Source organism: Salmo salar, chromosome 01 (genome assembly GCF_965601325.2).
Source record: "Salmo salar chromosome 01, fSalSal1, whole genome shotgun sequence".
Taxonomy (NCBI): Eukaryota; Metazoa; Chordata; class Actinopteri; order Salmoniformes; family Salmonidae; genus Salmo; species Salmo salar.
The window spans coordinates 52,712,953-52,785,041 of NC_138291.1; the positions used below are offsets into that span (position 1 = coordinate 52,712,953).

A 72,089-nucleotide genomic window follows, 5' to 3' on the forward strand; every position below is an offset into this window, starting at 1 on the left:
CATCATGTCTCGCTCCATCCACCAACGCCACGTTGCACCACAGACTGTCCAGGAGTTGGCGGATGCTTTAGTCCAGGTCTGGGAGGAGATCCCTCAGGAGACCATCCGCCACCTCATCAGGAGCATGCCCAGGCGTTGTAGGGAGGTCATACAGGCACGTGGAGGCCACACACACTACTGAGCCTCATTTTGACTTGTTTTAAGGACATTACATCAAAGTTGGATCAGCCTGTAGTGTGGTTTTCCACTTTCATTTTGAGTGTGACTCCAAATCCAGACCTCCATGGGTTGATAAATTGGATTTCCATTGATTATTTGTGTGATTTTGTTGTCAGCACATTCAACTATGTAAAGAAAAAAGTATTTAATAAGATTATTTCTTTCATTCAGATCTAGGATGTGTTGTTTAAGTGTTCCCTTTATTTTTTTGAGCAGTATATTTAGATTTGTTTAACACTTTTTTTGGTTACTACATGATTCCATATGTGTTATTTCATAGTTTTGATGTCTTTACTATTTATTCTACAATGTAGAAAATAGTAAGAGTAAAGAAAAACCCTTGAATGAGTTGGTGTTTTAAAACGTTTGTCCGGTAGTGTATATATATTGTCAATTATAACGTTACTTTATCAACATTGACCGACGATACATTTGTAACCGTAGCCACGATCTGAGCTGAAACAGCTACCACGTGTGAAGGATACATACAAACAGAACTTTGAGGTTCCTGACTGAAATGCCAGTCGCCTCACTGTCAGGCTGGAACCCTTTGAATCTCGAGACACACTGGCAACTTTTACGCGACATTTACCGTGCTATTTATTTCGAGAAACTTCCAGCCCCATCTCCCACACGTCACCGTGCGGAATCTTTAAAGGGTCCGTTGACTGAATAAAATGTCACGGTATATAGGATCAAGGAGTTTGAGCAGCATGAACACACAGTCACCAATGGTGGATATGGTCAATAATAACGATCCTCTACCGCCAGGATGGGAAATAAAAATTGACCCACAGACAGGATGGCATTTTTTTGTGGATCACATTAATCGCACAACAAGCTGGAATGACCCAAGACACGATTTCAAAAAGGTAGGCTCATGGATGTGTAGTAACATGATGTGTACCGTGGGAGGGCTCGTGTGATATATATTCAAAGTTGGAGTGAAATGTCATGTCTGCTTGACAGCATGGCAGACACAACACATCATCTCTCTAATATATGGCACGGTCCTCGATCAAGCGCTTCAGTGGTTAATAATGATGGTCACTGCTTCTGATACGCACTGACTTATATTATAGGGGAGACAGAGTGGGCATATTCTATTTATAGTAGGCTATGCTTCTATATATTTTTATTTACTTTAAAAACATGGGCTACAAATTGCCTCTGCTAAGACTTAATATACGCCAACGCAATGGAATGTTGTCTATTGTAGGCTCCAGCGCTCTCCCACATGCATTATAACGGGTTAACTAACAATAGCAATAGCTGTTATAAACGGCTATGTTCTTGTGTTATGGTCGAAGCTGAGCAACGGCTGTTATAAAAGGCTATGATCTTGTGTTATGATCTAAGCTGGCAGGTTTGTTGATGACGCACTGCAGTCATATGTAAAGCCATGCCTTTGAGCGTTTGACCATTTCCATAATGTTTATTTAAAGCCTATTAGGCCAAGCAGACTCCAGACTGCATTTGTTCATATTTCGTACACTCTTAGAAAATAGGGGTTCCAAAAGGTTTATTTGGCTGTCCCCACATAGGATAACCCTTTTTTGGTTTCAGGTAGAATTCTTTTGGGTTCCATGTAGAAAAGGGTTGTGTGTAGGGTTCAACATTGAACTCAAATGGGATCTACCTGGAATCAAAAGGGATTCTTCAAAGGGTTCTTCTACCAGGACAGCCAAAGAACCCATTTAGGTTTTTAGATAGCACCTTTTTCTTACTAAAACTTTTCCTTACAAGGGATTTGAAGGTGTTCATCACCCACCCATATATAACAGCTCCAAGGAACCTACAATAGCCTACATTAAATTAACAAATCACTGAATTTGTTGATATGGTTTTACACCATTGAACTGTGCAGAAGTACGATGTGTCAACTTTAAATGTTGAAGGGTTGGAGGAGCAGACCCTAGGCTGCCAGTTGGCGTCTTGCATTAGGAAGATCAACACTTTCTGCTGTCCGAAGTTAGTGTCACTAAGAATCTGCTGGAAAGACACAGCTGTCAGGGGATAAAATTGGTGTAATGCTGGCAGTGCACAGGGACCCTGCCAAAATGGCAGAGGGCAAAGGGTCGTTCAGAGCTATTGGCTGTGTCATAACTACTTTTGTTGTATAAAACAAAGTCAAGGAATGATGTAAAGAAAAGGTAGAATATACCCCACACAGCACTCTTAAGTCATATTTAATTGTAATTGTTATTACCATGCAATATACAGCAATTTTGTTATTACATAGTCATGGCAGCTTGAGACTGTTCCAATACAGTGAGTCCAATGGGCCGACAGTCTTGTGGACAAACTTTTGTCTTTGTCGTATCAAACTGTGTGAACTTATACTGAACAAATATATACACGGAAGATGTAGTGTTGTTCCCATGTTTCATGAGCTGAAATAAAAGATCCCAGAAGTGTTCCATACGCACAAAAAGCGCATTTCTGTCAAATTTTGTGCACAAATTTGTTTACATGCCTGTTAGTGAGCATTTCTCCTTTGCCAAGATAATCCATCCACCTGACAGTGGTGGCATATCAAGAAGCGGATTAAACAGCATGATCATTACAAAGGTGCACCTTGTGCTGGGGACAAGAAAAGACCATTCTAAAATGTGCAGTTTTGTCACACAACACAATGCCAGAGATGTCTCCAAGTTTTGAGGGAGCGTGCAATTGGCATGCCTCCAACGTTGTTTTTGAGAATTTGGCAGTACGTTCAAATGGCCTCACAACCGCAGACCACGTGTAACCACGCCAGCCCAGGACCTCCACCTCCGGCTTCTTCACCTGCGGGATCGTCTGAGACCAGCCACCAGGACAGCTGATGAAACTATGGGTTTGCACAACTGAAGAATTTTTGCACAAACTGTCAGAAACCGTCTTAGGTAAGCTCATCTGCGTGCTCGTCGTCCTCACCAGGGTGTTGACCTGACTGCAGTTCGCCATCGTAACCGACGTCAGTGGGCAAATGCTCACCTTCGATGGCCACTGGCACGCTTCTAGGATTAATCCCAAAACTGGTCATGTAGTGATATCACAGAGAAACTGTTCCCTGCTGTCACAGTCAGATGTCTCACTCTGACAGATGACTGCTTAATTGGTTGTCTTGGTGATCACCAAGACAGCATCATGGAGTTTTCTTTTTGTCTCCACTGTGAATTATGATCAACATACATGTGAGGACATGAGACAACTATGATTTGTTATGTTTTATGATAGTAAACACTGCCTAGAAAACCAACAAATGCAGAGCCTACATACCCACATGTAGTGATGGCTTGCTTCTTCTGACAGGCACATACTTGCAATTGGATAAGAACTACACGAAAAAACGGTTCCAAAAGGGTTCTTTGGCTGTCCCCATAGCAGAACCCTTTTTGGTTCCAGGTAGAACCCTTTTGGGTTTCATTTAGAAGAGAACCCTCTGTGGAAAGGGTTCTACATGGAATCCAAAATGGTTCTTCCTGGAACCAAAAAGGGTTATTCAAAGGGTTCTCTTATGGGCACAGCTGAAGAACCTTTTTTGGTTCTAAATAGGACCTTTTTTCCCCCTAAGAGTGTAGTTTCCTCTTCCAAGTGGTCAGAGAAGTGATACTTTTGACATCACCCAGGGATATTTCACAATGTACCGAATGCTTTTTGCTTATATATACCAGAGCAGATTCCAGAGCAGACATATTTCTTTCAGCCTCTAGCAAATGGCTCTGTTCAATCAATCTCAATTTAATCTTAATAGCCTAATGGTCTTAGTTTGGAAAAAATAGCAAATCTTTCCGGGATGTTGGACATCATTCCCTCATAGAAAACACATTTTATGATAGATTGGCAGTAATTGCTTGCCTCTGGGGCTAGGGTTTCACTCACATACTTATTTGCATGCCTTGGATATGTATTAATTCAGACTTTTTTTCTTCTTCAGGTCAGCCAGCTGTCTCAAAATGGCCCCAGTGTGCCCCCAGAGCCGAGTCCTCAGGAGATACAGAAGGCCTTCGTGAGAGACATGAAGCACCCCACCCTCCGTCAGGGTTACATCCCAATCCCAGTCTGCCATGAAGGCGGAGACATCCGTCAGCAACAGCAACACCAATGTTTCCCGTACATTCAGCCGACTGCTCTGCAAAATGTACGAGCAGACGGGCGGACACCCTCCCCCACCCCGACGCTCCACTGCAGGCCTAGATCTCCTTTGCAGGGTCCCTCCGAGAGCACTACCCCTGAGCCCTACATGTCCTGTTCGCCTAGTTCACAAGGACCTGAGGTGAGATTGATTTAGCTAATGAGATTACTATCCTCCAATGACTGATGTCATTGGAGGATTTGCAGAGAAAGTTGTAGTTACATGCAGGTGTTTGATGTTGGAATCAAACTAAACCTCTAGCTACTTCTAGAGCTACTTGTAATATTGAATATACAATTGTACTTCCTCTGATTCATGCTAGACTTTCATTCCTTAGGGCCACCCCCTCCACCAGCCCCCACGACCCAGTAGCACAGGCCTCCAGGCAGGTTACATCACCATACCAGTGATCCACGAGAGGGCCGGAGGTCACCCACAACAAGCCCCTGTCAACTCCACTCTCTACACCCAGCGCTTTCCGGCTTACTCAGAGCTCCAGCCCTCCTTCCACCACCTACAACCAGAGGACTGGAGCGGTCATCATGGGCCCACGCCTTCTTCCCGGGACCGTGCCTCCCCCTCCCCGAGCGTGCTTCCCCAGCACCGTGAGACTGCCGCCATCCATATCCCTCCGCATATGAGGAGCCAGTCTCCCCTCAGTGCACAGGTCATTACAGAGAGACCACAGGTACCTTTTTTCCATCATCGCTTCACCTATTGCCAGTCCAATAACAGTAGGAATCATCTATATAAAAAGTATAATATACGTACAAGCCATAAATGCCAGAATAGCACATTTTACATTATTCCTGATGAATAATTAGCAGGTTGACATTTATTGTCATGAATCTTGCCCAAGAGGTAGAACTGAGTGATTTCCGCTAGATAGGCCAGCTGCAACATCAAAATTGCCTATATCGTAAACATTTAAGGTTAAGGTTAGCAGTGTGGTTAAGGTTAGGCATAAAATCAGATTATATAACTTTGTAGCTGTGCTAGTTAGTGACCACTCTGCAGAGCTGCCTCCAGGTCAAGATTCATGACAATAAATAGCAACATGCAAATAATTCCTTCTTCCTTCCCCAGGTCCCCCACTACCTTCATGTCCCACAGAGAGAATCACCCCACAGAATGGAGCAGGAGCAGGAGATCTCTCAGTATCCCCAAACAGTGCAGAGAGAGGCTGACACACAGCAGCTTCAACAGCCACAGATGTCACAACGACCACAACAGCCACAGCAGCCACAACAATACCAACAACACCAACAACCACAACAGTACCAACAGCCACAACAATACCAACAATCTGAACAGTACCAACAACCACAACAGCCACAACAGTATCAAAAGCCAGAAAAATACCAACAACCTGAACAGTACCAACAACAACCACAACCTCCACAACAGCCACAGCCGCAACCGCAGCCGAAACAGACAGCAAACATCACGGTCCAGATGCCCCCGAAACCAGAAGCCCAGGAGCCAGTGGATGCTCCTGCTCCACAGGATGTCCCGCCCACAAAAGCAGAAAACGAGTCCGCCGCTCAGTGTCACCCAGGCTTGGCTAAAGTACAAAAGATAGTGGCGAGAGTGGCGAAACTGGAGCAAGAGGTGAAATGCTTTGATGGGAAGAAGAACGATAAGAGGTACTTGCTGCTGGAGGAGCTGTTGACCAAAGAGCTTTTGGCATTGGACTCAGTGGACCCAGAGGGGAGTGTGGATGTGCGACAGGCGCGACGTGACGGAGTCCGGAAGGTTCAGACCATACTGGATGCACTGGAGATGCTGGATGAGCGGCCATCGGAGCCAGTCAGTGAATCCTCGATGGAGGGCGAGAGCCCGCCACAGAAAGGAGAGCAGCCCAGCGCGATCAGCCAAGCGAATGTGGAGATGGCCAGGGAGATCTCATAATGACTGCTTTATTAGAGTGAAGAGATGAGAAACGGCATCGAATATGACGTGGAAATAGGCTGCTCCCAATGCTCCCTATTCCCACCTTTCTACGGCAGATATCACATATGAACTATAAGATGCATGTTTGCTTAATTTACAGTGTTGGTATTGTCTGGTATTCACCACATATGTGATGGTGGTATCTGAGTGCATCATGTATTCAATGTTTAGCCACTGTTGTTGCCTTTTGCCGTGCCAATGTCTTTTTTGCAAGACCATTGTCATGTTCAGTGTGTTAAGGACACATGCAGAATGGAGACGATCTAAGAGGCCTTTATCCATCCATATAGGAAAATACTATGAAAATAGCTTATTTAAAAAAAAAAAAGAGTACATCTATGTTGTTGCCTTTGGACCATGTGACGTGGTTGTTGTAAAGTTGTTCAATACATATTCAATAAGAGAACACTGGTTGTTGGTATGTATAGAGTAGGTTACATCTCTCTGTCTAAGAAAGGGCTTCAGTGGCTATTGTTAGTGATGTCTAATATTCCCTCTTAGTTCTAATCCACTACTTCGAGAAACAATATTTACCTCAGATTCCATATGAAGAAATGGGATAAATGTTAGTGAATGTTAATGATTCAGTCAGAGAAAACTATTTATTTTTGGACCTCAGGTGACAAAGAGCCACTTGAGGGCAGAATCTTCCTTTTCTTCCTCTCAATTATTTTTCCCAAAAATATGAGTTATTTAACACACACCCAACAAATTACATGGTTGATAGAGTTTCTTCGGGTTTCATTAGTTTCAGCCTGTAGGTGCATTGCCTATTTTGGGGTCTTGGCACTTATTTCACCATTATAATATGTTTATATTTCATTTATAATTATTAGGGAACTTGATATGTTACATTCAACAATTACATCCCATCACCTTTGATTCAAGTAAGATTTAAAATTGGTAGAATGTTTTACAACATTTTTACATTTGTAATTTCACTTGTAATGTTATTTAAAGAAAGGAATTATTTATTAAGTTAAGAATGCATTTAGAAATGTTGGATGTGAGATGCATAACCTCATGAGATGTGAGACTATCAGCATCAGCTGCTAATCAAGAATAACAATTCAAAGGGTCAATGTAAAAGTATGCATTGTTTATCACAGCTTGTGCATTGCAGGATGTTGCAGTGTTGACAGCTTGGAGTCACATTGGCATGGTTGTAAATAAAATGATTTATTTTGACATAGTCTATAATTGAGTGATTTCACAGTAGGTTACAGTATTGTGATATGTTGCCATCCTTGCTATCAAGTGGTTCTATATGGTTTACGCAAATCTAAACCTCACCTTGTATCCTCACCATCACTTCACACCTTGACTCCATCATGTCTTATTTGAGACAAGCAACACATGGTAGATCCAGGAAAAAAATGACACATTTTAGGAGAATGCACAGTCTTGAGTAAGCACTCTTATTAACTTGGCATGGGGTGTTTATTTTTAGGTTTAATATATTCCATTCAATAATACATTCCATTCACCACCAAACTTGTGTTTTTCACTAAGGGAGCATATAACCCTGCTGTAAGTGCCACCTTAAATAATATCATAACTAGTACAATTTCAACATACAAACATAAGGGGGAAGTGAAAGTTTGATATGATCGACCTTCAACATTCATAACCAGCCTAACAACGTTGATAATAACTGGTAGCCTAAATGTGTAATTACTCAAATACCAGTATATCAATAAAACAGTATTTGAATTGAATGTCGAATTTTGATGAGAGACGTGTCACAAATTCAGACTCAATCAGCTCAAACAGCTGAGCATTTGAATACCTTAAATTTACTGTACGTTGGATTTTTCTCTAGCCTAGGCGGAGCTCATATTGAACAGTCCCAGAAAAGAGACGTCCGCCAATCGGTGCACTGGGCAAGGTAAATCGAGCGCACCTGGTGGAGCTCGATATAGAATGAAGAGTAAGGTCACGTGTGATTGTTTTGGAGCGTGAAATCCTGTGGAGGCGGTTGAGCAACACTGACTTGGCTGTGACTGGGGAAGAGATGGATGGAAAGGCGGGGGGGTGAGGTGTTGAGGAGGACGGGATGGAGTGTAGTGGTGGAGTGGAAAAATGTGTAGGTAAAGTAGTGAGATTAAAGGGTAAGAAAAAGAGGAATCCTGAGGCACCTTTGCAGGTCTTGTCGGAAGAGAGTAGTGATGAGGGAGGTTCAGGTTTGCTGTGTTGTACTGAGAGAAGTGGAGTTCAAGGTGTTGATTTTTTTTTGGCTGATTTTGCACCCCCCTCGGGCTCGTGTGGTGGTGGAGGAGATCTTCGTGGGCTATACTCAGCCTTGTCTCAGGGTAGTGTGGTCTGTTGATATCCCTCTAGTGCTGTTGATACTTTGAACGTCTTGAAGAACGTTCTGGCCTTAATGGCCATGTACTCTTATAATCTCCACCTGGGACAGCCAGAAGAGTACAGGCCACCCCTCAGAGCCTGGTTACTCTCTAGGTTTCCCTGCCTTTCTCTGGGGAGTTTTTCCTAACCACTGGGCTTCTACATCTGCATTGCTTGCTGTTTGGGGTTTTAGGCTGGGTTTCTGTGTAAGCACTGTGTGACATATACTAAAAAGGGCTTTATAAATGCATTTGATTTGATTAGTAGCATGCTGGCTCAAACTGGACGTAGTGGGTGAATGGAGTTATTACAGGGGTTCCAGGAATTGTTAACATGAAAGAAATAAAGGTCAACATGAAGGGAGGCTCTCTTATTGAGGCACAGTGCCTCCAGATGGGAAGGTGAATAGCCTGTCAGTGCTACTAAACTTTGAGGATCTGGTACTGCCAGAAAAAGTTAGGATTGGGTATATGAGTTACTATGTGTGAGCTTATGTTCCAAAACCATTGCGTTGCTTTAACTGTCAAAGGTTTGGGCATGTGGCGGCGGTGCGTAAAGGCAAAAGGAGATGTGCGAAGTGTGGGGGAAAACATGCATATGGGGAATGTGGAGACGGGGTCCAGTTAAACTGCTGTAACTCTGGGGGCGCCTATAGTGTGCCATATGGGGGTTGTGCATTGATGAAAAGACAGGTGGAAGTGCAGCAGGTGTGGAGTGAGCGTAAAATCTGGTATGCAGAAGCAGTGAAGGTAGTTCACGCAGAAACAAAACGGGGCACCCAGTAGAGAAAGTATTCAAGGGCAGGTCGGGATGCAGGTTGGGCGTGATGTAGGAAGCAGAATGGGGGCGAATACAAGACTGGTAGTAGATATGAGGAAGGTTGTTACATTTGTGACCGCAGCAATCAATTGCACAGAAAAATTACAATCTAAGTCTAAGAAGATACAGATCATAGTGGAGCAGGCAGTGAAGTGTCTTGGGATCACAGGACTGACATGGGAAAATGTACAGGATGACCTCAATAAGATTGAGAATCAGTCCAGCCAGGAATCATGTATTGGTTAATTTTCATAATGGTGTTAGTCATTCAATGGAATGACAGAAGTTTGATGGCTTAATGGGCAAGAGTTCAAACAGTTTCTTGAGGAGTTACCGGTCAAACCTGACGTGATATGTCTCCAGGAGACATGGCTTAAACCTACTCTAGATTTTGTAATACAAGGTTATGTTGCAGTCCTTAGAGATAGGGTGGCAGGGGGAGGAGGTGGGTGTGCTACCTTTATAATGCGGGGGATCCCGTATAGGTGTGTGGGAGAGGGAGTTGAACAGGAGTATGTAGTGGTAGAGGTGTGGTTGGGAAGGGGAATATGGTAATAGTGAACTTTTACAACCTGTGTAAGAGACTAGAGTTGATGGCCCTTGGGAATGTAGAAGGTCAAGATAGGAGACAGCTAATGTGGTATGGGGTTTTTAATGCTCATAATACGCTATGTGGAGGGTTACGGACTGATGTAAATGGACAAGTGTTGGAGGAACTACTTGATGAGAAAAGGCTTGTGAGACTTAATGATAGCCGTGGAACCAGGATTGACACAGTAACTGGAAATGAATCTGCTCTGGGTCTTACTCTGATATCATGTTCAATGGCAGGCAGATGTAGTTGGGAGGATTTGGAGGAATCCACTGTGGTTAGTAATCACTATCCTATCACGTGTACTGTAGGAATGAGGGTGGAAGATTCAGTAGGAAATGGATTGAGGAGATATTTGAGAAAGCAGAGAGGGGTCAGTTTCAGGATTTGAGTGAACAAGAGCTGTCTCGGGTTGATCTCAATTCAGATATAGAAACATTCAATGATGAAGTAAGAGGAGCAATAGTAGGGGCCGCAGGGAAGGATATTACTATGGGTACAGGGGGGACAAAGAGCAAGGCAGGTGATTCCTATGGGTACAGGGGGGACAAAGAGTAACGCAGTCCCCTGGTGGAGTGTTGAGTGTGGAGAAGCTGTGAAGAGTAGGAACAGGGCATTCAGAATGTTGAAAAGGTCCTATAATTACCAGCACCTGATTCAGTATAAACAAGCACAATCAGTTGTAAGGAGGATCATTAGGACAGCTAAGAGGGAGTGTTGGTGCTGGGTTCTGTGGAAACATAAAAAGGACCACTCCTGTGGGAGAGGTATGGTAGATGATTAAGAGGATGCGTGGGGTCAGACGAGATTGGGATCTCCCTGTGCTGGAAAGTGGGAGATTGTCGCAGTGAGAGATATGGAGAAGGCAGAGATGTTAGCCCAGGCATTTGTGAAGGTGCACAGCTCAAATAATCTGACAGAAGATGGACAGCGTGGGAGAGAGAGGGTCAGAGAACATCCAGGGGTCCTGGATCAGAGAGAGATGGTGGGGGATACATGCAATGCTTGAATGAGACGAATTACATGGGCAGAGCATTTTAACAGAGTAGTTGTCAAAGGAAAGAAAATATTGAATGTGATGCGTCTCCTGTCAGGAATGGAGTGGGGGGCAGATAGAATGCTGTTAAATGTTAAGGTCATCACTGGATAATGGAAGTGTAGCATATGGATCAGCAGCTCAGACATATTTAAAAAAGCTAGATGTAATCTATGCCCAAGCCCTAAGAATATGTTGTGGGGCACTCAGGAGTTCCCATATTGGGTAAATCTAAAAGGACATAAGGTTGCACATCCTACAAAAAAAGGTACTCCTAGAGTGCTGGAAACACAAACAAAATCTGAATACAAGTTTTGGGTAGATAGGCAATGACATGGTGAGATAGATGGTGTTGTTTGGGAGGGAGTTTAGCCCTTCTGTTGTTCTTCCTGCTATCCCACCTTGGTTTCTCCCTCAGCCAGTGATATATCTAGTGTTGCCTGAGCGGGTAAGAGCTGTTGAGGAAGGAGTAGATTCAGTTGTAAGTGAACATTTAAGAACACAATTCTATGCTGTTTTGAATGTATTCACAAATAGATCAGGGGAGGACAGGTGGGGAGGACAGGTACAGCTTTTAGTGTTCCTGAGTTTAAGGTGGCTTTGACAAAAAGAGCAACAGATAATTGTACATGTTTACACAATGGAGTTGGCGGCCATGTCTTTGTTGTACACTCCAATCCAGTTGGTGGCGGTAATGCACATTAAAGTTGGTTGCCAACCGCGATTAAACATCCATAGAAGAAGTCACGTGTGATTGTTTCTGCAGGAAATCGACAGTCGGTCTTTCAACTGGAAATGAATAACCAGCTACATTTTCACACATTGAATAAGTGTCTCATTATGTCTACTTTTTGAACTAAGAAAGAAGATTTAAAATAAGCAAAGCAAACGTTAGCCAACTTGTCAGGGCAACGCCCTGTCAGTAACGTTAGATAGGCGTGCTAGCTGTAGCTAGCTAACCGTGTTGGACCACAAATATTTACATGGTTTGAAATACTGTACACCGGTAAAAATGGAGCTGTTTCAAGCCAAAGACCATTATATTCTCCAGAGTGGCGACCATGCTCTTTGGTGTAGCCGAATAGATGGGACCATGAACGCCAGACCTGGTATGCAAAATACATTTGTCATTCTTAAATTCAGTTTCTCATAGCCATCAATTAGCTAGCTAACGTTACATCAGTAAGCTCGGACAACAAACCCATAACTAAATAGTTAGCTACAATGACGTCAAGCCCATGGCATGAGCATTTCCTCATGTCTTAGCTATGTCTTCGTTATTCAAGCAAGTATTGTTTTACACGTTGACAATGACAACTATATAGGACGCGCACCTTACTAAAAATCGAGTGCCATACCATTTTTGGTTGCAATAATGTAATTTCTTCCCAACTATTTAGCTATCTAAACAAACATCCTAATGTTAACTGCCAAGCCATTAAATGTGTTATTACCATACTTTCATGTCCAGTGTGGCACTGCCCAGTTGACCTGATAGTGATATTTGGAGTAAACAGACTGCGATGCTCGAGGGGAACAGTAAAAATGATGTATTATGTAGCAGGGTTTCATTCTAGCAATGAGCCACAAAACAGACGATGACAGTGCTCCATATGTTTAATTGTCTTTAAATTGTTTTGTATTTAACAAAAGTTATTAGGGTTTATAATTCCTGCATCCTCCATCCACTTTTCGTCTTACATGAGCTTGCTTTATTGGATTCCTTTGGCTACATGGTTAACGGTTCATTTCCTGAAATACCGCTCGAGCATCTGTTGTGGTTCCTTTTTTCTTTACACTGAATTCCACATATTTACAGACTAGTTACTGGCTCTCTGCTACAACACACTACCTTGGGTGACATGTTCTGCTTCTTGGGAGACAAGCATACTTAGGCCAGATTAATTGAGACAGATGGGTCCACCCCAAAGTACCAAATGTCATAATGACACCTATCTCGATCAACGAGAGAAGATTTTAAATAGACAAGATGGAGGCGTACACATTGTTGGATTACTTAATGGAGAACAAATCATTATTTTAATAACAGAGCATTTTCTAAATTCAAATGCACTGCACCTTGTAAGTCCCAGTAATGGATACCAAAAATCTTTGGTTAAATCAAATTATCTGGTGTAACAATCTGTAGCTACCTTAGGCTAGATCGTTAGCGCTTGTGCTCCTGTCTGACCTGCACCCCAGTGTCTTGCCAAAACACCTCCTCCTTCTCTGTGACAGAGTGGCGAGCTAAGCCGGGACAATTCACAGCAAAGCCAGCAGCTGAGCCGATGAACCTTGCCTTTCTGTTGTAACCAAAAAGCTGTTGAGAGGGAGCAGCCACTATGGATGTAAATGACTGCCCTGTGGGCTAGCTGAGGTCACATGGGTGTGTAGCCAGCCTGAACAGGTTTGGGTTGCACTGCTCTTCCATTATTTAATTGGAAAAGGGTTTCCATTCCTCATTGGGCTTGTTGACACTAGCACCAACAGGAATTTCCACAATATTTCACATTTCTGAACAAATCTATGGTTGAGTTTGTATCATGGACAAACGGATGTGTTTGTATATAGGAGCAGCCTCTATTTTCCACCTCCCTGCCCGGGCTCCAGCGCTGAGATCAGTACAGTTCTCTGACTCCATGGAACAGGAAGAGTTATTGTCTCAGCTACCTAGATGTTCTCCAATCTCCACCCTCTTTGTCGCCCATTCATGACTCAACTCTTCAACTGCTTGACATACCCTTGACGTCTAGTTCTGTTATACCAAAGTTGTTTTAGTTATCAACATCAGTTAGCTAGTTGTGATATAGTAATTTGGCAGTGATGTAGTAATGCCTCAGTGCTTCATGTTACTACACTATTTTTTAAGAATGAAAACTGACATTGGCTAGGTTTCCATCCACTTGTTGAATAAAAAAAAAAGTGTAATTCTAAACTCTATCGATTATAGTTTTGCTATAAAAAGTGTTGCCAGAAACATGGCTACTGTCTGTGACCCTCTGACCTGGTTTTTGTACCTCTGCTTCAGTCAAAGAAATTGTCATGTATTCTTTACATCCCTCAAACTCAACTCTGGACCTCAAAGCCAGTTACACTGTTTTTTTCATTGTTCCCCTCTAATCGGGGACTGATTTAGACATGGGACTCCAGGTGGGTGCAATTAATTATCAGGTAGAAAATAAAACCAGCAGGCTCCGGACCTCGTAGGGTAAGAGTTGAATACTCCAGCTCTACATGTATTCTACCCAAGTGATAACACTTGTCTATTTGAACTGTGAGAAGAATCTCTTGATGTTTTAAGCACTGGATGCATTAAATACTTCTGAACTTGGCTGCAGACAGTAGTATCTAGATACTACTGTAATGTAATGCTCCATGATGATCCCTAACAGTATAATCAGAAACCCTCAGTCCAAACCTTGCATGGACAGTGCAGCAAATGGTCCACAATGTAAATATTATTGGGACGGCATAAGACTGGCACAGCCAGGGATAGCCTACAATCCATCAACTTGGTGCTCTGTTTGGAAAATAGGCTAATATGCATGTGCTGTTTAATAACTTAATTGCTCTTTGTTTGTGGGGCTATTTTCTTAAATGATTTTACTTTGTGTCCACTCCACAGGTCTTTATTTTCTCTGATTTGTCTCTTCTCTCTTTTTATTTCAGCAACAGACCTTCTGTTAGCTTGGAACCCAGTGTGTTTGGGCCTGGTTGAGGGTCTCATCGGGAAAATACAACTTCATACAGGTAAGTGAAATGGTGTAGGCCTTGTGCTACAAGTACTGGCTTATTGGCTGACTGGAGAGGTACCATCGATCTTCAAAACAGCTGCAGTCTTCCTTACTAAGAAACACAACCTTGACCAGGACATCCTATCCAACTACAGGCCCATCTCCAACCTCCCCTTCCTATCAAAAGTACAGGAAAAAGTGTTTGCAACCAGCTTCAATCCCATCTATCATCTAATCAGTTGTAAAAGGTTTTCCAGTCTGGGTTCTGGCCTTTGCACAGCACCAAATAGGGATGGGCATGAGTACTCAAACAGACGTCAAAGCTCGATCTTTAACCAGAGATAAAAATAAAAAAATCTGTATTCGGTGGAATGTGCTTTGTGGCTGCCCAAATGGCTAAGTAAAACTTTCTCTTAACAACATTAATTTGCTTTGACTCTAGTGTTCATTTGTACATATGATTTGCGGGGCACCACAAAAAAGAAGCCAAGCATCACACCGTTTTTCTCCCTAAATTCCCTTTCCCCTCCTTGTTTCATTCACTCGATTGCGCTCCGACCACTCCCTGCACACACACAGTGTGCAAACAAAGTCCTATTAAAAAGGTATCTAAATGATTGGATACACAAGCTAAATGACGACAGTTTATCACATTCAAAATGGACTGGTTGATTGAAGTAGGAAAATAAGTGTTCTAACAACGATCTGCAGTTTCAGAATAATTGCATCCCATCTATTTTCTGCTTAAGCTACTTTGCGAACTGCTAGTGTCATTTAGAATTGGTTAGACTAGGCCACGGGTCATTTTAACGCTGGATTTTGCATTTTTCACACAGAAAAGGAAATAACTATCTTGCTGCGTTTTGTAAACGCAGATCTAAAATGCTTCTTATTGTAAATTCTGCTCAGCTTCAGTCAGTGTTTGCTCCAAATCATGAATGTAAAAGATTTGTTTCAGTTGCACTTTTCCACTCGGATGAAATATATTTGCTCAGGTCATTGAATCACCAGACAGCGCTCGGACTGATGCGTAGGCTACTTTTCCCCCGGTACTTTCCTCCGGTAGCAAGTTAAAAGGCAAGATTAACTTAAAACAAAACATTAAGAAATGTAGCTAGCTACATTCTTTCTATGACCTACGTATGAAACAATATGATGGCAATGCTTAATTTTTGCAAAAAATACCTTGCTTTTTCATTGTAAGCTAATGTAGTTGTGTGGCTGCTAGCCAAATAGCTTTGCAAATCTGTTAAACTATTTTCTGCCGGATGTATTGCACTTATGTACACTACACGTTCAAAAGTATGTGGACACCTGCTCGTTGAACATCCCATTCCAAAATCATGGGCATTAATATGGAGTTGGTCCCACCTTTGCTGCTATAACAGCCTCCACTCTTCTGGGAAGGCTTTTCACTAGATGTTGGAACATTGCTGTGGGGACTTGCTTCCAGCCACAAGAGCATTAGTGAGGTCAGGCACTGGCTCGCAGTCATTGTTCCAATTCATCCCAAAGGTGTTCAATGGAGTTGAGGTCAGGCCTCTGAAGGCCAGTCAAGTTCTTCCACACCGATCGACAAACCATTTCTTTATGGACCTCGCTTTGTGCACGGGGGTATTGTCATGCTGAAACAGGAAAGGGCCTTCCCCAAACTGTTGCTACAAGTTGGAAGCACAGAATCGTCTAGAACATCATTGTATGCTGTAGTGTTAAGATTTTCCTTCACTGTGTTAGGTTCTTTACTCTGTTTGTTCAGAACCTAACGGACGACTAGAAAAAGCTCAAACCAAGTTTATTCACCCCCTGGGTCATAGAGCTGCAAAGACTTGGTATGATTACACAAGGATATATATTTAATACCTCCTGGCGGGCCCCCCACTGCGCCAATACATCTCTGTTAGGAAGGAACTTCATTGGTTACTCTCACTGATGTAGTCTTGGCCCTGCCTGATGCTAGACCCTTCATAGGTGTGGCAGTGTATGCATTTGAGATAAGACTAGTAGGAGGGTCGTTGGGGTGGGTCCTTCTGGCCCCTCTCCCAGAGGTTTCTTCTCACTTCATCCGGGACCTCGAGCCAAAATCCTCCCTCTTCCCTAGTTCCGCAGCTGGCCTGCCTTATCAGGAACTGAAACTAGACTGTTGCCCTTTGCCTCCCTCCTTAGGAACATTGATATTCAACAATAACATGTTTGAACAGAATATGAACTTTCTGCACTTCACCTCGTCTCACTCAGTAACTTTCCATACATCAAGTTCATGTCCACCCTTCATTGACCAACATACTTTCCTTATACATGTAAAGTAATCAATAACTTCTAGTATGGTAACATGAATAAGTATATTTCAAGCTAGAATCCAACAACTGAAACTAAGGGGCCCAACCCGAACCTATGAAAAACTGCTCCAGATCATTATTCCTCCACCACCAAACTTTACAGTTGGCACAATGCATTCGGGCAGGTAGCGTTTCCACTGCTCCAGAGTCCAATGGTGGTGAGCTTTAAACCACTCCAGCCCATGCTTAGCATTGCGCATGGTTATCTTAGGCTTGTGTGCAGCTGCTCGGCCATGGAAACCCATTCATGAAACTCCTGACGAACAGTTCTTGTGCTGACGTTGCTTCCAGAGGCAGTAAGTGTTGGTAGTAATTGTTGCAACCAACGACAGAAGATTTTTACGCACTTCAGCACATGGCGCTCCCGTTCTATGAGCTTGTGTGGCCTACCACTTCATGGCTGAGCTGTTGTTGCCAGTGTTTGGAGGATACATTGGCACGGGTGTTGTTAGGCCTGAGAGAACCGTGGCAATATATCCTCCAAACACCGGCTTCGAGGGCATTATCACTTTTATATAGCGGGTTACCAACATATTCAAATAATGATTTACCTATTTTCCACAATATTTACATCCTTCCACAAGATAGTCCCGACAAATCCAGGGTTGCTACCCAAGCCAGCTGGTCGTTCATTCTATCGGTCGGTGCCGCGTCGCAGCGTTGCAGGACGCGACCCAGTTGTTCATTCTAAATGTTCCATTGCCATACTGGCTGGCAACGTTCTTATCCTTTGCTTGCTAGCCAGCCAACTACGGCTAGCTTATTTAAAGTCACGTCAAAAAGTGCAGCCAGAATAACCGCAAAATAGCTGCCTTTGCGTTTTAAGCTATTTTCTAGTTATATTTAATTTGGATACATCCATAACAATAAGCTAATGATGCACAATTTCTCCTGGTATAGAATGTGCTCTTGTCAGGACACTGTTGTTCAGAGCAGCTAGCCAACAACACAACTAACACAATTACTTCAAGCTGAAGCTGGAAAGACGGTAGACTAGCTGCACTTCGTTTAATTTGACCTGTTTTCTATTGATAATTTTTATGGATATATACAAAACTATGCTGATTCGTGATTATTTTCTGCCTGTCTGTCTCGTCCCAACTCCTGACATGTTCATTACTATGGGACAGCTGGAGATCGAATTTCAATGTTGAAACAATGTTGCAAATGTTAGAGACAGACGGCAAGGTTTATACAAATCTCCACTGTTAAAACTAAAATGTTAGTCTAAAAGAAATGTGAGAATGTCTAGGTGTGTTTTATAGTGGAGATCAAGTTTATAAATTGCCTGACTGGTCTGATGAGACAGTGGATTGCGCAGTCAGATGGAACAGAGTAAATAGGCATTTTTAACGTCATAGATTTAGCCGGTGGTAACTTGTGGAATTAACACCGGCTGGAATGCGCTTTTAACCAATCAGCATTCAGGATTAGACCCAGCCGTTGTATAATTCACAATAACAGAACTTGCAGCTCTAGCAGAGCAGAAATTTTATGAAGTGACGTGTTGCAAAGGTGGCATCCTTTGACGGTGCCACGTTGAAAGTCACTGAGCTCTTCAGTAAGGCTATTCTACTGCCAATGTTTGTCTATGGAGATTGCATGGCTGTGTGCTTGATTTATACACCTGTCAGCAACGGATGTGCCTGAAATAGCCGAATCCACACATTTGAAGGGGTGTCCACGTACGGGGGGGGGGGGGGGGGGGGGGGGGGGGGGGGGGGTGTGTGTGTGTGTGTGTGTGTGTGTGTGTGTGTGTGTGTGTGTGTGTGTATATATTGGCCATATACCACAAACCTCCTATGTGCCTTACTGCTATTATAGACTGGTTACCAACGTAAAAATACATGTTTATTCATGCCTGTGGTATACGGTCTGATATACCACGGCTTTCAGCCAATCTGCATTAAGGGCTCGAACCACACAGTTTTATAAATATATTTATACTCCGGACTCCTACATTTCTCAACCTAATATTTCTTAATTCCATTCTTTTACTTTTTAGATGTGTCTATTGTTAGATATTCCTGCACTGTTGGAGCTAGGAACACGCACATTTCCCTACACCCGCAACAACATCACTAAATATGTGTATGCGACCAATAAAATGTTATTTCATTTTGATTTGACCTACGTGACATCAGAGGGCCAACCAACTTTTTGGTAGAGAATGCCGTGATGAGTATTAAAACTGTCGCCCGTAATAAAGCACAGTGCATTGATGATAAACTGCATCGAACGTCTTTAATGAAGTGGCAGCTGCATTCATATCGCCATAGTCTAGGACCGATAGTTATGTTTATGTGAGACCAACATACAAGGTTTTACCTGCATTCAATACCAATTTGAGGTCAATAAAGTGTTTCTGTAATACAATGAAGGCAGATTGTAGTTAAGATAGAGCCTGGTCAACCGTGGGTGCAATAGCACACACTACAGTATCATCGGCATACAAGTGCAGGACATTTTTTTTGACAGTCAGTATTGTTAATGTAAAAAGTACAGGACCCAGAATTGACCCCTGCAGAACCTGATTTGACAACATCTGTAGATACACATTGAATTATGTCAAGTAATGTTTAAACCAGTTTACATGCAGCCGTTAAGGAAAGCCTCTGAATTAGTAGTGAGTGATCAACAGTATTGAAGGTCTTTGAAAGATGGTGTTATGTATTTCCAAAACTTTGGTTTACTTTAATGTAGATGTAAGCTAGTTGTTGATAACAACTGGCCAACTCATGTAGCGCTAATGTAACGTTAACAGGGTAGTTGGCTAGCAACCTTGCAAGTTGATTTATAACAATCAATTCATAAAGTATTTACTTGTAAGTTGGCTGAAAAGGATTTGCTTTAATTTGAAGTTATACATTTGAAGTTATTTCTGTTGTAACTTACATGATAGGGAATAGGCTGGCTTGCCGGCTCCTCCATATTACATCACCCCATGGAAAAACATTTTCCAATTGACTTCAGTTTTATGTAATAACTCAAAAAATAGATAAGTGAGGTGTAACTTTGCATTGGGACTTTTGATGCCCATAGTAAAGCAATTCCATATGTTACATGTGGTTCAGTTTATGCCACCTACCCTTTTTAAATACAATACAGGTGAACACAATTAACCAATGAAATGTCTTGGGGGAGGTAATGAGCAATTAGTCACACTTGTGAGGGGTGGCCAGAGGTGTGGTTGTTTCCAGGAGCATGGGGTAATGGAGTCTGAAACGTTGGGCTGCACCACCTCCTGTGCCTTTTGTTTCTGTTGTGTTATTTGGTATGTTTTATATTCACATGGTTTATTTGTGTTCTTGGGTCAAACCATGACAGTACTGAAAATATGAACTGATGAAAACATGCCTTAATTGATTCAATGTTTTGAAACGGGTCCTTTGTGTTGGTCTCTACAGCTATGTTCACACTGCAGGCCTTAACGCTCAAATCCGTTTTGGAATACTGACTGTCCAAACAGTAAGTTACAAGTGACCAAATTGGATTTGTGTGTGTTCAGAAAGCAGTCATCTGCTCATATGGCTACGCTAGTTGTCATAGTAACGGCAGGTGTGTGCGCAGTGGTGTAGACTGATTTGTGGTGCTCATGCTTCCTATCACTCAAAGTTATGTAGCAAGCTAAGGTGACAATGCCTGTCATGGAAATTTCCCAGCTGCTTTGAATGTTCAAAATCGTAGTGTAAGAACACTTTCTTTAAACCCTCAAAGGATAACATGATCCAACTTTCAAAACAAGTCCTTTTTGGCTAGCTACAGTAGTCAACTAGTTAGAGGTTGCTGTTTAGCTTTCTAGCGCGTTCACTAATTTGTTTGTAAACAATTAACAAGCTAGTTACCTACCATGTCTTGTCCAACTGTCTTTACACATCTATATGCACATAGTCTGGGTAGCCATTTGATTAGATGTTCAGGAGTCTTATGGCTTGAGGGTAGAAGCTGTTTAGAAGCCTCTTGGACCTAGACTTGGTGCTCCGGTACTGCTTGCCGTGCGTGTAACAGAAAGAACAGTCTATGACTAGGGTGGCTGGAGTCTTTGACAATTTTTAGGGCCTTCCTCTGACACCGCCTGGTATAGAGGTCCTGGATGGCAGGAAGCTTGGCCCCAGTGATGTACTGGGCTGTACGCACTACCCTCTGTAGTGCCTTGCGGTCGGAGGCTGAGCAGTTGCCATACCAGGCAGTGATGCAACCCGTTAGGGTGCTCTTGACGGTGCAGCTGTAAAACCTTTTGAGGGTCTGAGGACCCATGCCAAATCTTTTCAGTCTCCTGAGGGAGAATAGGTTTTGTCGTGCCCTCTTCACGACTGTCTTGGTGTGCTTGGACCATGTTAGTTTGTTGGTGATGTGGATGCCAAGGAACTTGAATCTCTCAACCTGCTCCACTGCAGCCCCGTCAATGAGAATGGGGGCATGCTCGGTCCTCCTTTTCCTGTAGTCCACAATCATCTCCTCCTTTGTTTTGATCATGTTGAGAGAGAGGTTGTTGTCCTTGCACCACACGGTCAGGTCTCTGACCTCCTCCCTATAGGTTGTCTTATCGTTGTCGGTGATTAGGCCTACCACTGTTGTGTCATCGGGAAACTTAATGATGGTGTTGGAGTCGTGCCTGGCCGTGCAGTCATGAGTGAACAGGGAGTACAGGATGGGACTGAGCACGCACCTGTGTTGAGGATCAGCGTGCCGGATGTGTTGTTACCTACCCTTACCACCTGGGGGCGGACCGTCAGGAAGTCCTGGATCCAGTTGCAGAGGGAGGTGTTTAGTCCCAGGGTTCTTAGCTTAGTGATGAACTTTGAGGGCACTATGGTGTTGAAAGCAGAGCTGTAGTCAATGAATAATACATTGGTTTTACAAGAGAAGAGCATGTATATACCTCTGATTCTAACAAATCAAGTGAATTTGAATGCGTGAAATTTCAGTTCGCTTAGCCAGATGCTGTGTTTCACCACAGACAGACGGTGAGAGAGAAAAGGTGATTAAGTCAATAGGCTTGAGCGGTTTATGTACCATATACGGCTGTTTGGAAATGGCCATGGGATGGTTTTTCCAATACCATGTTAATATTTGTAGCTACATTAAGTAAATATCTTCAGTCAACTTGTGCAATATGTTAGGAGATGAAGCAGATCGTGTTCTTCATTTCCAATGTTCCATTATTTTACATTGTGAAGCTCACCGTAGTACCCAAAACAGTTGAGCCAGTCACGTTTGTTTGTTTGTAAATAGCACAACAGGAGAAAGCGAGAGCAGGTTGAGTTCAGCTGTGTATTGACCGGGGTCACGTTTTATATTGAAAGTCAAGTGTTTTTCTTCAATAGAGTGATCAGGGACGTGCACGTGCAACTATAGTTTTCCTTCACAGAAAATACATTTAGTGCAACACATTAGGCAGAAAATAGCATTAGATGACAACAGAAGTGCAAGCTATTTGATTGGCAGCCACACAAGTAAATGTGTTGTTTTTTGCAAAAAAGATCAGCCTGGTCTCAGAGCATTTTGTATTATTCTGTACCTAAATCCGAGGCACTCCATTCAGTATGGTACAGTTGAAGTCAGAAGTTTACATACACCTTAGCCAAATACATTTCAACTCATTTTTTCACAATTCCTGACATTTAATCCTAGTAAAAATTCCCTGTTTTAGGTCAGTTAGGATCACCACTTTTATTTTAAGAATGTGAAATTTCAGAATAATAGTGTAGAGTGATTTATTTCAGTGATTTATTTCTTTCATCACATTCCCAGTGGGTCAGAAGTTTACATACACTCAATTAGTATTTGGTAGCATTGCCTTTTAACTTGTTTAACTTGGGTCAAACGTTTTGGGTAGCCTTCCACAAGCTCCCCACAATAAGTTGGGTGAGTTTTGGCCCATTCCTCCTGACAGAGCTGGTGTAACTGAGTCAGGTTTAAAGGCCTCCTTGCTCGCACATGCTTTTTCAGTTCTACCAACACATTTTCTATAGGATTGAGGTCAGGGCTTTGTGATGGCCTCTCCAATACCTTGACTTTGTTGTCCTTCGGAAGTATGCTTGGGGTCATTGCCCATTTGAAAGACCCATTTGCGACCAAGCTTTAACTTCCTGACTGATGTCTTGAGATGTTGCTTCAATATATCCACATAATTTTCCTACTTCATGATGCCATCTATTTTATGAAGCGCACCAGTCCTTCCTGCAGCAAAGCACCCCCACAAGATGATGCTGCCACCCCTGTGCTTCACGGTTGGGATGGTGTTCTTTGGCTTGCAAGTCTCCCCCTTTTTCCTCCAAACATAACGATGGTGGTTATGGCCAAACAGTTCTATTTTTGTTTCATCAGACCAGAGGACATTTCTCCAAAATGTACGATCTTTGTCCCCATGTGCAGTTGCAAACCGTAGTATGGCTTTTTTATGGCGGTTTTGGAGCAGTTGCTTCTTCCTTGCTGAGCAGCCTTTCAGGTTGTGTCGATAAAGGACTTGTTTTACTGTGGATATAGATACTTTTGTACCTGTTTCCTCCAGCATCTTCACAAGGTCCTTTTCTGTGGCTCTGGGATTGATTTGCACTTTTCGCACCAAAGTACATTCATCTCTAGGAGACAACGCATCTCCTTCCTGAGCGGTATGATGGCTGTGTGGTCCCATGGTGTTTATACTTGCGTACTATTGTTTGTATAGATGAACGTGGTACTTTCAGGCGTTTGGAGGCCTACAACTTGTGGAGGTCTACAATTCTTTTTGAGGTCTTGGCTGATTTCTTTTGATTTTCCCATGACGTCAAGCAAAGAGGTACTGAGTTTGAAGGTAGGCCTTGAAATACATCCACAGGTACACCTCCAATTGACTCAAATGATGTCAATTAGCCTATCAGAAGCTTCTAAAGCCATGAGATCATTTTCTGGAATTTTCCAATCTCTTTAAAGGCACAGTCAACTTAGTGTATGTAAATTTCTGACCCACTGGAATTGTGATACAGTGAATTATAAGTGAAATAATCTGTCTAAACAATTGTTGGAAAAATTACTTGTCATGCACAAAGTAGATGTCCAAACCGACTTTTCAAAGCTATAGTTTGTTAACAAGAAATTTGTGGAGTGGTTGAAAAACGAGTTTTAATGACTCCAACCTATGTGTATGTAAACTTCCGACTTCAACTGTATCTATTAATTTGTAGATGGCCATCACCCATTTCGTATGATATGAATTAGAATTGTTATGTTATGAATTTGCAAAAATTACAATATGTTACGAATTTGTAAAATGTTTGATATGTTACGAATTTGTATAATATGTTAAATTCTGGCTAGGTGACTAACGTTAGCTAGCTTGTTAAATGTTAGCTAGGCAAGGACTTATGTTAAAGGGTTATGTTTAGGGGAATGGTTAGCTAACATACTAAGTAGTTACAAAGTAGTAAGTAGTTCAAAAGTTGCTAAAGTTGTCCGTGATGAGATTCAAACTCCCAACCTTTGGGTTGCTAGACGTTCATGTTATACGCCCATCCATCCATCCATCCATCCATCCCGACTTTCGTTTTTGCCTTAACTAACCATCTGTCTTATATAACCATACGAGTTTCTCGGATTTACATACAGAATAATATGAAATGCTCTGAGACCAGGGTGAAACGATGCATGGCCATCATATTTCTAATGTTTATCATAGAAAGAATGTAGCTCCATTTCCTAATTTTTTGTTTAAAGTTAATCTGTCATTTTACCGGAGAGAAGTAGGCTGGCTACATTGAGAAAAGCACAGGAGAAAAGTAGCTACACATTAGTCAGAGCACTGTCTGCTGATAGAATATTTGTGTTTTTATCTTTTTTTTTTTCCTTGAAAAACACTGAATTCTGCGTTAATGCGACCCCTAAGTTTAACTTGCTAGTTATCTAAGTGGCTCAGTTAATGACGGGGCATCATATTGTGTTAGCTTTCTGCCATGTTTGAAAAGTCAAAGCCCTTTGGATGAGTTATCTGTACAGTTGCCACTGCTATCTTCATTTTCTGTTTTTTTTTCTCTTCTCCATACTCTGCCTGTTTGCTACTCCCCCATGTTCTCTGAGCAGGCCTGTTTGCCCTAGCGACTTCACACAGACACAGCCTGTACGTACACATGCTGCTACAGAGCCAGTACTGTTTTTCCTTCAGATAAGCATGCCTCAAAACTTTATTATTTTGCACAATGTCTCTCGTTCACATTCGCTTGTAAATGTTCAAACTCACCAAAATTGACATTAGGTAGCTCGTACCTATATATGTATAACTTTATGTTTTGGATTGCCTGTCATTGCAATTTGTTTATTTTAGTTTGCGCTTCTTAGCATATTTAGCTAGCAGCAATGGAAATTCGCTATTACTTGTGCTAATTTTGTTAGCATTCTGGGCTTTTTTGGGGGGGGTTTAGCGCACCCTTGTGTACTAAACAGGTAATACCGTAAATTCCTGTGAGAGAAGGATGATATGACAATATGAAAGTCTGGATACCGCCCAACCCTAGAAGTCGCACCTTATGGAATGTGTGGAATTCTGTGCCTGTGATGAGACACCCTTACCCCTTCTTGTTGGCAGATCTTCCTCTGGGTCTCATACTCATCCGCCAAAAAGCGCTGGTTGGCCAGATGCCAGGTGACCACAAAGTCTACAAGATCACCAAGATAGCTGTCATTCCTCTGTCTGAGGAAGAGCCACTGGATCTGGAGCTGGAGGTGAGAGATTGTCTGTGATGAGGCACGTTTTATCTTTGAGGTTAATGTAGCTCTGAGCACTCAAGTACTGGGATTTTAAGAAGTGTACAAATGCAGCTGTAATCACATTAAAGTAGCCACTGATGTGCTATTGTCTCCTTTTTTAAAGCCGCAATATGTAACTTTTTTGGCAACCCGACCAAATTCATATCGAAATGTCTTATAGATCTGTCATTCTCATTGAAAGAAACGGTAGATATGTTCAATGTGCGCTATTTCTATGCTTCCTGTTCTTAAGTTTCGTTTTTACGTCTTACTTTTGGTTATGTACACCAGCTTCAAACAGCTGAAAATACAATATATGGTACAATGATTCTCTACACTATACTTGCTTGTTTTGTCACAAACTAAAATTAGGCAAACTATTAGAATTTTAGCAACCAGGAAATGGCGTAGAGATTTCTGCGTAGTGCATCTTTCTTTAATCTAGGATGCAGTCATGATGAGATGAAAACCATAGCTTGCCGCTATCATCTAGGCTAGCCTTAGTGTTTTTCAATTTGATGATTGCATTTCAATGTTTCTAGTAAGTATCTCAATTGCCCTGTTTTGATTGACACCTTGATGAGTCCCCACCAATGAATCACCTTGTAAAATGAACATCCAAGGTACATTACATTAGTGTTATTTTTCTGCATTGCCAATGTTAATCAGAATTGTTTAATTAGAAACCGAAATAATGTGATTTTGCCAAATGATCTAAGAGGAATCGGGATTTTGCTTAGATGCCAGTCTTACAGGTGAGCCATGATGATGATGATGATACAGATCAAGAGAAAGTAAGTGAAACATTTCCAGTAAACGGGATGTGTTGGATAATCATGTCTCTGGTATGTTTCTAGAACCTATCCCTACATACTGTCCATACCACAGAATTATTATTCCATCCCGTCTAGGTTAGGAATTCAGTAGCCCTGTGAAGTTGTTTTAGAGTTTTCTGAACCACTTGTTTTGGATGTTTTTGACTGTTGATAGCAAGTAGCTTTGACTTGATGTAATTAGCTAGCAATCACATTGAGACTGATCCAATTAACCCAAAGACACCATAGTGATTAGCTGTCAATCAACCTCATAGACATGTCCACCAGTATTATCCCAATTGTCTATCATTCCCTGTAAATATATTTGGAATACTTTAATCGTTAGCTAAATTATGAGGAAGTCTTATAGAGTTGGGGTCAATTCAGAATGCTTTGGTATACTCAATTAGCCTAAGCTGATCTGAATGAAGGGTACTTCAAAACATATATATATTTAACCTTTATTTAACTAGGCAAGTCAGTTAAGAACAATTTTTTAAATTCAAATTCTGCCTTCAGATGGGTTATAAAAGTGAGCGTATTTCTGAGTTCATTTTGAAATTCCTGTCACACATCACTACAGGGGATGATGACGCTGGTATGTTAACAATGTACAATTTTGATAGAAAGTGGAATATAAAGTCTGCCCTTTTTCTTTTAGCTTTGTAAGAAGCATCACTTTGGGATCGACAAACCAGAGAAGCTTGCACCGTCTCCAGATGAGTCGAAGTACCTGATGAAAACTCTGAGTCAGATCAAGTCCAATGTTGGGGCTCCCACTAAGAAAAAGGTTATAGAATTTGTAGTTCTGTGCTCAGATATCCCATGTATTGTCATCTTACATGTCTCTTGTACATTTTTTAATTGGTACATTTGCTTTTATGTATTTTTTTTTTTTTTCTTCTCCATTTATAGTTTATTTGTTAGTTATTTTTCTATATTATTTTGACAATTTAATACCATCCCTGTCCATGCCCACCACCCAGTATTCCCCTGCCTTTCAGGTCAAGGAAAACAAAGAGAAGGAACGTCTCGAGAGGCGGCTGCTCGACGAGCTGTACAAGATATTCATGGACTCCGATTCCTTCTACTACAGCATGACTTATGACCTCACCAACACTGTGCAGCGGCAGGGAGACACAGAAAAGTCCAACTTACCCCAATGGAAACAGGTAAGTGGTTATTACTACACTCAAAGCACAAAGGTCGCATTTACTAAATCAGATCGCTGGTCACGTTTGGCCTGGGGGTCGCCGGTTTGAGATGCCTGGTTTAAGTACAGTAGTATTTTACCACACATGTCCTGTCTTTTAAGATAAGTAGTTTAACCAAGCTTAAATAATTCAAATAAAGTAATTGTTTGACTGATAATAGTTATTTTCCTCTTCAAGGTGGATGACAGATTCTTCTGGAACAAACACATGGTCCAGGAGCTAATTGATCAGCAGGTAACTGATGTATTTCAAGACTGGTTTGACAGGAATGTATAGACTAGATATTAATTTGTGAATTGTCAGATACAGTGCATTCGGAAAGTATTCATACCCCTTCCCCTTTTCCACATTTTGTTACATTATAGCCTTATTTAAAAATAAAAAAATCCGCAACGCAAGACTGGCTTTGGGATAATAACCCATAATGACAAAGCGAAAACAGGTTTTTAGAAATGTTGGCAAATGTATAATTTAAAAAAAACAGAAATACCTTATTTACATAAGTATTCAGACCCTTTGCTATGAGACTTGAAATTGAGCTCAGGTGCATCCCGTTCCCATGAATCATCCTTGAGATGTTTCTACAACTTCATTGGAGTCCACCTGTGGTAAATTTCATTGATTGGACATGATTTGGAATGGCACACACCTGTCCATATAAGGTCCCGCAGTTGACAGTGCACATCAGAGCAAAAACCAAACCGTGAGGTCGAAGGAATTGTCCATAGAGCTCCGAGACGAGATAGTTTTGAGGCACAGATCTGGGGAAGGGTACCAAAAAATGTCTGCAGCATTGAAGGTCCCCGAGAACACAGTGGCCTCCACTATTCTTAAATGGAAGAAGTTTGACTTTTCTTAGAGCTGTCCGCCTGGCCAAACTGAGCAATCGAGGGGGAAAGGGCCTTGGTAAGGGAGGTGACCAAGAACCCAATGGTCACTCTGACAGAGCTCCAGAGATCCTCTGTAGAGATGGGAGACCCTTCCAGAAGGACAACCATCTCTGCAGAACTCCACATATCAGGCCTTTATAGTAGAGTGGCCCAACGGAAACAACTCCTCAGTAAAAGGCACATGACAATCCGCTTGGAGTTTGCCAAAAGGCAACTAAAGGACACTCAGACCATGAGAAACAAGATATTCTGGTCTGATGAAACCAAGATTGAACACTTTGGCCTGAATGCCAAGTGTCACGACTGGAGGAAACCTGGCACCGCTCATCACCTGGCCAATACCATCCCTACGATGAAGCATGGTGGCAGCATCATGCTGTGGGCATGTTTTTCAGCGGCAGGGACTTTGATACTAGTCGGGATCAAGGGAAAGATGAACGGAGCAAAGTACAGAGAGATCCTTGATGAAAACCTGCTCCAGAGTGCTCAGGACCCCAGACGAAGATTCACCTTCCAACAGGACAACGACCCTAAGCACCCAGCCAAGGCAATGCAGGAGTGGCTTCGGGACAAGTCTCGGAATGTCCTTGACTGGCCCAGCCAGAGCCCGGACTTGAACCCGATCGAACATCTCTAGCTGTGCAGCGACGCTCCCCATCCAACCTGACAGAGCTTGAGAGGATCTGCAGAGAAGAATGGGAGAAACTCCTGAAATACAGGTGTGCCAAGCTTGTAGCGTCACCCAAGAAGACTCGAGTCTGTAATCGCTGATTAAGGTGCTTCAACAAAGTACTGAGTAAAACGGTCTGAATACTTATGTAAATGTAATATTTCCGTTAAAAAATTTAAATTATCAAAACATTTTAAACCAATTTTTTTTGCCTTGTTATGAGTTATTGTGTGTAGATTGATGAGGGGATTTTTTTTTTAAATCCGTTTTAGAGTAAGGCTGTAACGTAACTAACAAAATTCGGAAAAAGTCAAGGGATCTGAATACTTTCCGTATGCACTGTATAAGAGTACAGACAGTCATGGTGCACTGGTGTGACACTGAACGCTTCTGCAGAACCCTATCTGAAAAATAGGGCAATGTTCTAGCAAGGAAACACTTAGCATGTATTAGTGGAGTGATTTGAACGGATAGCAATCATACTCCTTTTAATCAATGTTAAATATACAGTACCAGCCAAAGGTTTGGGGACACCTACTTATTCAAGGTTTTTCTTTATTTTTACTATTTTCTACATTCTAGAATAATAATGAAGACATCAAAACTATGAAATAACACATGGAATCATGTAGCAACCCAAAAAGTGTTAAACAAATCAAAATATATTTTAGATTCTTCAAAGTAGCCACCCTTTGCCTTGATTACAGCTTTGCACACTCTTGGCATTCTCTCAACCAGCTTCATGAGGAATGATTTTCCAACAGTCTTGAATGAGTTTCCACATATGCTGAGCCTTTGGCTGCTTTTCCTTCACTCTGCGGTCCAACTCAACCCAAACCATCTGTTGGGTTGACGTCGGGTGATTGTGGAGGCCAGGTGATCTGATGCAGCACTCATCACTCTCCTTGGTCAAATAGCCCTTACACAGCCTGGAGGTGTGTTTTGGGTCATTGTCCTGTTGAAAAACAAATGATAGTCCCACTAAGCGCAAACGAGATGGGATGGTGTATAGCTGCAGAATGCTGTGGTATCCATGCTGGTTAAGTGTGCCTTGAATTCTAAATAAATCCCAGACCGTGTTACTAGCAAAGCACCTCCACACCATCTCCTTCATGCGTCACGGTGTGAACCACGCATGCGGAGATCCTCTGTTCACCTACTCTGTGTCTCACAAAGACACAACGGTTGAAACCAAAAGTCTCAAATTTGGAATCATCAGACCAAAGGACAGAATTATTGGCCCAAGCAAGTCTCTTCTTCTTATTGGTGTCTTTTAGTAGTGGTTTCTTTGCAACAATTTGACCATGAAAGCCTGATTCATGCAGTGTCCTCTGAACAGTTGATGTTGTGATGTGTCTATTACTTGAACTCTGAAGCATTTATTTGGGCTGCAATCTGAGGTGCAGTTAACTCTAATGAACTTGTCATTTCTCTTTGCTTATTTGAGCTGATCTTGCCATTATATGGACTTCGTCTTTTACCAAATAGGGCTGTCTTCGGTAAACCACCCCTACCTTGTCACAACACAGCTGATTGGCTCAAACACATTAAGGAAAGAAATTCCACAAATTAACTTTTAACAAGGCACACCTGTTAATTGAAATGCATTCCATACCTCATGAAGCTGGTTGAGATGATGCCAAGAGTGTTCAAAGCTGTCATCAAGGCAAAGGGTGGCTATTTTGAAGAATATCAAATATAAAATATATTTTGATTTGTATAACACTTTTTTTTTTTTGGTTACTACATGATTTCATGTGTTATTTCATAGTTTTGATGTCTTCACTATTATTCTACAATGTAGAAAATAGTAAAAATAAAGAAAAACCCTTGAATGAGTAGGTGTGTCAACCTTTGACTGGTACTGTATAGTGAACTACTGCATTCCATATTTATACATCTCAAGTTAGTTAATAGAGTTGTAACTTTTCTTGTTGTGTTGCAGGTTCCAGAGGTGGACTTCTGGGTGACACCCATCATTCAGGGCTTTGTGCAGGTGCAGGAGCTGGTAGTGAATTACAACGAGAGCCCAGAGGAGGAGAAGAGCAGCCCCGATACGCCGCTCCAGGAGCACACCTGCGTGGACGACATCCACCCGCGCTTCACCGTGGCCCTCATCTCCCGCCGCAGTCGCCACCGTGCAGGTACAGTGCAGAGGTCAAAGGTCATGGACACCCAGGCCAAATTGCTAGGGTCTATTTGCAACATTTTGATTAAGTCATAGTTCAATTCTGATGATTATTGGAGGGTGAATTTAATGATCATATTTCTCTTCTCCCCAAAGGGATGCGGTACAAACGCAGAGGGGTAGACACAGATGGACACGTGGCTAACTTTGTGGAGACAGAGCAGCTGATACACGTGCACAACCACTCACTGTCCTTTGTGCAGAGCCGCGGTTCGGTGCCTGTCTTCTGGAGCCAAGCAGGCTACCGCTACAACCCCAGGCCTCGGCTGGAGAAAGGTCAGTGGGATATTTACAATCCAAAATACTGCCTTGTGAATAATGGGTGCATTCGTTTAAGCATGTCCAGTGCCCCGGGTGGGCCGAATGTATTTTTATGACTAATGCAATGGGCTTAAATATCCACCCACCCAGGGCACTGGGCAAGCTAAAATGAATACGACCCCTCATATACTTTTTCCCGTTATGTTATAATAATCTTTTCAGGAGAAAAGGAGACCATTCCTTACTTTGCTGCTCACTTTGACGAACAGCTCAACCTTTACAAGAAGCAGGTGAGAATCATATGCCAGACAGCATTGGCATTACTTTGATATCACTACCAAAGCTTGAGTTTTCGTTTAACTTAGACTTATCTAAGTAAAGACTTATCATTATAGTAAAGTTGATGCAATTTGCAACTATGTTTTGACAGGTCATCATAAACTTAGTGGACCAAAGTGGGCGTGAGAAGATTATTGGCGACGCATATCTCAAACAAGTCCTTCTGTACAACAATCCTAACCTTACATATGTCTCTTTTGACTTCCATGAGCACTGGTAAGAAAATTGATACACAGAAACAATCAGCTCTTGACTACACAGATCATTTAATACTGAACAAAAATATAAACACAACATGTAAAGTGCTGAAATAAAAGATCCCAGACATTTTTCCATATGCACAAAAAGCTTATTTCTCAAATTTTGTGCACGAATTTGTTTACATCCGTGTTAGTGAGCTTTTCTTCTTTGCCAAGATAATCCATCCACCTGACAGGTGCGGCATATCAAGAAGCTGATTAAACAGCATGATCATTACACAGGTGCACCACAGGTGCTGGGGACAATAAAAGGCCACTCTAAAATGTGCAGTTTTGTCACACAACACAATGGCACAGATGTCTCATGTTTTGAGGGAGTGCAATATGCATGCGGACGGCAGGAATGTCCACCAGAGCTCTTGCCAGAATTGAATGTTCATTTCTCTACGATAAGCCACCTCCAACGCCATATTAGAGAATTTGGCAGTACATCCAACCAGTCTCACAAACTGCGTGTAACCCCGCCAGCCCAGGACCTCCACTTCCAGCTTCTTCACCCACGGGATTATCTGAGACCAGCCACCCGGACAGCTGACGAAACTGAGGAGTATTTCTGTCTGTAATAAAGACCTTTTATGGGGAAAAACTAATTCTGGCTGGCTGGGCCTGGCCCCAATGGGTGGGCCTGGCTCCCCAGTGGGTGGGCCTATGTCCTCCCAGGTCCACCCATTTCTGTGCCCCTGCCCATTCATGTAAAATGCATAGGGCCTTATTCATTTATTTCAATTTTCTGATTTCCTTGTTTGAACTGTAACTCACAAATCTTTGAAATTGTTGCATTTTATGTTTTTGTTCAGTATAATAAGTAACTCTAATAAGCAAAGAATAACCTAAACTACAATTCTTGTATTTATTTATTTATTTATTTATTTATTTATTAATTATAGTATGCACTTCCCCTGTATTTTAATTGGTCTTTTGTCTTCTCAGTCGAGGTATGAAGTTTGAGAATGTGCAAACGCTGACAGATGCCATCTCTGATATTATCGCAGACATGAGATGGGGCTGGTAAGTGTGTGTGTGGTGCATGTGGGAGTGTGTCATCGCCAACCTCAACAGACCTTTTTTTTAGGGCAAGTAAAAATCTTGAATGAATCGCACATGTGGATCAGAAGCTCCATATCTACATGCAATACATCACACAGTGAATGTTCCTCTGTCAGGGTGGACCAGGCAGGAGTCATCTGCCATCAGGAGGGCATTTTCCGGGTCAACTGCATGGACTGTCTGGACAGGACCAATGTAGTCCAGGCTGCCATAGCTCGTGCAGTAATGGAGGCACAGGTGAGATTTCCCCACTTCGAACATGTCAACTCAAAGCTGATGTAATGGTAGACACAGTAATGTGGTAATGGTTGGCATATTACATATGAAAAGAACAAAACATCAAATGTAAACTTTTTCAGTGGAATTCCACTGTAAGTGTAGTTTTCTGGCAAACGTTCGATGGTGACTGATGCCTAACTTTGTCTCTGTGTCCCTCAGTTGAAGAAACTGGGTGTGATGCCCCCTGAGCAGCCTCTGCCCCTCAAGTGCTACAGGATCTACCAGGTCATGTGGGCCAACAACGGCGACACCATCAGCAGACAGTACGCCGGCACAGCCGCCCTCAAGGTAAAATCATTAGCATGTGTAAAGTTTTAAGCTAATATTAGGTTTGCATCTGCCAACAGTATACTGTTGGGCCAGTAGCCAACTACAGTTGAAGTCGGAAGTTTACATACACCTTAGTCAAATAGATTTAAACTCAATATTTCACAATTCCTGACATCTAATCCCAGTACAAATTCCCTGTCTTAGGTCACATAGGATCACCACTTTATTTTAAGAATGTGAAATGTCAGAATAATAGTAGAATGATTTTATTTCAGCTTTTATTTCTTTCATCACATTCCCAGTGGGTCAGAAGTTTACATACACTCAATTAGTATTTGGTAGCATTGGCTTTAAATTGTTTAACTTGGGTCAAACGTTTCGGGTAGCCTCCCACAAGCTTCCCACAATAAGTTGGGTGAATGTTGGCCCATTCCTCCTGACAGAGCTGGTGTAACTGAGTCACGTTTGTAGGCCTCCTTGCTCGCACACGCTTTTTCAGTTCTGCACACAAATTTTCTATAGGCTTGAGGTCAGGGCTTAGTGATGGCCACTCCAATATCTTGACATTGTTGTCCTCAAGCCATTTTGTCACAACTTTGGAAGTATGCTTGGGGTCATTGTCCATTTGGAAGACCCATTTGCGACCAAGCTTTAACTTCCTGACTGATGTCTTGAGATGTTGCTTCAATATATCCACATAATTTTCCTACCTCATGATGCCATCTATTTCTCAGAACAAGGATAGACTGACAAGTTTCAGAAGAAAGTTCTTTGTTTCTGGCCATTTTGAGCCTGTAATCGAACCCATAAATGCTGATGCTCCAGATACTCAACTATTCTAAAGAAGGCCAGTTTTATTGCTTCTCTAATCAGGACAACAGTTTTCAGCTGTGCTAACATAATTGCAAAAGGGTTTTCTAATGATCAATTAGCCTTTTAAAATGATAAACTTGGATTAGCTAACACAATGTGCCATTGGAACACAGGAGTGATGGTTGCTGATAATGGGCCTCTGTACGCCTATGTAGATAGTCCATAAAAAAAAATCTGCCGTTTCCAGCTACAATAGTCATTTACAACATTAACAATGTCTACACTGTATTTCTGATCAATTGGATGTTATTTTAATGGACAAAAAAAAAACAAGGAAATATGTAAGTGACCCCAAACTTTTGAACGGTAGTGTATATATTAGGAAGTTGTTCCTAATGTTTTGTACACTCGGTGTATGTCGACTTGGAAATATCCAGGAAGAAAAGTACACCAGGAGGATGGAGAAAATAAGAGTCCTACAACTTTTTCCCCCCACTTTCTTTTAGATTAGTGCAGGCTGTATGACAACCGGCCGTGATTGAAAGTCCCATAGGGCGGCGCACAATTGATCCAGGTTTGGCTGGTGTAGGCGTCATTGTAAATAAGAATTTGTTCTTAACTGACTTGCCTAGTTAAATAAATAAAAAAATGCCTCAACCATTGCATTACATTTGACATTTTTTGTAATCTAGCAGACTCTTATCCTGAGCGACTTAATTAGTGCAGTCATCTAGGAGCTAGGTAAGACAACCATTTATCACAGTCAATTGGTTACGGATTTTCATGCGAATAGTCAAAAATCTGCATAAAAATGACATGTGCATTTCCCCACCAGCGATGTTTCCATCAAATTGTCTTGTTGCGAATAAAATGTTGTGCGTGATGACGTAGTGCACATAAAAATAACTTTTGAGGTTAAATTCCCATGTACAGAATAAAACATAAGTAAAATGTTTTTCCATCAGATTTTCAACTCTGCTGATGTTTTGTTACAAAAAATTGCATTGTATAGCGATTGTGCCCACTCTGGTATTGGCAAGTGCGCTCTAGCGAGCAGCTCACATATACAGTGCGTGTATAGCCTACATGATGAGATTATTATGGACAAAAGAGGAAGATTATTTTTATTTGTCAAACGGCAACCAAGCATCGATCATCACGTCACCAGAATAAGACCCTCGATATTTATTGGAAAGGAGCATCAAGCTCATCACCTTGCATTTTCACCAGCCTGTGAAATTCATCATAACTTATTTCATCTGTATCCTATAAATGTTATGCTTTCCCGAGTCATACTGGGAGGACCACACAATATAATTGCCATCATTACTTCGATATCATGGCATAATTCATTTAACAGACACAAAAATATCCCGCCTTTTCCTAGCGTATATTGCAGCGTTCCCCAACTGGCGGCCCACATGCCGAGTTTGGCCCCCGGGAAGGTTTTAATTGGCCCCCAAGTTTTCTGAGCAACATTTTGTTATATATTACTTGTATTTGGAATTTATTGTTGTACATATGACTGTAAAAATACCAGGAAATCAGCTCCAAGTGATTGTAATTTAGGAAATCTGTTCCCAATTATTCCCTCGCATAAGACAGATGTGACCGAATATAGAAATAATAATTGAATAATAATTGACTGGATTTATATAACACTTTTCTAGCAACTGAGGTACTCGGAGTGCTTGACATAGGTGGGGGAAACTCACCTCATCCACCATAAATGTGTAGCACCCACCTCTGTGATACACGGCAACCAATTTTGTGCCAGAACGCTCACCACACATCAGCTATCAGGTGGAGAGGTGAGGAGTGATGTATACCAATTAGGAATGAGGGGGATGATTAGGTGACAATGATGGAATGTGGTCAGGTTGGAAATATAGCCATGATACTGGGATGAATACCCCTAATCTTACAATAAGTGCCATGGGATTTTGAATGACCACAGAGAGTCAGGACTGTTTTAACGTCCCATCCGAAAGACGGCACCCTACGCAGGGAGATGTCCCCAAAAGTAATCAAGATTTGAAATGATTGTTTTAGCCAAATATTACATCTGTTTAGGCTTTTTGCGGCCCCACGACCATCCACTCAAGAAAAAAAATTGGCCCATGGCTGAATCTAGTTGACATTTGTAAAGTTTTTAACGATCAAATTAGCTGTTTCCACCAGGCGTGATGTTACATTTTATTCGGCATGTACTTTATTCACATCAAACTGTTGGATGGAAACCTGGTTACAGTAAATAAAACTTTTCCTCAATAAAGCCAATAATAGCAAAGTGTTTACACTACAGAGCCCTAAGCTAAGAAGAGTATAAAACCCTTTTCCAGCCTACTACTTTTGTGGAACGGATCAGACATTGACTATGCAATATCTTGCTTGTTTTTGACATCCTCTGTCTGTAATCCCATATACAGGGAGACTTCACCAGAACGGGGGAGAGAAAACTGGCCGGGGTGATGAAAGATGGCGTGAACTCAGCCAACCGCTACTATCTGAACCGCTTCAGGGACGCATACAGACAAGCAGTCATTGGTAAGAAGTGACCTGTAATACTTTACTTAAAGCCTGCAGGTATGATGCAGTTATAATCATAATTATATCATAATGCCTATCAATAGCCATTGTGAGTCAGGGGAAAAAAATATATGAACTTCCGTTCAAAGGTTTGGGGTCACTTAGATATTTCCTTGTCCAAATTTTTTGTCCATTAAAATAACATACAAATTGATCAGAAATACAGTGTAGACATTGTTAATGTTGTAAATGTCTATTGTATCTGGAAATGGCTGATTTTTAATGGAATATTTACATAGGCGTACAGAGGCCCATTATCAGCAACCATCACTCCTGTGTTCCAATGGGACATTGTGTTAGCTAATCCAAGTGTATCATTTTAAAAGGTTAATTGATCATTAGAAAACCCTTTTGAAATTGTTAGCACAGCTGAAAACTGTTGTTCTGATTAAAGAATCAGCATCCTGGATGCTGATGCTCCAGATACTCAACCAGTCTAAAGAAGGCCAGTTTTATTGCTTCTTTAATCAGGACAACAGTTTTCAGCTGTGCTAACATAATTGCAAAAGGGTTTTCTAGTGATCAATTAGCTTTTTAAAATGATAAACTTGGATTAGCTAACACAACGTGCCATTGGAACACAGGAGTGATGGTTGCTGATAATGGGCCTCTGTACGCCTATGTAGATATTCCATAAAAAAAAAAAAATCTGCCGTTTCCAGCTACAATAGTAATTTACAACATTAACAATGTCTACACTGTATTTCTGATCAATTTGATGTTATTTTAAATGGACAAAAAAAGATTCTTTCAAAAACAAGGACATTTCTCAGTGAGCTCAAACTTTTGAACGGTAGTGTGTGTGTATATATGCTTATAACAAATTAAATAGCATTATACCTGCAGGCTCTAAGTAAAGTGTTGTAAAAATGGATTCCACCCTCATTTGTTTAGCCTTAAAACCGTGACTCAATCGTTCTTCCCTCCCACCTCTCTCTCTAGACCTGATGATGGGCCATCCTGTGACAGAGGACCTGTACTCCATCTTCAGTAAGGAGAAGGAGCATGAGGAGAAGGAGCAGGAGAGCCAGAGAGTAACCCAGGAGCAGGTCAGCCTCCTGCTACAGACTTACATGCAGCTACTGCTGCCCGACGACGAGAAGTTCCATGGTGGCTGGGCCCTCATCGACTGTGACATGAGGTTGGTGCTGGAACCATCCACAAATCACAACTCGAAACTTAAAGGGACAGTGCATTCAAAAACATGATTTCCTGTGTTTTGTATATATTTCCACACAATGATAATGCACTTTTAGTGTAAGAGCTATTTGAAAAGGCCACCTGTAATTTCAGCTTGTTTGGTTGGGTGGGGTTTTTAAGTTAATAGACATATAACAAAGAGAGTTTGCACTCCTCTCTGTCAATAACAGCTCATTTTCAGGTTACACATCCCTCCCATTAGGCTCCTCCAATTAGGTCCCACTCTCAGACAGTCCTAGCAAAATTCTTCCTTGACGAATTGCATTTAGCTATTTTTGTTTCATTGATGGAATCCTTTCATGAGTTGGCTCTCATAGTGTTTGTTCTCCCAACACTGTTAGCGTACATCAATTAAGTGAAGCTTTATTTATTGCCTCAGGGGAAATTAAGACGCACTTCAAAATCAACACCTTGAAAGTGTTTGTTCCTCAACAAATTGTTCATGTAGAAAGCTCATTGTTACATTTTTTTCTACTCATCAGCCTTATTGATGCAACCAGCAAAGATGTGGATGTTCTCCTGCTGTTATCCAACAGTGCATATTACATTGCATAGTAAGTGCCTACATTTATTACAGAAAAGTCAATTACATGTTTTAGCTGTTCATTGTATCATTGTTTTTTTTTGCATTTGTTTTTACAGCTATGATGAGGAAGCTGACAAAGTCAATCAGTACCAGCGCCTCAACTTGGAGGGTTTGGAAAAGATCGAAATAGGTGAGTGTTTCCCCTTAAGAGGAATATAGCTGTGAAAAGTGAAAAATACCAAAGTGTAGACAGGGTCTAAATCAGTTTACACTGTAAAGCTACTAAGCACACACTTTGGGCACGGTTTTCATTCACTACTGTTTTTGATTTACCACAAACATCTAAGTAATGCATCAATAAAGCTCACAACATGTCCTGTGTGTTCTTTTTTAGGCCCAGAACCTACTCTGTTCGGGAAGCCCAAATTCTGCTGTATGCGTCTACACTACAAGAATGAGGAGACGAGTGGGTATTTTCACACACTGAGGGCTGTCACAAGGAATCCTGAGGATGACGGTAAAGGTATGGGAAGATGATTTATTTCATAAAATAAAGTCTGGTAGACTGGAAGCACACTGCCCGCATAGCCACAAAATTCCTTGTCCTGACCTCCCGTTGTGGGAATGATTAATTATATTTCAGACACGTTACAGTGCATAGCTGAGATGCTTTGCATAACAAAGCAAGCCATGGGACTTGACATGCAGGTGATTGAAAAGAAACTGGAGAGGTGAGTTGGAATTCATTATCACTCTTTCTAGATCTTAAGAATATTCTTCTCTCATAGTTACTGTATTTTACAGTTATAGAACAAAATCTCATTGACATGGATATGCACTATGAATAGAAGCCCTGGATAAAATACTAGACTATATTGTCAATCCATTTGTTTCAGAAGGCACAGTAAACCTCATGAGGACATCATGGGCAGACACCCGGACCAGGTCCTTGGCAGCTCTGGTCTGGCTCAGGGAAAGAGCTTCCTCCTCAACAAGTTCTCCTCTCTCAACCAGAGGGTGAAGAAGTCCAATGTCAACATGGGTTCCTTCAAGGGGAGGCTGGGCAACACCTTCTCCACTAAGCCCGATGTGAACTTCCTGAAGCCCACCATTGGGATCACCCTCTGGAAGTCTGACAGCAGCTTGGAGACCTCCGAGGGAGCAAACACCGGCCCAGCTCTGAAGGACCTCTGTGACAACCACTCAGAGATGTCATCCGACTCAGATTCGTACAACTCGGATGAACACCTGCGCTCCGGCTCCCTGGAGAACGTGGACTACGTGCTGCCCAGCTGCGGCATCGTGGCATCAGCTCCGCGGCTAGGCAGCGTGGAGCTTAACATCAGAGTCACTGGCTGTGACAGTAAGCAGGGGGCTCCGGCTCTAGCCGGTCCTGAAGACCAGTCTCCCGATGCTACCTCAGAGGGTGAGGAGGCCATCCTGATAGACTTTGGAACGCCCATTGATGCCTATTGCCACCAATTCATCCAAGATGCGCAGATCAAACCTGTGGAGGTATTTGGGGAGCAGATGACTGGTGGCGTCCCCACACAGAACCCAAATGTCCCTTCACATGCTAAAGGTCCCCTGGCCCCAGATGAGCACCCAGGTTCAGATCAGAAGGTGCAGGCGAAGGAGCTACAGCTCCCTCCCAGGCCATCCCAGCTAGATGTTACCTCCAGACCCAATCTCCTGACTGCCCAGAAGCTAAGCTCGGCAGCTTCTGGCAGCTCCCAGAGGAGCCTGGGCTCTCACATGGAGGGCAGTCTGGGCTCCTTGCCCACCAACGGCAACGGCAGCCGAGTGGTCTCCCCCTTTGCCAAGATCAAGAGCTCCATGGTGCAGGTGGCCAGCCTGACCCAGGCCGGACTTACCCAAGGCATCAACTTTGCCGTGGCAAAGGTGCAGAAAAGCCCAGAGCCAGAAATGGCCGGTCTCAATGAGACACAAGAGAATGAGCTGAAGGCAATGTTTACACAGTGCCAGACGAGGATCATACAGATCTAGCACTTCTAAAGTTGTAGCCTCTAAGCAGGTTTTTGTACAGTTAGTAGTGTAGTATGTGACTTCCAGTACAGTAGCTAGCATAAGCTTGCACAAGGGGCCCACACTGACTTGACTAAGAACCCTGCTCTTCAATTCCCCTTGTAGTTGACCTGACCATGTTTACAGCCAGTGTTGTGTAGTATATAATACCCCAGCTCAATACACGGCGTACTTAATCCTAATACAATTCCTTTCCGAAGCACTACCGCAAAGCGTTATATTCTGTCCATATGAACTAATTTATTTTAGTCCGTAGCCTAAAGAAAATGATTTCATGAAAAGCAGCAAACAGACAACATTGTTTCACAAGACTAAAACAGAAAAAAGGCCATAGCTACACCTCGCTTGAGTTTCCCACCCAAATACAGGGAAACTACATATTTCAATGTGTTGAGTGCACAAGTGGGTCTGTACTCTGTACGCAGCGTAGTACCTTCGTTGACGTGTTTCGCTCGACGAAAAGACGGAAGCATTCCTTTCAATTGATTTCCCGGCTACATTTGCATGTCAGGCTATTGTTAATAACTGAATTAGATAAGGTAGGCAATATCCAGTGCATGTTGAGAGATGAGCTCTGAATTGATTACTTTTGTGATTCCATAGGTGCAGTGCACCTATTGGCATTTGTGATATAGGCCTAGTTCATAGCTCTGTTTCAAAAACATTGGTAGAAATGTCTGACCAAAGGGCAGCTCAATGTTAGATATTAGACCTACCCTAGGCTAGTAAGAAAACAAACATACAACCCCTAGATAAATGGGGGATCAGTAGCTCGGTTTCCATCCAATTGGTGACAGATTTTTATGCGAATATTCAAAAATCTGCATAAAAACAATACTCATTTTCCCACCAGAGATGTTTCCATCAAATTGACTTGTTGTGGATAAAAAGCTGTGCATGATAACGTGGTGCACATAAATTACTTTTGCGGTTAAATTCCTATGTTCCGGGGGGAAAAAATACAAGTAAATAGGTTTCTATCGCATTTAACTCTGTTTTGTCACAAAACAAATTGTTATACAGTGGGGTCAGAAATGATTGACAACTTTAATAAAGATGAGCAATGACTGTATGAAATAATTAAAATACTGAGCTATATTGTATGCTCAAAACAAATTGGGAAATTATATTTTATACAATTGCTCAGAAAATAGATTTTGTTTAACAAGTAATATAAAAAAAAATCTAAAGAAGGTGGGGTTCAAAATTGACTCCACTAAAGATTCTTATAAATAAAGTAGTCAAGTTTAGTATTTGGTCCCATATTATTAACGGTAAATAATGTATTGTTATTTTGGAGTCACTTTTGTAAATAAGAATAGAATGTTTCTAAACACCACTTCTTGATACCATGATTACAGATAATCCTGAAATGAATCTTGAGTGAGTGAGAAAGTTTGACCTTCTAAGATCATACCCCTCAACAAGTTTGAGTCACAAGCTTGATGTAGTCATTGCGTGCTAGGAATATGGGACCAAATACAACACTTTTGACTATATCTTTATGGGTGACAATTTTGACTCTTAACTTGGAGATTTTTTTTTATGACTTGTTAAACAAAATCTCGTTCTCTGAGAAATTGTATTAGTATAAAATGATTTTCCCCATAAAAATATAAAATAATAATTGCATTCAATATAGCTCAGTATTTGAATTATACAGTCATTATTGCTCATCTTTATCAAGGGTGTCAATAATTTCAGACCCCACTGTAATTTATGTGCCCACACTGGTCTTTGCACGTGCTCTCTAGCCAAAAGCTTGCAGATAGAGTGCGGGTAGTCTACCTACATGATGAATTTCCAATTATGGACAAAAGAGGAAGATTATTTTTATTTGTCAAACGGCAACCAAGCATCGATCATCACGTCACCAGAATAAGACTCTCTATTTATTGGAAAGGAGCATCAAAAGCTCACCACCGTGCACTTTCTCCACCCTCATAACTTATTCCATATGTAGCATAATACACTCCATGCTTTTCCGAGTCGTAGTGGGTGGACCACACATGTCATTGTGTGACTCCAAGTTCGATATGATGGTTATTATATCAATATTTGCGTATAATTACATTTTACTGACACAAAAAGATCCCACCTTGTCTAGCGGATTCTGTCGTGAATTATTTTATCCCACATGTACTTTACTCGCATAAAAAAGTTAGATGGAAACCTGGTTACTGTTGTCGAGTTTATTCCCCATCAATATAGGACATTTACCAATGTACAAGAACTCCGGTAAGAGTATACTGTTTGATATGTAAGTATTGTACTGTATGTATATCTGTTCCCTAAGTTATAACCTTTTCATTGACCAACATATATTTCTGGACCTATAACTATATCTCCGTACACTTTGGCTTTTGATCATGTTGATGCTAGAGTTAGATGCACTGCTGCTGAACATTTTTCCGAAGGGGTTTGAGCATTTTTCTTTGAGAATATTCACTATTAACTGACAGCTTACCAAAATCATTTGAGATTCTGTAAGCATTGGTGGATTGATAGGATTTTCATACAAATGGTTGTACCTAATGTCTGCATTAGGTCTATGTAGCCCTAAGTCCGTCACGTTTGACAAATACTGTACAGTAGCATATAGAATATATGCAATGTGGTCCGTCCAAAGCTTATTAAAAACACACTTCAATGCTTTATGCACTCCTGAATCTAAAGTGTAAGCCTTAAAAGGACATGAAAGTGGGAGATTGTATCAGGTATTTATGGCAAATCTACCTTTAGAGTTGAGTTTATTCCATCATGATATTGCATAATTTGTTTGATCTTGGTACTGTATATTAGATCATGTTCAGGGTAATGTCAACTTTATTCTATCCTCTGGCCTATGTTTTTAAATGGTGTTCAATGCTTTCAACTTTGTGGCAACAGTTTGGGGAAGGTCCATACAGAAATGGTTTGTCTGAGATTGGTGTGGAAGAACTTGACTGGCCTGCACAGAGCCCTGACCTCAACCCCATCAAACACCTTTGGGATGATTTGGAACGCCGACTGTGAACCAGGCTTAATCGCCCAACATCAGTTCCGACCTCACTAATGCTCGTGGCTGAATGGAAGCAAGTCCCCACAGCAATGTTCCAACATCTAGTGGAAAGCCTTCCCAGAAGAGTGGAGGGGGCGGCAACTCCATATTAATGCCCATGATTTTGGAATGAGATGTTCAATGAGCAGGTGTCCACGTCCTGTATAAACGCAACATGCAATAATTTCAAAGATTTTAATGAGTTACAGTTGTTATAAGGAAATCAGTCTAATTGAAATAAATTCATTAGGCCCTAATCTATGGATTTCACATGAATACAGATATGGATCAGAAAACCAAGAAACTGTTGTCTGTCCTCGGAATTGTGGGTGCCGAATGATTTCCTAGTAGCCTGCTGATATTGTCTGGCACTGCCAAAGCTTTAATATGACAGCTGCAATGCAATAGGAATATAAGGCTTTAAGCAGGGCTAAGGGTTGTATTTGATATTGTATTTAGGGATGCATGCACTGCACTGGAGCAGTTAAATCGGAGCAGGAACCATTCTTACCTGAATTGGGTACAGATTTGTAAAAACATGATTCTTTTAGTGTAAACACTCCTTTCATATGGAGTTTTAATGTTAGGAGCAGGTATAGTCCTTACATTTGCCAGATGGTGTTAAAAAATAAAAAAAATCCCAAGTGCTTTTGAAACCACCTTTCATTTGTCATCAATAGTTGATGTCACTTGCCAGATATGTACCAGTAAGGATCCTGCCCATAGACGAAGTACAGTTCTATTTCAAATATATTGTTTCGATATCTCACAATGGGTGTTGTCTCAGGCGGATTCTCTAATGGAAGAACCAATAACAGCAGAGCTATTGAGCCTGCTGCTACGCAAAACCCCCAGCTACGCAGCAGGCTGTGAACCCACATTTCGGCTTTCCCTGAGGCTGACAGTGGGGGAAGCGGTCCGTCGCTGCGACCGCATCGAGGTCCTGCCCACCTGGAGGGAAGGAGGTGCGTCTGACCTAGGGGTACGTGCCCGGCGGTAAAGGCAGCCAACAGATTACTATGGGGCAGAGGCACATCTGTACTCCTAAAACCCTACCACTCGTGCAGCGGCGCACTTCTATGCATCTGCTCACGGGGACCACCACTGGTGAGCAAGAGTCATCTGACTTGTGAGCAACTCGCTGCAGGAAACTGGGGAGCATGTGCAGTCAATGCCCGCCACATTCTGGATCTACGGATCCTCAACAGATTTCTGAGAAAGTACATGTTCTGTATGCTTACGCTCAACGTGCTGTCTCGCTCTGTTGAGGCGACTGGTTCATTTCAGTCAACCTGCAGGGCGCTCGTTAATAGTTTTTTTTGAGGAGGGCAGTCTCACTTCACATCCATATGTTTATTGGGGATAGAGACCGTAAGAGAAAGACAAAGATTGGAGAGCTGTTTTGTACCGGATTCGAACCCCCGGCAGCGGCCCTAACTGCTAGGCTGTCACAGGACGCTTATTTTCACATAAGCATTCTGCCGATACACAGGAGGTTTCTCAGGTTCGCCTTTCAAGGCAAAGCTTCCGAATACCTCGCTGTTCTCTGCGGGCTAGCGTTGGCTCCCCGAACGTTCAAGTGTGTAGAGGCGGCTCTAGCACCCCAGAGGGGTTAAAAGTATCCTCTTACATAGACAATTACCTGCTTTGCTCCCCTACACAGAAGCAAGCGGTACTAGACACAGCTTCTCTTGTATACCACTTCACCGAGCTAGGGATCAACCAGAAAAAGAGCTGTTTGGTGCCCGCTCAGAGAATAGAATACCTAGGCGTCAAGCTGGATTCTCTTTTATCGGGCTACACTATTGCACGGCCACGCTCAAAACATGTCTCCGAGTGCTTGGGTTGATGGTGTCCACCTCAGTAGTACCACTAGGACTACTGAGAATGACACTTCCAGCGTTGGGTAAAAACTGTCCACGTCGGCACCTCAATCGAAAGATGGTTTCCATGGACTGTCTCTCAGCTCTCCGTCACTGGAAGATCCCCTCGATCTTCGTTTCCGGCACTCCCTTAAGGGTAGTGTCATCGAGGAAGGTGACAACGACAGAGGCATCAGTCAAAGGATGGGGCGCAGTTCACGAGGGAAGAGTAACAAACAGACTGCGGTCTCCACAGCTCCGCCACACTCGTAAAAATTACCTCAAACTGCTGTTTCATCTGAAATTGTCACATCCTGGTCAGAACAGACAATATTACTGGTGGCATACATCAACCACCAGGATGGCACTTGCTCTCTGCGCTTACACAGACTGCCAAGAGTATTCTGTGGAGCAGTGCACATCTCTCATTACGCGTGACTCATGTCCCGGGTGTACTGAATGTGGGAGTGGACTTGTTGTCCAGGGGGAATCCCAGATCTGGGAGAGATTTACCGTAGACTGCTTCGCAGAAAGACACGCACCCTCCTATGCTTTCTCTTCTATGCTTGATCCTCCCCTCTCTGAACAGAGTGAGGGAACAAGGCTTATCCCTCATCTTGATAGCCCCTCGATGGCCAGGAAAGCTCTGGGTAGCAGAGCTTGCTTTACGACGAGCCCTGGCAGCTACCATTACGCAAGGGATTTACTGACCCAAGCGAACGGAGAGATTTTCCACCCTTACCCGTAAACCATAACCCTCACTGTATGGGAACAAGTGGTGCGTATTTGAGAAGTGGTGTGACCAGAAACAGAATTCCTTACCAATGCTCTGTATCCAAGGTTTTATGCTTCTTGCAGGATTTTAGACAGAGGGAAGGCATTGTTGAGGCTTATTTAGCCGTTATCTCTGCCTGTCATATAGACTTCGACAATCACACAGTAGGGAAACGCCCTCTTATGTTTTGAAGAGTGCGTCGTTTACGCCGTCTCCAAGCCTTTAACTCAGTCATGGTACTTTTCTATTGTGCTTGAGGCAATTTCCCAGCAGCCTTTCCCAGCAGCTGCTGGAACGTGTTGATGAAATATCTCTGCCCAAGCATAGGGCAAAACGAGTGAGTGAGCTGCATGCACTGTCAGTTCAACATTCATGCCTACAGTTTGCCCCGGGGTTATCCAAGGTAACACTGTAACCCAACCCTGCTTTCATGCCTAAGGTCAGCGGCAATTACAATTGTCTAGTCTTGGAGTTTAGGCTTTCCACCCGCCGCCCTTCACTTCTATGGAAGAAGAGCGTCTTCACCGTTTGTGTCCAGTACGAGCTTTGCACATCTATTCTGAACAAAAATATAAAACGCAACATGCAACATTTTGAGTTAAAGTTCATAAGAAAATCAATCAATTTTAAATAAATTAACTAGGCCCTAATCTACGGATTTTACATGACTGGGCAGGGGCGCAGCCATTGGTGGGCCTGGGAGGGCATAGACCTCATGATGTTTAATCAGCTTCTTGATATGCCACACTTGTCAGGTGGATGGATTATCTTGGCTAAGGAGAAATGCTCACTAGCTGGGATGTAAACAAATTTGTGCACAATTTTAAATAAGCTTTTTGTACGTATTGAATATTTCTGGGATCTTTTATTTCAATTCATGAAATCAACACTTTATATGTTGCATTTATATTTTTGTTCAGTATACTTGGATAGAACGAGAGCATGGTAAGAGTGACCAACTCTCCATCTCCTAGGTGCCCCCCCTGCAAGAGGGCCCCTCTCTTGTCAACAGCTATCCCATTGGATAGTGGAGGCTATTATAATAGCAAGGGTTTGCAGCCCCCTGAGGGCTTGAAGGCTCATTCCACTAGCTCTTGGGCACTGTTTAAGGGCATTTATTTGCAAGAGATTTGCAATACTGCACGTTGGGCCACCCCTCATACGTTTGAGATTAACAGCTGGATGTTTCTGCTCCTTCATTGGTGCATACTGTCCTCCGTGTTGATGCCTCAGGGGTGATATTGTTGGGATTAGTCTGGCTTCGGAGAGCAAGTGCACTATGAGGGTATTCTATATCCCCATTGTGAGAAAGTGAAGCGATATATTTGAAATAGAACTTGGGGTTACTTGCGTAACCCGGGTTCTATGATAATGAGTGAGATATCTCACTGCGTTTCCCTGCTCACAAGGAAGAGCGGCATGCATGAGAATGACCAGAGGCGGAGCGAGTGGCATCTTATGAAGAGAGCGGCTCTCCTCATTCGCCACTCGACCCGTCTGTCTCCAGCAGAGGCTGTGATTGGTTCTTCCGTTAGTGCAGGGTTTTACAAACTTAATCCTGGGGCATTCTCAGGGTGCACGTTTAGTTTTTTTCCCTAGCACTACACAGCTGATTCAAATAGTCAAAGCTTGATGATGGGTTGGTCATTTGAATCAGCTGTGTAGTGCTAGGGAAACAAACTAAACGTGCACCCAGCTGGGGCCCCAGGACCGAGCTTGGGGAAACCCTGCATTAGAGAATCTGCCTGCGCGAATACCAATTGAGACATCTCACTCATTATCATAGAACTGGGATTATGAAGTTACAGTTAAGTCATTGTGAGTGACTAGACTAATCACGATTGCACTGCATTTAAACACATTTTCCAGCGATAATCCCATGTCTGTGGTGGTTGTACTTCACCTCTCTTAAACAACTGACTTGTCATTTTTTTTATGTTGTACTCAAATTTGATTGAATATTAAAATATATTTCTTATTTCTACCGTATAAGTTATTTTACCTGGGTCTATGAAGAATTTCAGTAAATTAAAGATATGACAATTATTTTACATGTCCAACTGTTCATCTGTTTAATGAGTTGAAGCATGAACATTTTCACCCAGCTCTTTTAAATTATATTGGTTATGGATTTGATCCCAAATGTATAGTGGCCCTTATCTCACCCCGCCTCTAGTCATTCTCATGCATGCCTCTCTTCCTTGCAAATATACCCTGAACAAAAACATAAACGCTACATGCAATAAATTAAGTAATTTAGTTCAGTTACCTTTGCTATCGCCCCGTAGCACTCACTTGTGTCATCATGAATGCTTTGAGAGGCAAGTTAAGGATCATATCACCTCTAGCTTACCTGACACCCTAGACCCACTTCAATTTGCTTACCCCCCTAATAGATCCACAGACGATGCAACTGCCATCACACTGTCCTACCCCATCTGGACAAGAGGAATACCTATGTAAGAATGCTGTTCATTAACTATAGCTCAGCATTCAACACCATAGTACCCTCCAAGCTCATCATTAAGCTCGGGGCCCTTGGTCTGAACCCCTTCCTGTGCAACTGGGTCCTGGACTTCCTGACGGGCCGTCCCCAGGTAGTGAAGGTAGGAAACACCTCCACTTCACTGATCCTCAACACAGGGGCCCCACAAACGTGCGTGCTCAGCCCCTTCCTGTTCACCCATGCCCCCAACTCACAAATCAAGTTTGCAGACGACAACAGTCGTAGGCCTGATTACCATCAATGACGAGACAGCCTACAGGGAGGAGGTGAGGGCCCTGGGAGAGTGGTGCCAGGTAAATAACCTCTCACTCAACGTCAACAAAACAAAGGAGCTTATCGTGGACTTCAGGAAACAGCAGAGGGAGCACGCCCCTATCCACATCGGCAGGAACGCAGAAAGCTTCAAGTTCCTCTGCATACACATCACTGACGATCTGAAATGGTCTACACAGACAGTGTGGTGAAGAGGTCAGGAGGCTGAAGAAATTTGGCTTGGCCCCTAAAATCCTCAAACTGTTAAATGCACAATTGAGAGCATCCTGTCGGGCTGTATCGTCGCCTGTACCTGCAGGGCTCTCCAGAGGGTGGTGCAGTCTGCCCAATGCATCACCGGGGGCAAACTACCTGCCCTCCAGGACACCTACAGCACCGATATCACAGGAAGGCCAAAAAGATCAAGGACAACCACCCTCTCCACAGCCTGTTCACCCCGCTATCATCCAGAAGGCGAGGTCAGTACAGGTGCATCAAAGCTGGGACTGAGAGACAGAAGCTCTTTTTCAATCTCATGGCCATCAGACTGTTAAATAGCCATCACTAGCCATCTTCCACCCGGTTACTCAACCCTGCACCTTACAGGCTGCTACCCTATATACATAGACTTGGAATCACTGGCCACTTTAATGGAACACTAGTCACTTTAATGTTTAAATACGGCTTTAGTCATCTCATAAGTATATACTATATTTTAGTCAATGCCACTCCGACATTGCTCAATCTAATATTTATACATTTCTTAATTCCATTCTTTTACTTTTAGATTTGTGTGTATTGTGAATTGTTAGATACTACTGCACTGTTGGAGCTAGGAACACAAGCATTTCACTACACCCGCAATACCATCTGATAAGTATGTGTATGTGGCCAATAAAATTTGATTTGACGCCTTTGTCTGTCCTCACCGGCAGCAGGGATCTGCCCTCTGACGTGATGAGCACGTTTAATATTGCAAGGGAATTCCATCTTGTGGTAGTTGAAGTCACAGCCAACCTTCTGCCAGGAGATCAGGTTCCCCAGAGCCGGGATGTTCCCCACACCTACAACAGGACACATTTCTATGAACATATTACCACAACACAAGGCTATTCAATGGATTAAATGACATTGCACTACTGCAATTGGTATACTAAATGAATGAATATACCACGGCTGTTGCACAAAAAGCTAGAGGCACTTCTGTGGGTATCTTAAACTAGTTCCCAGTCCCTGCAGTACAGTACATCTTTCAGCATGCCCAGAAACAACCCTTCTCCCTACCCCCCACTTGGAGATATGAGCGAATAAGATGGGTATAAGCAATGTCTAAAATTCTACCCAGCCTATCAGAGAGCAAGGTGGAGCAATTACCCCAATGTGTACACCTATCAAATACTCCCTGATCTACACAAGTGTCTTAGGCTAGAGGTTGGTTCTGGGCAGGGCCTCATCTCTGGGCCTAGTGGCTCAGGGTCAAACTCTGGCCCTAGTTGCTCAATGTGCCCTGTGGTTCCCAGAGCCCCCTCCTCTTACCTGAGGTGTCCAGTTGACTCTGCTCCAGCTGCATCTCATCCAGGAAGAGGGTGGTGTTCCTGGCCAGCTGCAAGGCTCCACTCACCAGCTGGTTAGCCACGGAGTCCTTCTTGGGCACCAGATGCAGGCTGTTCATGGTGTGGAGGCTCATACTGAGACTACCGGAGAGAAGAAAAAAAACAGTAACCACAGTTACTTTAACATACTTTGATAAACTGTCTGTACAATTAAGTCTTGTGATGTATGTTGTGCAACACAAACTGTCAAACTTCAAAGCCACTCCACTCAGATTTGGAACACCCAATGTTACTCAAGCCCATGGTTCCCTAATCCATACGCACAAAAAGCTTATTTCTCAAAGTTCTGGCACAAATTTGTTTACATCCCTGTTAGTGAGCATTTCAAGAAGCTGATTAAACACTTATTACACAGGTGCTCCTTGTGCTGGAGACAATAAAAGGCCACTTTAAAATGTGTTGTGTGACAAAACTACACAATGCAACAGATGTATCAAGTTTTGAGGGAGTGCGTAATTTGCATGCTAACTGCAGGAATGTCTACCATAAGCTGCCTCCGTCATTTTAGAGAATTTGGCAGTACATCCAACCGGCCTCACAACCACAGACCACGTGTAACCACGCCAGCCCGGGACATCCACATCCAGCTTCTTCAACAGCGGGATAGTTTGAGGGGTGTGCTGAGGAGTATTTCTGTCTGTAATAAAAGCCCTTTTTTGGGGGAAAAACTCATTGACTGCACCCCTGCCCAATCACGTGAAATCCATAGATTAGGGCCTCATGAACTCATTTCAAATGACTGATTTCCTTACATGAACTCAGTAAAATCTTTCAAATTGTTGCGTTTATATTTTTGTTCAGTATAGATATCTACAAAGTATGCATTCTTTCAGTATTGTCAGAAACAAATCTAATACTGACCTTAAGTGGAGGGCAAAATGAATTTAGTCATGACAATGAAGAAACTGTACTGCAGGGCAGAGTTGAATATTAGTGTTCTATTCAATTTATCTCAATTACTAAAGTGGCATCCACATATGCTGTTAACCCTCAAATCAAATCTCAAATAACAGTCAACTCTTTTGATTTGATATGGAGCATGATACAATATATTAAACACACACAAGGCACCAGCGGTTGGATGATCTGATACGAGTCGCTCTGTGTATGAGGAGTTGAGCAGACAGCCACTGAATTTACCCAGAGGCAGGACATCTGGTGTACACCTGTGATGAGAAACCCACACAATCACTATCAAGAACCACTTGTATTTATTTTACTTCAGGTGCGCTGCGCTCTTCTTTTTAAGTGTTTTTAAGGAGAGGCGAGAGAGGAGCAGGGGCAGTGTGTGGCATGAAGAGAGAAAGTAGCTAAACCGACTCGCCCTAGACAAACTTTTTCCTACCATCGGTCATCTATAACCATGTTTCCATCCCGTTTTTATGCAAGTAAAGTCTGCTTGATGCTCCTTTCTAATATCGAGGGTCTTATTCTGGTGACATCTCGATGCTTGACAAATAAACATATACTGCTAAAAAAATAAAGGGAACACTTAAACAACACATCCTAGATCTGAATGAAATAAATAATCTTATTAAATACTTTTTTCTTTACATAGTTGAATGTGCTGACAACAAAATCACACAAAAATAATCAATGGAAATCCAATTTACCAACCCATGGAGGTCTGGATTTGGAGTCACACTCAAAATTAAAGTGGAAAACCTCACTACAGGCTGATCCAACTTTGATGTAATGTCCTTAAAACAAGTCAAAATGAGGCTCAGTAGTGTGTGTGGCCTCCACGTGCCTGTATGACCTCCCTACAACGCCTGGGTATGCTCCTGATGAGGTGGCGGATGGTCTCCTGAGGGATCTCCTCCCAGACCTGGACTAAAGCATCCGCCAACTCCTGGACAGTCTGTGGTGCAACGTGGCGTTGGTGGATGGAGCGAGACATGATGTCCCAGATGTGCTCAATTGGATTCAGGTCTGGGGAACGGGCGGGCCAGTCCATAGCATCAATGCCTTCCTCTTTCAGGAACTGCTGACACACTCCAGCCACATGAGGTCTAGCATTGTCTTGCATTAGGAGGAACCCAGGGCCAACCGCACCAGCATATGGTCTCACAAGGGGTCTGAGGATCTCATCTCGGTACCTAAGGGCAGTCAGGCTACCTCTGGCGAGCACATGGAGGGCTGTGCGGCCCCCCAAAGAAATGCCACCCCACACCATGACTGACCCACCGCCAAACCGGTCATGCTGGAGGATGTTGCAGGCAGCAGAACGTTCCCCACGGCGTCTCCAGACTCTGTCACGTCTGTCACGTGCTCAGTGTGAACCTGCTTTCATCTGTGAAGAGCACAGGGCGCCAGTGGCGAATTTGCCAATCTTGGTGTTCTCTGGCAAATGCCAAACGTCCTGCACGGTGTTGGGCTGTAAGCACAACCCCCACCTGTGGACGTCGGGCCCTCATACCACCCTCATGGAGTCTGTTTCTGACCGTTTGAGCAGACACATGCACATTTGTGGCCTGCTGGAGGTCATTTTGCAGGGCTCTGGCAGTGCTTCTCCTGCTCCTCCTTTCACAAAGGCGGAGGTAGCGGTCCTGCTGCTGGGTTGTTGCCCTCCTACGGCCTCCTCCACGTCTCCTGATGTACTGGCCTGTCTCCTGGTAGCGCCTCCATGCTCTGGACACTACGCTGACAGACACAGCAAACCTTCTTGCCACAGCTCGCATTGATGTGCCATCCTGGATGAGCTGCACTACCTGAGCCACTTGTGTGGGTTGTAGACTCCGTCTCATGCTACCACTAGAGTGAAAGCACCGCCAGCATTCAAAAGTGACCAAAACATCAGCCAGGAAGCATAGGAACTGAGAAGTGGTCTGTGGTCCCCACCTGCAGAACCACTCCTTTATTGGGGGTGTCTTGCTAATTGCCTATAATTTCCACCTATTGTCTATTCCATTTGCACAACAGCATGTGAAATTTATTGTCAATCAGTGTTGCTTCCTAAGTGAACAGTTTGATTTCACAGAAGTGTGATTGACTTGGAGATACATTGTGTTGTTAAAGTGTTCCCTTTATTTTTTTGAGCAGTGTATTATCCATAATAATCTCAAGTAGACTAGTCTACCCGCACAGTTTACCAATACTGTATCTGCGAGCTGTTGGCTAGAGCACACTAGCCAAGACCAGAGTAGTCACATTTGCCCTTTAAATTAACCGTTTTTGTGACAACTAGTAGAGTTGAAAATGCGATGTAAACACATTGTACTTTTATTCCTTACATGAGAACTTACACGAAAACGTTAGCCAGCTAGCTAGAGTAGCAAGGCTAATTTGCTGCGCTCCCCGTCCTTGTCTACAACAACCCTGTTCATATGAAACACCCTACCTGCTAGTTGATCATTGTAGCCTACTACAAGTACTAGGCTACGGGTACGTATTTCTATGGGGCGAACTCATAACTGTCTAATGTAATGGTTTATCCTTGTCGGCTTTGTAGCAATGTTACATATTGTTTTTAAGATGTTTTCTCTTCTCAACAATTAACACTCTTGCAAGTAATTGAATACTAACTTCCACTCAAATAACCGTGCCCATCCCTAGTGGGGGTACTCACTATACGCTACAGATATGGAGTAATACAGTGCATTCAGAAAGTTGTGGGCTCTCTGTTCCTCTGGAGTCGCCATAGTCTGTGGGGTCTAGCAGCAACGGCGGGAGCTCTGTGTGGGTTGATGGAGAGAATCACAAAAACCTCCAGGGTGTCGTTCAATATGAAGCTGTCCAAGTCCTCATAGACCTGTCAACAGAGCAGTTGGTGAGTGCCCGAGTGGGATCTTTGGAATCACTTTAATATTCTGACACAGAAATAGGCTAGTCCTTTGATACAGCTTAGTTACAGGCAAGGCAGAAAAATATAATACTTGGATAATTCGTAGAAATCCAAATAATTCACAGATCTTCATTGTAAAGTGTTTAAACACTGTTTCCCATGCTTGTTCAATGAACTATAAAACAATTAATGAACATGCACCTGTGGAACGGTCATTAAGACACTAAACAGTTTACAGACGGTAGGCAATCAAGGTCACAGTTATGAAAACATAGGACACTAAAGAGGCCTTTCTACTGACTCTGAAAAACAGGGTCCCTGCTCATCTGCGTGAACGTGCCTTAGGCATGCTGCAAGGAGGCATGAGGACTGCAGATGTGGCCAGGGCAATACATTGCAATGTCCGTACTGTGAGACGCCTAACACGAACTTGCTGGCTTGCTGTTGCTAGCTAATTTGTCCTGGGATATAAACATTGAGTTGTTATTTTACCTGAAATGCACAAGGTCCTCTACCCTGCCAGTTAATCCTCACATAAAATGGTCAACCGAATCGTTTCTAGTCATCTCTCTTCCTTCCAGGCCTTTTCTTTGACTTTATATTGCGATTGGCAACTTTCATAAATTAGGTGCATTACCGCCACTGATCTCATTCGTCTTTCAGTCACCCACGTGGGTATAACGAATGAGGAGATGGGAGAGGCAGGACTTGCAGTGCGATCTGTGTCAGAAATAGAACTGATTTCCATTAGAGGTCGACTGATTAATCGGAATGGCCGATTAATTAGGGCCGATTTCAAGTCTTCATAACAATCGGAAATCGGTATTTTTGGATGCCGATTTGGCATTTTTTTTTTTTAGACCTTTATTTAACTAGGCAAGTCAGTTAAGAACACATTCTTATTTTCAATGACTGCCATGGAATGGTGGGTTAACTGCCTTGTTCAGGGGCAGAACGACAGATTTTTACCTTGTCAGCTCGGGGATTCAATCTTGCAAGCTTACGCTCTAACCACCTGCTTTACATTGCACTCCACGAGGCACCTGCCTGTTACGCGAATGCAGTAAGAAGCCAAGGTAAGTTGCTAGCTAGCATTAAACTTATCTTATAAAAAAACAATCAATCAATCATAATCACTAGTTAACTACACATGGTTGATGATATTACTAGTTTATCTAGCCTGTCCTGCGTTGCATATTGCGTACACGTTGCTCCAACCATAAACATCAATGCCTTTCTTAAATCAATACACAAGTATATATTTTTTAAACCTGCATATTTAGTTCATATTGCCTGCTAACATGAATTTCTTTTAACTAGGGAAAATGTGTCACTTCTCTTGCAAACAGAGTCAGGGTATATGCAGCAGTTTGGGCCGCCTGGCTCGTTGCGAACTGTGAAGACTATTTCCTCCTAACAAAGACAGCCGACTTCGCCAAACGGGGGATGATTTAACAAAAGTGCATTTGCGAAAAAAGCACAATCGTTGCACGACTGTATCTAACCATAAACATCAATGCCTTTCTTAAAATCAATACACAGAAGTATATATTTTTAAACCTGCATATTTAGCTAAAAGAAACCCAGGTTAGCAGCCAATATTAACCAGGTGAAATTGTGTCATTTTGCGTTCATTGCACGCAGTCAGGGTATATGCAACCGTTTGGGCCGCCTGGCTCGTTACGAACTAATTTGCCAGAATTTTACGTAATTATGACATAACATTGAAGGTTGTGCAATGTAACAGGAATATTTAGACTTAGGGATGCCACCCGTTAGATAAAATACGTAACGGTTCCGTATTTCACTGACAGGAAAAACGTTTTGTTTTCGAGATGATAGTTTCCGGATTCTACCATATTAATGACGTAAGGCTCGTATTTCTGTGTGTTATGTTATAATTAAGTCTATGATTTGATAGAGCAGTCTGACTGAGCGGTGGTAGGCACCAGCAGGCTCGTAAGCGTTCATTCAAACAGCACTTTCGTGCATTTGCCAGCAGCCCTTCGCAATGCATTGCGCTGTTTATGACTTCAAGCCTGTCAACTCCCAAGATTAGGCTGGTGTAACCGATGTGAAATGGCTAGCTAGTTAGCCGGGTGCGCGCTAAAAGCGTTTCAAACGTCACTCGCTCTGAGACTTGGAGTAGTTTTTCCCCTTGCTCTACATGGGTAACGCTGCTTCGAGGGTGGCTGTTGTCGATGTGTTCCTGGTTCGAGCCCAGGTAGGAGCGAGGAGAGGGACGGAAGCTATACTGTTACACTGGCAATACTAAAGTGCCTATAAGAACATCCAATAGTCAAAGGTATATGAAATACAAATTGTAGAGAGAGAAATAGTCCTATAATTCCTATAATAACTACAACCTAAAACTTCTTACCTGGGAATATTGAAGACTCATGTTAAAAGGAACCACCAGCTTTCATATGTTCTCATGTTCTGAGCAAGGTACTTAAGTTAGCTTTTTTACATGGCACATATTACACTTTTACTTTCTTCTCCAACACTTTGTTTTTGCATTATTTAAACCAAATTGAACATGTTTCATTATTTATTTGAGGCTAAATTGATATTATTGATGTATTATATTAAGTTAAAATAAGTGTTAATTCAGTATTGTTGTAATTGTCATTATTACAAATAAAAAAAATAAAAACAGCCGGTTAATCGGTATCAGATTTTTTTTGGTCCTCCAATCGGTATCGGCATTGAAAAATCATAATCGGTCGACCGAAAATTTCCATTTTAGCCCATGGCAATGCAGACGCTCGCGAGCAGTGTGGGTGCAATAGTCCCGTGTGGTTCAGTTGGTAGAGCATGGTGTTTGCAACGCCAGGGTTGTGGGTTCGATTCCCACGGGGGACCAGTACGGGGCGGAAAAAAAGTATGAAATGTATGCATTCACTACTGTAAGTCGCTCTGGATAAGACCGTCTGCTAAATGACTAAAATGTAAATGTAATAATTGAATAACGGATTTCTAAATGTATTTTGCGGTGTAGTCAGCCTGTAAGACAGCGCTACAGGACGGACAGCTGATCGTCCTCGCAGTGGCAGACCACGTGTAACAACACCTGCACAAGATTGGTACATCCGAACATCACACCTGTGGGACAGGTACAGGATGGCAACAACATCTGCCGAGTTACACCAGGAACGCACAATCCCTCCATCAGTGCTCAGACTGTCCGCAATAGGCTGAGAGAGGCTGGACGGAGGGCTTGTAGGCCTGTTGTAAGGCAGGTCCTTACCAGACATCACGGCAACAACGTCGCCTATGGGCACAAACCCACCGTCGCTGGACTAGACAGGAATGGCAAAAAGTGCTCTTCACTGACGAGTTGCGGTTTTGTCTCACCAGGGGTGATGGTTGGATTCATGTTTCGTCGAAGGAATGAGCGTTACACCGAGGCCTGCACTCTGGAGCGGGATCGATTTGGAGGTGGTCAGGTCTGGGGCGGTGTGTCACAGCATCATCGGACTGAGCTTGTCATTGCAGGCAATCTAAATGCTGTGCTTTACAGGGAAGACATCCTCCTCCCTCATGTGGTACCCTTCCTGCAGGCTCACCCTGACATGACCCTCCAGCATGACAATGCCACCAGCCATACTGCTCGTTCTATGCGTGATTTCCTGCAAGACAGGAATGTCAGTGTTCTGCCATGGCCAGCAAAGAGCCCGGATCTCAATCCCATTGAGCACGTCTGGGACCTGTTGAATCGGAGGGTGAGGGCTAGGGCCATTCTCCCCAGAAATGTCTGGGAACTTGCAGGAGCCTTGGTGGAAGAGTGAGGTAACATCTCACAGCAATAACTGGCAAATCTGGTGCAGTCCATGAGGAGGAGATGCACTGCAGTACTTAATGCAGCTGGTGACCACACCAGATACTGACTGTTACTTTTGATTTTGACTCCCCCTTTGTTCAGGGACACATTATTAAATTTCTGTTCGTCACATGTCTGTGGAACTTGTTCAGTTTATGTCTCGGTTGTTCAACCTTATGTTCATACAAATATTCACACATGTTAAGTTTGCTGAAAATAAAACACAGTTGACAGTGAGAGGATGTTTCTTTTTTTGCTGAGTTTACTTTCAACAATTACAGTTAATTGACTATGCACTTTCAACGAGTACATTGACTATCTACAAAACAAGAACTAAAACTGATCGTTTACACAGGGTTAGGTGAAATACATTTATTTTAAACGTCATAATTTCTCTGTCTCCTCAGAAGATGCCCACGCAGGCAAATGTCTACACAGATAACACAGACATCAGGCTTCAGTGTAATATAGTGCATTCCACAGCTACTGTACCACTGGAATGGAAGAGTGAGAGGTCTTACATTGGCCTTGGGTGAGGGGTCAACAGTCTCATACACTCCCATGTAGAACTCTGGATCAAAAATGTCTTGGACCAAACAACGGAATTTCACAAGGCTGTTGTGCTTCAAGTAGTGAAGGGGAACATCATTTAACAAAGGAACCTGAAATTAAAACAAACACACAGAAAACGTGTACAAAGGAAGGGTGTGCTGGACTCTTTATTTAGGTGTTTAGTGTTCTGCTACTTCACATTGACCAATGTGAATAAATTGCATTCTTCAGTGACATTTCAACTGTCCATACCCAGCTATAAGCCACATTTTCTTTCAGCTGCTCTTTAAAGTATTCCAACACTTTTGCTTCCCATTCTGGGTTAGAATTGCTCTGGGCTGCAGGACAGAGGGTCGGGTCAGACAAACCACATCCTTGTTATGCATGCTAATCATGAGAAAGTCACATGGCTGTTAAACGGAAGGAGTTTGCATTTTGGCGCAGTCCAGGCAGTGCTGAGGGGGATAGTTTGGCCTGCTCTTTGTTCGGGTTCTTGTTGGATGGGGGGGCGGGGGGGGGTCAGCCTTGTATATTGACCAATCATGAGAAACAACAGCAACTATCACAATACAAAAGACAATTCCCACTAAATATGAATTAACTCCCAATTAACCAGTGTTTATTGAAACACGACTAAAGCAGTTCCACGTAAGCAAGCTCAGTAACTCATTCTAGTCTGATACGTTTGTTTACTCTGATAAGCCTTATTGGTCTGTTTACCTAGAAAATTAGCTTTTTTCAAATGCCTAGCTAGCTTACATTTACATTTTAGTAATTTATCAGATGCTCTTATCCAGAGCAACTTACAGTAGTGAATGCGTACATTTCATTTTTTTTTTTTTTTTCTGTGCTGGCCCCCCGTGGGAATCGAACCCACAACCCTGGCGTTGCAAACACCATGCTCTACCAACTGAGCTACAGGGAAGGCCAGCTTACTGTGGTTTGCACTCGCTAGCTAGCCTCTACGGGATCGTTGTCCCTAAACCTGGACGGTTGTTGCTAATGTGTGCTAATGAGACTAGAATGAAGTTGTATACAACAGCCAACTTTCCAGGACATAGACATGTCTAATATGGGCATAAAGCTTAAGTTCTTGTTTCTCTAACTGCAGTGTCCAATTAACAGTAGCTATTACAGTGAAAAAATAGCATGCTATTGTTTGAGGAGAGTGCACAACAACAACAAAAAACTGGTTTGATGCATTTACCTCTGAAGGTAAATAATGTACTTACATTCAGTAATCTTGCTCTGATTTGTCATCCTGAGGGTCCCAGAGATAAAGATGTAGGATAATTTTGTTTGATAAAATCCATTTGCATGTTCAAATGTAGGAACTGGGTTCTACAGTTTGACCCCACTGCGGTCACCCACCCCGCCATCTAGATGTATGAAAATGAGTGTGTAAGCTAATGGTCCATCGTGCATGTCATTCCTGGGAGTGTGTCAACTTTATCACCATAGCATTTTTGTATGTTCTCTATAGTTATGTACTTGTATCAACTGACCAATTCGGCACATTTGGGCAAACTCCTGACAGACTTCATACAAAATATTGTGCAGTAATGTAATTCTAAATTACACCTAGACTCATATCTTAAAGTATGGCCTTTCTCTTGCATTTCAAAGATGGAACAACATTTTGTTATAGAAAACGCATGTTTCTTTTAGTTTGTATTATCTTTTACCAGATCTAATGTGTTATTCTCCTACATTAATTTCACTTTTCCACAAACATCCAAGTGTTTCCTTTCAAATGGTATCAAGAATATGCATATCCTTGCTTCAGGTCCAGAACTACAGGTAGTTAGATTTGGGTATGTCATTTTAGGCAAACTTTTTTTTTAAAAGGGTCCAATCCTTAAGAAGCTAGCTAGCATTAGTTAGCTATTGAGGTGGCTAACTAGCTAAATTCCCGAACCAACATATTCTTGTTAGCACCACCTCCACAGCATTTGTTTGCTTACCAAACATCCCTTTGACAACGCTCAAGGGGTTGTTTATACAATCATGGGATGAAGGCATTGTTTACCAGTAAATCCTTTAGAGGGCTGATGAAACAAAGTACAGAAAATATAAATAATTATTCCTCAATAACTTTATCACTCGACTCGCTCTCTCCTGGCCCGGGTTATACCTCACTGGTTCACAGTGGCGGGAAAACTGCGTCACGAGATATTAGACCATTTTTGGGATATTTTCGAGAATATATTTAATATTATTGCATTTTAAATAAGTATTCTGTTAATAATGTTGACTGTCGACTAGAGAGTAAAGTCAATCAGAAACATTGTGCTAACCTTTTTTTAAATAAATTACAGTATCTCAGCCACAGCAGTAGATGGCAGCACTGAATCTTACTCATATATTTATTCCCGTACCCGGTCCATCAAGACAGCAAAGAACTTGCGGAGAGTCTGCACCTACGCAACGAAGAACGCTTGACCACGTAGTTGTACTGTTTTTGGCTTGAGTTTATGACTTGTATAACAGATCAGTGAATTTGTGCAAACGCCAGCACTGAGAACTACGTCTGACATCCGGGTTGTGAAATGATGCTGCTCCGGCAGTAAAATAAGCTTTGCTACGTGTAATTTGGGGTGAAAATGGCTGATAGGAAAACCAATAATGTGCCGAATTCCAGCGCAAATTTACTGTTTTCTGCGGCACCGGAGTTCAACTTTAATTTACCTGTCATACCTGTCAGCCAGGCCAGTGGTCCAGCGGTGTTATCAGGAGGTAAGATAACGCTAAGCCAGGCACAACAGGGCCCCTAGGAATTCAATGACTAACATGACAGCTAGCTAGTCAACTAACTACTAGTTAGTTAGTTAGTTGTCAACTAGCCCTTGATCATGTGTGACTCTCAGTTACATTGCACGTAAGAGTCATTGGACAAAGGCGTCTTTTGCAGGAATGGTTTAAGGTCCCCGACGCTCAGTCTGAACATGCATGGCTGGTGGTACAGTTTTGGAACCTTATCTTTCAAATAAGCCATACATATATTTTTAAAATAAGGGTAAATTGATACACACCTTGATAGGGTTAGGGTTAGTGTTCCCACACGGCCATATCTCCATGTTACAAAGCTTGTTTACGGAAAAAGAGGAGACCACCTGTGCTAATTAGCTATCTAGCATGTTCTGAACACCTGTGTGTAACTTTAACCCTGGTGACGCGTAAGTTTCGTTGTATTGATCTGTGCAAAACTGGTACAGTAAGTGTGTATTATTTTAAGGATTCTTTCTCGCTGATTTTTGAGAGGAGTGGTGTGAGTAGTAGATATGTACCGCTACAGAGGGATAGGCCAACAAGTGATATGTTTCAGTAAGATTGGATTTTTTTTGCATTTACAGCAATGGTTATCAACTGTACTGCAGAGACCTAAGTTGTCGAAAAGTGAGGTTGTGGTGGCAGCTGCAGAGAGGTATTTGGGTGTGTGAGACTGGACATCAGAAGACTTACAGGGTGTGTTAAGTGGTGGTGTTCCAGCCTTTCAGGTTGTTGACCTGAGGTAGGACTAAATAGATGTGATAGTGGTTATTTTGTATTATTATAAAAAATAAATTAGTGTAGTAGATGGTAGGGTATTTGCTTGAAAAAATAAAAACAAAGTACAAGGGAGTTGTACTCCAGTCTAGTAGGTGGCGGTAATGCAATATTTATTGGATGCCAACTGCCGTTAAACCTCATAGAAGAAGTAGTAGTTCACATGAGGCAGTAGTCGGCTGCGAAGCTGGCTGAGAACTGTTGGTAGAATACAGAATGCTGCCTAGAGTTTGAGATCTAGCTGTCCACAAGCCCATTACACATTTTAAACTTGTGGATAAATTCTCTGCAATGTATTAGATATCAGGACATTTCTTTGGGAATTGTTTTAAAGCTTGGTAAATAAGTAGAATAACAATTGCTACAGCATAGCTGAGGAACGCTTGGCTCTCAAAGGAGAGATTGTTTTCGTCTCTACATGTATTTGTGAAACGTATTGACATGTTGAATAATAATAATTTATTACATTTCTATAGCACTCTTTTGTAGAATCTCAAAGCGCTTCAAGAGCAAAAAAAAACAAACAAGCAATATATCATGACGGGTCAACCAGTAGTGGCCAAATCTTTGAAAGCTGCATCCTCTGAAGATGGAGATGGTCTGTTCATGGCTTGAACTGAGGCATAGAGAGGCAGCCTTTAGGTACTATGCCCCCAGCATCTGGAATAGCCTACCAGGAAAACCTAAGGGGAGCTGAAACTGTGGACTTATTTAAGAGATCTTAAAACACACATTTTTAGCTTTCTTTCCTTAGGGTGCTTTTTAGTCATTTCAGTTTTAATTGTTATACTTTAGTTTTGTATCCTCTGTTTGTTGTGTAGTAAATGTTCATTGTTTTTTATTTTCCTGTGAAGCGCATTGCATTGCATTCCATGTCTGAAATGTGCTGTAGAAATAAAGCTTGTTTTGATTTGGGCGGAGAGAGCTGGACAGAGGATGGTTGATGATGATGGAGTCTGCTGATGATCTTGTAGAGGGCAAGTCTGGGAACCAGCCTAAGTCTTATAGTCACTGAACTTCTCTTCTACTCTGTGTAGCACCACTTGGGTGACGCCTCAGCAGCTCTAGGCGCCAGAAAGGTCACCACACAAAGTTCAGAATAGTAGTCAGTCGTCCTCTCTACAAGTCCTCTCACTCAGCAACGCTGTATTCCTCGATCTCCCATTCATCTCACGCTTCATGCCACTACTCAAATTATGTTCTCAAAAGATCAGGTGAAACAAAAAAAGATGGTACTGTGTCCAGATGCATTTTTCAAACAAAAGCTGGCTAGCCAAGCCAAAAGGATTAACCTGTCAGTCAATCTGCAGAGCCGTGGCTCAAAAACAGCAGATATATGCAATAAAACAAAATGTTATCAAAAACAAAAGAGCGCATGAAAAAACAACAAATAATATACACATTTACAGGAGCTCTGAGCACCGAGCTGTTTGTTTAAACTACTAGCACGCAGCTCAGACACTCATGCATACCCCACAAGACATGCAACCAGTGGTCTCTTCACAGTTCCCAAGTCCAGAAAGACAATGGGAGGCGCACAGTACTACATGAAACTCTATTCCACATCAAGTAACTCATGCAAGTCGCAGAATCAGATTTAAAAAAACATATAAAGATACACCTTATGGAACAGTGGTGACTGTGAAGACCCTTACAAAAATGTACCATGGTAGTACAAAGACTATTTTTTGGGGGTCACTACCATGGCAGGAAAATACCATGGTATTTACCTGCTAAAAAAAATCATGCCATTTTTTGTTTTGTTTTTTTTGTACTAGCTACCATGGTACACAAATTAACCATGGTAGTACAAAGAAAAAAAAATACCATGGTTTTGTATTAGCAGCATGTAGTAAAACATGTAAGCATGGTAGTTGTTTACAATGTATGATGAGGGCCTGTGTCCCACCGGTTTTCAGGTAAAGTGACCAAAAGCATAGTAATTTATGGTACTCACATAATGCAATGTTGACTACTTGCTCTGCAATGGCAAAGCATAGACCTAGTACCCTCTTAAACCCCTTTAGTTCAAAGTGAAAAACCACAACACACATGGTGTAGTGAACCCTCTTAAACCTTGGGCCCTGGATATAGGTAGGGTGAGAAGAATGGAGTCTGAAACCTTGAAGATTTAAAATGAGTTAGTAGTTTATCTGGTGCGTCTTTCTTCAGTACAGTTTTCAGTTGTCTCTCTCTCTCTCTCATTCAACTGACTTGGCTAATCTTATACAATTCTAAATAGCCAACATACAAAAAAAATAACATTTGTAAACGATCACCCACCAAATTTCACAGTGGGTGCGAGACACTGTGGCTTGTAGGCCTCTCCAGGTCTCGCACCCACTGTGAAATTTGGTAGAGGATCGGTGATGATGTGGGGGTGCTTCAGCAAGGCTGGAATCGGGCAGATTTGTCTTTGTGAAGGACGCATGAATCAACCCACGTACAAGGTTGTCCTGGAAGAAATCTTGCTTCCTTCTGCTCTGACAACGTTCCCCAACTCTGAGGATTGGTTTTTCCAGCAGGACAATGCTCCATGCTACACAGCCAGGTCAATCAAGGTGTGGATGGAGGACCACCAGATCAAGACCCTGTCATGGCCAGCCCAATCTCCAGACCTGAACCCCATTGAAAACCTCTGGAATGTGATCAAGAGGAAGATGGATGGTTACAAGCCATCAAACAAAGCCGAGCTGCTTGGATTTTTGCACCAGGAGTGGCATAAAGTCACCCAACATCAATGGAAAAGACTGGTGGAGAGCATGCCATGACGCATGAAAGCTGTGATTGAAAATCAGGGTTATTCCACCAAATATTGATTTCTGAACTCTTCCTAAGTTAAAACATCAGTATTGTGTTGTTTAAAAATGAATATGAACTTATTTTCTTTGCATTTTTCGAGGTCTGACAACACTATCTTTTTTGTTATTTTGACCAGTTGTCATCTTCTGCAAATAAATGCTCTAAATGACAATATTTTTATTTGGAATTTGGGAGAAATGTTGTCAGTAGTTTATAGAATAAAACAAAAATGTTAATTTTCCCCAAACACATACCTATAAATAGTAAAACCAGAGAAACTGATAGTTTTGCAGTGTTCTCTTAATTTTTTCCAGAGCTGTGTGTGTATATGTATATATATATATATATATTAGTATTGAGTTATGGTGACTCAATGTTGGTGCTAACAAATTGTGAGGCCAGTTATCAAAACGCCTCGATGTAAGAGAATTTAGTTCAGCGTTCCTCAGCTAGCTACAGCAGTGTCAGGTCAACAGAACTGTCGTATCAACAGAACCCTTGTTTGTCTGTAGTTAGTTAGTCAGTTGAGTTTCTCAAAGGGTGGTTTCACATTGGATTGTTGACATTGCACACATTTAGAATGAATGTACTGTCCAAATCTACTGCAGTAACTCAGTTGCTCAAATTTTCTGTTGTTTTTCCAAGATGATACTGCAGATGTCGGAGAAGAAGACAGCTTTCTTGGCCAGGCCTTTGGAAATGCCCCAGCACCATCCACGTTTAGCTACTTCTCCAGTCCCGTGAACAGTAGTGACCCATTTGCCTCCATCGGTCATCAGCCAGCATGTCCACCACCAGCGTCACTCTCAGTATCCTCCGCGACATCGGGACCAACCTCTGTTCCCAGTGTTGCCAGCATGGCCCCAACACCCCCTGTCCCACTAATCAACTCCAACCCTGCTGTGCCACAGCCATTTGTCACTGGTGTTCATCAGAACCCGGTGGGAAGCTACACTCCTCCCCCTAGCACAGTGACCCCACCCCCTCCACAAGCCCCCGATCAGAGTTATAATCCATACCGTCACACACCCCTCAGCAGCAGAGCCAAACCCTATATGCCAGCTCCAGAGGTCCAGTCACTATTCCATCCACCGCCGCAGCAAAATCCCTACACTGTGGGCTCTCCAGCTTCAACATTCCAGTCGGCACCCTCCACATTCACAAAGGTAAACAACAATTCCACTCTGATTGGGTATTAAGATTCACTGGTTTCTCTTGCTATTTATTGCCTGACAATCAGGCTAATATATATATGTCTTTACTCTCCCTTCAGCCCTCCCCCACACAGATTCAGGGGCCTCCCCCTATGGCCCAACACTCCGCCACGGCTGGAGCACTGGTCCCAGCCAATCAAATGATGCAATACAACGTGTACGAGGCTGTTCAGCCTCACTGGTTCTTCTGCAAACAAGTGGAGTCCAAGAGCGCCTGGCTTCCCTTCAGTATCCTGGACTCCATTCAGCTGGAGGAGATCTATAATTCAGGTGAGATGAAGGATGTGATTTCTACTACATTAGAGCCATTCATATTATAGTTATCCAAGTTGACTTTGCATTGCTCTCTTGTTTATTTAGGTCTAGCAATTTGTTAAAGCTGTCTGGTTAACAGTGCAGCCAACATTTCAAAATGTTTTGAAACATTATCCGTTACAGGCCCTAATAACCCTAATTTATGCACACTTACAGAGACCTGTTGTCATTTTGTTTTGTTTTTCATAAAATTGTATGTTGTCAAGCATATGCCATGTCTATCTTTTTGTCGTGAATCTTTTTCTGTCGCACTGCATTTTCTGGTACGTAAAGCAAATATCTGTGAGAAACAGACAAAGAGTAAAGACTACATTTTTTCATTCTCCTCTAGTGCAACCGGACCCTGAGAACGTGATTGTGTGCACAGACGGAGGGCGCTACGACGTGCAGCTCTATGACCGCATACGAACAGCTGTATTCTGGGAGGAGGAACCTACAGAGGTGCGGCGCTGCACCTGGTTCTACAAGGGAGACTCAGACAGCCGCTTCATCCCCTACTCAGAGGAGTTCAGCGAGAAGCTAGAGGTTTGTCGCTTCGTTAAAAAAAACCAGAACCTTGTATTGACCAGGGTCACGTTCATTAGGCCACGCAATGAAGGAAAATGGTCGTAAAAGGGGATGTACTTCTGAAAACGCCTGTTTGTTTTCCATTGCAAAAGTTTTGCTATGTTTTACTACAGTGTGCCCTAATGAACAATACCCAGGTTTTGTCTCACTGTTACCCAAATTATAATACAGCTGACCATGCGGTGTGTTGGGTTTTAGCCCTGAGAGTGGACTGATAGGTGAATGTTATGTCTGAGCTTTGTTTGATTGGCTGTCTTCTCTATGTAGGGAGAATATAAGAAAGCTGTGTCAACCAATCAATGGCACCGTCGGCTGGAGTTCCCATCAGGGGAAACCATTGTCATGCACAATCCAAAGGTATGTTGGTAGGCCTTCATTTTACGGTGTAGAATTACCAAGTGTTTTTACTAAAACATTACATGGTAATCACAAAGTAATAACTTATTCATAACTTGTTTTGTTCTTTGGAATTCATTAAAACAAGCACCATTAGGTATCAGTTAGTTACCAATTGTGAACACTGATCAAGACCGTAAGGAAAACTAACATCATGGTTTTGAGTGGACTTTGATTGCAGACCCAGTCATGACTGTATTTCTAGTTTGTGAAAAGGACTTTTTATGTCTTTCAACAGGTGATAGTACAATTCCAGCCCTCTGACATGCCAGATGAGTGGGGTACGACACAGGATGGACAGACCAGACCCAGGGTGGTCAAGAGGGGCATCGATGATGACCATGACGAAGTTCCAGATGGGGAGCTCCCTCAGGTGGATCACTTGGTGTTCATGGTGCATGGCATCGGTCCGGTCTGTGACCTGAGGTTCAGGAGCATGGTGGAGTGTGGTATGTGTGATTTCTCCATATAGCTCAAGAAGCCTCTATATTTCCCAGATCTATAATAATATTGTATTATGGATGTGCTTGTTTATGTCCTGAATGGTATATGTCATGGTATGTTCTTCCTGTTATGTTGTTGTTTACTATGCCCGTTTATTGAATGTCATTGTGTTGAATATCCATTCAGTACGCCATACTACCCCAGATAGAGTATTACAAACGTGTGTTCCTTGTGTTCACAGTGGATGACTTCCGGAGTGTGTCGCTGAAGCTGCTGCAGAGTCACTTTAAGAAGGCGCAGGAGGAGCGTGTCATCAGCCGAGTGGAGTTCCTTCCTGTTCAGTGGCACACGGCCCTGCACGGGGATGCCACAGGGGTGGACAAGTGAGGAGACACTAATGGAATTTGAGGACGTTCATACACTTGGGATTAGGGCCTGTTCTTTGTGGGATAGGGAAATGATATTGTAACACAAAACATCTGTGCTGACCTGAGTGGCAAGCTTGTACAAATGGCTGTGTCACAGAATGTTACTAGCTGTCAAAACCTTGCTAATGCTTCCTCTGTCCTCATTTCCTCAATTTCTCTGAAAGTTCATTGGAGGAAGAGGTTCAAGGGTGGACCTTAGATCCTCTCCTCCAATGTGCCTTGAGAGGAATTGAGGAAGCAAGGATTTGATGTCTAGTAAAGTTTTCAGACGCAGCTAATCTCTCTGACTCAATCAATTTCCTACTGTTGTTTTTAGGAGGATAAAGAAGATCACCCTGCCCAGCACAGGTCGTCTGCGTCACTTCACTAACGAGACCCTCCTAGATGTGCTGTTCTACAACAGCCCCACCTACTGCCAGACCATCATGGACACAGTCGCCCTGGAGATTAACAGGATCTATGCCCTGTTCTTGCAGCGGAACCCAGACTTCACAGGAGGCATTTCAGTATCCGGACATAGTTTAGGTACAAACACCAAGGGCCACTTTTCCAGACCCAGATAAAGCTTAGTCCTGGATTAAAAACCTTTGTGCTTTTTAGGCCAGGACTAGGCTTATGTTGTGTTTAGGGGGACGCAAAAACCGTCATACCGGTCGACATAGTGGGACAAGAAAGAGGGTGACGGCAAAAGCAAGCTAGCACAATGGTATGCATTGCTATGGTGATTTCAGTAAGCAATCAGTGCAAATCAACATCCGGTAGAAAACAACACTACGGCAGACGACAAAAGTTGAAAGATTTGAACTCTGGCGTCAAGTCCTATCTACCGTGGCGGCTGACGGCATTTACCATTGTGCTCTCATTGAAAACAATGACATCCGGTTTGCCGTCTGCCTCGTACCATCTAAACGCAGCATTAATTTGGGTCCGGGAAAGCATCCCCAAGTGTTCATACTTTTAGCTTAGTCATGTGAGAAAGATTTGGACAAACCTGTCTCTGCGTGTTTGTTTGCAGGTTCTCTCATACTTTTCGACTTGCTGTCAAACCAGAAGAATGGCTCACCTTTGCAAACCATGCCAACTGCTAATGGGGCCCACCCTGCAGACATCAAACAGGTAGTGGGTCCATAACTATCCAAACATCGTTTATTTCATTATTTAGGTGACACCAGAGAGTGTAACAATAGAAGTATAACCTGGAGTTTCCCACTTCTCCTTTAAAGCAGGTGGCTTCCCCCGCTGTTGCTACTCCACCAGCTGCTGTAGAGGAGGAGCCTAAAGAGGAAGGGAAGGAGTTTGTCAATCTTTGTTCTGCGTTGGAACATCTGGGCCTGTCTGAGTACCAGAGCACTTTAGAACAGGAGAAGATTGACCTTGAGTCTTTCGTAAGAACCCTCCTTGCTTGTCATGAACCCATACAGCTGTTGATGTTTACTTTAAATACTTATCACACTATTAAAGAGACATTACACTCCAAAATAAAACATTTGACAGATGTTTTCAGATCTCAAAAGTCTAGGTGAGTCACGCCATTGGTTGTGTAGATCCAGCTTTATGCCTAAATCAATCATGATTCCTACCTCAAATGAATGGAAAATATAATTTACTATGCTTATCTTTTCATTTTTGATTGTGGCTATAAGGATATAGCTATATGGATATAGCTGGATCTACAAAACAAATGGGTATGGGCTTATCTGAACAGAGCCATATTTGAGGTCTGAAAATAACTGACTTTTGAGTGAAATGTCCCAGGAACCGAAATTAAATGATTCAATTGTATTGCAATGACTCCCTAGACCATATCATAGAGTCAGTGGTTGCAATCTAATTTCCTCTCTCCTATATTCTGTTAGCTTATGTGCACAGTTGAGGACCTGAAAGAGATGAGCATTCCATTGGGGCCAAGGAAGAAAATAGCCAAGTTTGTCAAAGAAAGAGCAATTAAGCAGGTGATCATTTAGTCGTCTTTTTCGCTCAGACACCAGTGTTGTGTTCAATAGGAAGAAAATGTTTTGAAACGGGGAGATGCTACCTGAACTTAGAATACAAAGTTCTGTTTACTATTGCTAAACGTTTCGCTACAGTGTGCCCTACTGAACACGATCCAGTGATGGTTAAAACAGTGACAACTAAACATAATCGTGTGTTTATGTGCCTGCAATCTTCGGACTCCTTTTGTCAGGTCGCACAAGAGAAGAAGGCAGCAGAAGTGAAAGTGGCCAGTCAAGATGTTGTCCCCGCCCAATCAACCGAGCCCCTCCCAGGGCCAGGCACCACGAAGCTTCCTGTTGGCGGGACTTACTCCTCTGTCCATGTGGATTACAACTACTTTGATGTTGGCACTGGACAGGTAAACCTAAACCTCTGTAAGGATTCAATCAGATCAGCGGTGTCGAAGGTGTAACTGCGTTAGAGCTGTCAAATCCTCAAGTGGCTCCTGGTGTTACGTATTGCCATTGGATGCACCAAGACGCATTCGTAGAAATCCCATGCAGCCGCGTTACACGTTCAAACACTGGAATGTGTAATGTAATCTACACCTCGATTAGGCTAATATAAATCGCTTTCATTTAATTTTAATGGTCAGTGTTATTATTTCTATATAGCCTACACTTTCTCGTTCTGAACTTCTAACGCGGGTGGGATATAAGAACAGGTGTGGTTTCGTAACAGTGACCACAAGAGAAGCTGCTCACCGATTTGACAGCTCTAACGCAGTTACACCGCCTAAACAAAAGCTAATGCAGTTTACCGTTGATCAGAATCATGACCTAATGTTCATCTACAGCCTTTCTGTAATGTTATGCATAAGCATACATTTTCATTAGAACACATCTTTTTCCCTCAAAGCATTCCATTTTTTATTTAACCCTTATTTATCCAG

General features: G+C 42.5%; 3 protein-coding genes across 4 annotated transcripts in view; all 3 read left to right on the plus strand.

The window, feature by feature from the left end:
• Positions 1 to 732: 732 nt before the first annotated feature.
• On the plus strand, positions 733 to 7,477 carry LOC106604528 (BAG family molecular chaperone regulator 3). The gene is made up of 4 exons (XM_014199225.3): positions 733 to 1,091; positions 4,139 to 4,477; positions 4,674 to 5,024; positions 5,423 to 7,477. The coding sequence occupies exons 1-4, from the start codon at positions 897 to 899 to the stop codon at positions 6,245 to 6,247; spliced, it is 1,710 nt and encodes a 569-aa protein (XP_014054700.3). The 5' UTR covers positions 733 to 896; the 3' UTR covers positions 6,248 to 7,477.
• A 4,343-nt stretch (positions 7,478 to 11,820) lies between these two features.
• LOC106604534 (phosphatidylinositide 4-phosphatase SAC2) lies at positions 11,821 to 48,942 on the plus strand. The gene is made up of 20 exons (XM_014199249.3): positions 11,821 to 12,194; positions 14,755 to 14,835; positions 25,716 to 25,852; positions 27,353 to 27,481; positions 27,696 to 27,863; positions 28,083 to 28,139; positions 31,411 to 31,609; positions 31,750 to 31,929; positions 32,137 to 32,204; positions 32,345 to 32,469; positions 33,444 to 33,521; positions 33,677 to 33,797; positions 33,999 to 34,127; positions 37,352 to 37,469; positions 38,454 to 38,652; positions 39,194 to 39,265; positions 39,354 to 39,427; positions 39,632 to 39,760; positions 39,881 to 39,968; positions 40,134 to 48,942. Exons 1-20 carry the CDS (start codon positions 12,098 to 12,100, stop codon positions 41,242 to 41,244), a joined length of 3,360 nt encoding a protein of 1,119 aa, XP_014054724.1. The 5' UTR covers positions 11,821 to 12,097; the 3' UTR covers positions 41,245 to 48,942.
• A 12,947-nt stretch (positions 48,943 to 61,889) lies between these two features.
• The window catches only part of LOC106604541 (SEC23-interacting protein), a 13,789-nt gene continuing 3,589 nt past the window's right edge, over positions 61,890 to 72,089 (plus strand). The window contains exons 1-12 of one of the 2 annotated variants that reach the window (XM_014199282.3): positions 61,890 to 62,226; positions 66,484 to 67,004; positions 67,112 to 67,322; positions 67,699 to 67,892; positions 68,202 to 68,291; positions 68,569 to 68,779; positions 69,016 to 69,157; positions 69,519 to 69,727; positions 70,218 to 70,318; positions 70,426 to 70,587; positions 71,059 to 71,154; positions 71,388 to 71,555. In XM_014199282.3, the coding sequence (XP_014054757.3) occupies positions 62,094 to 62,226; positions 66,484 to 67,004; positions 67,112 to 67,322; positions 67,699 to 67,892; positions 68,202 to 68,291; positions 68,569 to 68,779; positions 69,016 to 69,157; positions 69,519 to 69,727; positions 70,218 to 70,318; positions 70,426 to 70,587; positions 71,059 to 71,154; positions 71,388 to 71,555 (2,238 nt within the window). In that variant the 5' untranslated portion in view covers positions 61,890 to 62,093. The remainder of the gene's footprint in view (positions 62,227 to 66,483; positions 67,005 to 67,111; positions 67,323 to 67,698; positions 67,893 to 68,201; positions 68,292 to 68,568; positions 68,780 to 69,015; positions 69,158 to 69,518; positions 69,728 to 70,217; positions 70,319 to 70,425; positions 70,588 to 71,058; positions 71,155 to 71,387; positions 71,556 to 72,089) is intronic. The other variant, XM_014199293.3, reaches the window with a different exon arrangement.

Excerpts from the sequence above, each read along its gene's own strand:
- LOC106604528 (XM_014199225.3), top strand. The coding sequence starts at position 897 with ATGTCACGGTATATAGGATCAAGGAGTTTGAGCAGCATGAACACACAG. Across the intron at positions 4,478-4,673 it reads CTAGTTCACAAGGACCTGAG|GGCCACCCCCTCCACCAGCC; the intron begins GTGAGATTGATT and ends TTCATTCCTTAG. Across the intron at positions 5,025-5,422 it reads TCATTACAGAGAGACCACAG|GTCCCCCACTACCTTCATGT; the intron begins GTACCTTTTTTC and ends TTCCTTCCCCAG.
- LOC106604534 (XM_014199249.3), top strand. The coding sequence starts at position 12,098 with ATGGAGCTGTTTCAAGCCAAAGACCATTATATTCTCCAGAGTGGCGAC. Across the intron at positions 31,930-32,136 it reads CAGGCCTCGGCTGGAGAAAG|GAGAAAAGGAGACCATTCCT; the intron begins GTCAGTGGGATA and ends TAATCTTTTCAG. Across the intron at positions 39,266-39,353 it reads AGTGCATATTACATTGCATA|CTATGATGAGGAAGCTGACA; the intron begins GTAAGTGCCTAC and ends TTGTTTTTACAG.